Raw genomic sequence first — 72,089 nt, forward strand, 5'->3', positions numbered from 1 at the left:
ATTGACTGAATGACTGATTTTTTATTATTACATTCTGTAGATATTTGCATTTTAATTATTGGTAGTTTAGATTAGTAACTTGAATTGTTAGTGGCTGTAACCTCAAAGGGGGTTGAAGTATTGTAAAATTATTGACCACCTGAGAGGGTACGTACGTCCACAAACATTCCATGTACGTTTAGACTTTCCATTGTTTTTTAAACGTAGTATGTGTGTATTTGTAATTTGTGGCTAGATGGGACTAAATTGTTAACAGCTGATGGGATGGTGTAAATCCAACTAGGGTCCATGCAGGACGCAAATGTACTGTAAGTCCCCGTGGTCCTCAGTATGGTGATCTTTCTTGACTTGTTAGCAATCTATAGCCTGTTTTTACATTTTATTTTTCAAATAGTGATATCAGTTTTAACTTTCCACGCTAGTTTAAATTGACATTGTGATATTCTAGTTGTTTTACTGTTCTTCGTTTACAGTGAGTGAGTAAGTTAATATTTAACGTCACATCGGCAGTATTTCAGCCATATCGTGACGGGAACAAAACACTAAAATGGAATAATTGTGTATTATCAAAACCAGTCAACAAAGGACAGTAAAACAATCAATATTGTATTGTCCTTTATAGATACATTGTTTTAGGTCTAGTCACTAGTTTTACACTTTACTCAGTGATATTCTAGTTAGTTTTACTGTCCTTCTTTGCCAGGTTTTTACAATGTAAGTGCTATTAATTTATATGTATGTTTATGATTAATCGTTCTCGTCACGATATGGCTGCAATATTGCCGATATGACGTTAAATATCAACTCACTCACTCACTTCATGGACTTGATTGTTAGTATAGTGGTTGCTGGTGATCTACAGCCCGTTTGTTTTCTAAATATGATAAATGTTTATGGATACATCTTAGTTTTTTATAAATATACATGTCTCTTACATGCAGCTGAATTGATATAAGATGTAAGCCTCTTGAAGTGGCGATATCTCTGAAATATTGCTGATGCGATTTTGAATATTAAGACATGGAGATCAACGTTTTCATTCGCGAATGAGATGTGGTATTTTTTAATTGTTTATGCCATTCAACACAAATAATGGTCAGTATTATGATAAGTATTATTATTCATTCATGGAAAGAGGCAGGCACGTTACACGTCACAAACAGACAACAATACCTTTTTCTCACATCGTACTTTGAAAGTCTGTAAAGTTTAGCCTAGTGAAAGTCTAATGCGTTACAAACACAACCACGGATACATTTCGTGATACAAAGTACAAGTACATTTCTCGATGCATATTTGTACTCAGTCTTTGTGCGTGTTTTGTTTGTTGTTCAACGCCTCACTTATTCCAATATTCCAGCTATAATATACATAATCAGTCTCGACCAGACAATCCACTGATAAACTTCATCTACTGATAAAATCCATCTACGTAACTGGGATACGATATCATGTGTGAACCAAGTCAGCGAGCCAGACCACCCAGCCCCAATAACATCTTACGAAGAGCATGGTTGCTGATGGTCAACTTTAATCGAGATCTGCACAAGAAATTCTATTCCGATATGACATTTTCACTGATACATGGATCCATAAATTCATATTGTCATGCCATGTTCGTGTCTTTTGTTTACATGTTTTTGTGTTTCTTTACATCGGTCAAAATCATTCTGTGAAATCCACAACATTTATTTCACGTTACATATCATAGGGAACGGAACTGTTGATATAAACAAATATAATTAGGATAAAGCTGAGAGGACCCGTGAAAGTCCCGGGGTAGAATAGGCCCACGGTAACCAGTGCTTGCCGTGACAGGCGACTATGCATCTAACGGGATCGGGTAGTGAGGCTCGCTGACTTGATTGACACGGCACGTTCCCAACTGCGCAGATCGATTATCATGTTGTTGATCACTTGATTGTCTGGTCCAGACTCGATTATTTACAGACCGCTGCCATATACCTGGATGATGCTGAGTGCGTCGTAAAACTAAACCCACTCACTCACTCACTAAAGCTGAGAAACACGTGATTGTGAATGGAGTTTCCTTGAAATCATTCTGCAGATGTTACTTATGTCCAGGAAGAGAAGTGTGACGAACGTCACGGAGAGAATGCTGATCCCTAACGCGCTTCCCATTGCAACCACTGCTGGCTTCTTATTTTGTGCCGTGGTCTTTGCACGGCGATAGGACGATACATTTTTCTTCGTCACAATCAGATCCTTCCGAAGGCCCTTTACCTTTTCGGACATCAATGACGGTGTCTCTGGCAACGGCACCTTGCATCGGCACAGACACACTGAGCGAACTGCAAAAACAAGGTGTTTGCATGATTTTTCTGGAAAGGTACTAGTTAGTTGTACAGATTATTTGTACTTGTTTAAGAGCCTGGGTAACACAAGATAAAGGAGTTAGGGAAGGCAGTTATAAGCTCTTGCTCTTTGGGTATTTGGGCGTCTTGCTCTTTTAAGTAGTGCATGTGAAGAGGTTTTCGCATATTTAACGAATGTCCGCATCGAATAAAGAAAGTAGGTAATAGGTCTTTGTCTTCACTGAGAAGTTCTGGCTCTAATTTACAATATCATTTTCTTCAGGCCTTTGAATGTTATATAGACGTGACACACAATGTTTTATTGCTGGGTACTTAAGTCCACAAACATTTGGTGTAAATTTAAGTTTTCCAGGCTTTTAATCGTAGAATAAGTGTTCTTTTACTGTATGGCTAGACTTGTCTAAATTGCTAACAGCTGAGGAGATGATATAAGACCAGCTAGGGTCCTTAGTACGGCGATCTACTTTCAGTTGTTGGCAACCTATAGCTCATATTCATATTGTATTGTCCTCTATAGATGCATTGTTGTAGGTCTAATCACTACTTTTACATTCTACTGTGTGATATTCTAGTTAGTTTTTACAATGTATGTGCTACTAATTCATTTCAATGTTTGTGCTATTAATTCTTTGTATTTTTATAATTAATCGTTCTCGTGACGATATGGCTGTCATATTAACTCACTCACCCACTTTTATAGCTGGAACAGATGTTGAACATGCGATACATAAATACATTTATAAAGCGGTCACGTTGCTACTTTTTTTATCCAATTATTTGATCTAGGGATATCTCCATATGGGTACAGATGCAAATGCAGCCTGGCAAAATAGTATTTGTCAATTCATAGGTCTGAGTTATATAGAGCTATATACCGTTGTGCAGTAGAAATGACACGTTTGTTGACCATACATTGTCAGTTTGTTAAGTTAGTCTACATTTTCCCCACCATTACACTTTAAGAAATGCAATGTCAAAACCATCAAGGATCTTTTTAACAGTGTTAGTTCTCATTCACTTATTGGTTTTTTTAAAAGAAATTGATTTCATGATTGAATTTTGATTAGTAAATGTTGTAGATAGATATATTTTAATGATCGGTAGTGTAAATTAACAGCTGGTATTGTTAGTGGCTGTATCCTGAAAGGGGGTTAAAGCATCTTAAAATTATTGTCCTCCTGAGAGGGTACGTAAGTCCCAAAACTTTCACAGTTTAATTTCCGCTTACCCGATTTTAACCGTATTATATTCGTTCTTTTAAAATTTGGCTAAACATTCGTACAATCGCCAGCGGCTGAAGGGATGGTGTAAATCCAACTAGTGAGTGAGTGAGTTTAGTTTTACGTCGCACTTAGCAATATTCCAGCTATATGGCGACGGTCTGTAAATAATCGAGTCTGGACCAGACAATCCAGTGATCAACAACATGAGCATAGAACTGCGCAATGGGGAACCGATGACGTGTGTCAACCAAGTCAGCTAGTCTGACCACCCGATCCCGTTAGTCGCTTCTTACGACAAGCTGAGTCGCCTTTTATGGCAAGCATGGGTTGCTGAAGGCCTATTCTACCCCGGGACCTTCACGGGTTGTAAATGCAACTAGGGTCCATGCAGGTAGCAAAGGTACTGTAAGACCCCATAGACCCTGGTATAGTGATCTACCTTCAGTTGTCGGCGGTCTATAGCCTGTTTTTATATTGTATCGTCCTCTATAGTTGAATTGTTTTAGATTTCATTACTAGTTTTAAATATTTTCCTGTGATAGTCTCGTTGCTTTACTGTCCTTCGTTGACAGACATTAATGGTTCTCGTCACGATATGGCTAAAATATTGCCGATGTGACGTTAAATATTAACTCACTCACTCACTTTAAGACATGCGTCAAAAACAAACTCATTGAAACTCACTTACAAAGTTATTGTCATTGGCTTACCGATTCTACCATTCTCGTTGATCCAAAAGTTGTCTGAGCTGTTTCCCCAACCTAAAGAATCAGTTGTAGAACCAACAGACCCAGAAGGTATATCGACAACAGAAGACGTTCCCGGATCACCTAGAGCAATAGTACTCATATAACCACGGTACGTTCCCGTCGATATGAAACTGACAAATCCATCATTTGAATTCATTTGCGGTGTTGGCGTCATCTGAATTGTAGTTGACAGCATACTTTGATTGGATGGAAAATCTATGCCATTCTGGATCATCACGGAATCAGAAGCAACCGTGGTGGTGCCCTGAACAGAGCCTGCCTCCGTATGACTCGATGATATGTCTAGATATATATCCGTGAAAGTTTCTGTTGAAAATGCCAATTCATCAGTTTCAGCAATGGTTGAAAATATGTTTTGTGACAAGGTTGATTCGTCAAAAGAGGTGCTTAGTTCCATAGAGTATGTTTGTTGTTCTGTTCTTGAAGAAGGTTCAACGTTCAAGGAGGTTTCTTCTAACAGTGAGGATGGTGACATCGTCGTCCCTTGTGGAGTGTAGGAAACTTCCTCCACTGTGAAATAAACAGGTTTACATCAAGAAACCTTTATGTCTTCAAAATAATTACAATGCATATGCGTGTGATGAACATACATTACACCTGTGTAATTCAAATGTGAAGGGGAAGTGGGGAAACCTATTGGTTAAAGCGTTCGCTCGTCACGCTGAAAACGTCGGTTGGATTCCACACGAGGGTACATTGTGTGAAGCCCATTTCAGGTGTCCCCCTCCGTGATATTGCTGGAATATTCCCGAAAGCCGCGTAAAACCAAACCTCACTCTAACGTCAAACCCATAGCTTTGCACCACGAACGTTTCCTCGATACATTTTCCACTAATGACCGGAACCATACACTGGGGGCAAGTTTACAAAACATGAGTTTATTTCACCCCACGCTTGCAGCAGTTTACTACCAACAGAGACCTCGTGTGCAATGGCTTACTAACAAGAAGGCACAAAGTAAAAACAAAATTACCTTTGTGGCAGAACCGAAGATATGTGTTGTATGATCCGTCGTTTACAAGCACTGGATCAGAGGAATATATATCCTCGCCCATGTCAAGTAGACATAGATCACCGTCTGTGGTAACACCTCGACAGACAGTGTTGTTGAAGAGAACGTCATTGCAGCTGGATATACACTTGGTTTCTGGCATATTTGATAATTGTACCACTGTGTTGGGTAACTTTTGACCAAGATAGCTGTCGTACCAACATGCCCCTGCAAACATTTAACATGTAGGTACATGTAGTTGGAATTGTATGGGTAACAAGATACATTACTTTGCTTTCATATATACTCTTAAAAAAAAGTAAGGGAACCTGAAATTTGAAGTCTGGTAGATATAAACCCATTGGGGAACGTAGCAATGACATTTGCAATGAGGCGTATTTAACATCATGAACGTTTACGTGTAATTGGCATGTTGCCAACTGGCACTACCCAGTGAGCAGTGGCCAACACCTTCAATGTTTCCAAGTCAGTCATTGGCAGACTTTGGAACAGATACCAGCAAATCAAACATGTTGATGATCGACCCCGTTCCGGTCGTCCAAGGTCATGAACAAGAGTACGGGACCGATTCATTCTAACCATGTTTTAAGGAATCGAGCTCAAACGGCAAATCAAATTGCAGCTAATTTGAATCAGGTAACTGGTGTTCGAGTTTCTGGTCAGACGATTAGGAATCGCCTCCATGCAGCTCATATGCTCGACGGCCGCGTGTTGTACCCCTCTTGACCGATTGTCACATGGCTCAAATACGACAGTGTTGTAGGGCACATAGACACCGGAGAAGTCGTCGTTGGTCACGTGTCATGTTTTCAGACGAGTCAAGATTCACCTTGGACTTCCTTGACAGGCGTGGTCGGAAGAAGAAATGGACGCCGTGCTAACATCAACGTGAGACCACACGGTCGATTTGGTGTTGGTCAGTAATGGTATGGGGTGTTATCACTATGACTGACCGAACCCCTCTTCATGTTGTGCAAGGAAGGGTCACAGGGCAATACCACCGAGACAACATACTGACACCCTTTGTTGGCCCCTTGAAGGTCGCTCGTCAGTTCAGGGTGATACTGCCCGTGTACACCGTGCAAGTATCATCAATTATCACCTCCAGCAACAAAACATCTATAGTATGCCATGACCCGCTTTGAGCCCTGACCTTTCCCCCATCGAACACGTCTGGGACATAATAGGAAGACGTGTGCGTGAACGTCAAAGGCCACCGACTACACTGGATGAGCACTACAGGATGAATGGAACAGATTCCCCCCAAAGGACTTTTAGGAGACTCATACGCAGTATGCCGTGTCGTCCGGTTGAATGTCTGACTCTTCAGGGTCCAATCACACACTACTGCCTGAAAATTGTAAATCTAAACTTTTCATGTCATACTCCAGTCACCAAACAAGGGGGATAACAGAACGAACAGCTTTGCTTTGAATGAAACCCATGTGGTGATGCATTTTCAAAACATCCATTATTATTGTATCAACATTGATTCAATCCCATATACATTTATCTCCTAATTTCGACAATCGTACATTGAAAGTGCAGTTCCCCTACTTTTTGAAGAGTATATTCTATTCATTGTGAGTGAGTGAGTGAGCTACCAATATCAGGAGTATCGGTATATGCAGTTGGGGTAGGATGATATGCATGTAAACATTTGCATGATTTATTGGTATCAACCTTTACCAAAAAGCGGCATATCATTTACATTGATTAGTGAATATGAATTTACACAACTGATCGCCGTTCTAACTAATATACTATGGTCAGAAAATATATACATCGCGTTTCAAAGAGAAACATTAATGTTTTAGATGTGTACGAAAGGTACCTTTTCCATTTCCACACAAGGCAAAATTGTTACTTCCGCAGTTGTCCGTTGTCCAACTCAGGTCACTGCTGTTGAGAACGACACATTGACCAGGCACGGGAACTACCTGTTCTCCCCAGTTTGTCCAAGAAACCTGGCTCCCATCTGTCCAGGTGGTCCCTCGCAGTGGACTGGTCAGTGGCGTCAGACCAAGCCACGAAGTCTTGGACCTTGGTGTAGAATAGTTAATTTCCTAATGTTTGTATTACTTCATGGCGAGAAAGAGCATGACAAGCAAACAGTGCCAGAGTAAAATACAGTTGTATCATTGATAGAATCAAATTACGAAGTAATGGTGAAACGTCATAAGTATCATTAATGCTTAGTGGTGTCTTATACTTGAGATGAGGTAAAATGGGATGTAACGTCGTACGTAAGATTATTTCGCTCATATAACGACGTGCATGCACACGTATGTGACTGCTTGTACTAGCCCAGACTTAAACTGGTTTTATAGTGCTAGCTCATTTAGATACTATGCCTCAGTTAAGTATGACGCTCTTACCACAACATCATCGAGGCGGTTGTGTAACGTTATGGCGCCTAAGTGCATATTTTGTAATTTTTAAGATAAAAACATATCATTTATTGTTATGACATACCTGTCATATACATCTGATAAGGCAGAAGACGAAACGTTATCAAGTTTTATCATCTCCAGTCCTTCGCTCCTACATGCGTCCTTGGCTTGGTCGTGAGTCATTGGCGTGTCAAACATGGCAAACTTGTAACCCGTCAGTTCAACTTTGTTTGGAGTTATGACTTGAAATATCAAAACTTGTATTGAAAAGGAAAGATGACAAGACTAAACCGACACAACATACGTTGGTTTCAGCATATTATCTCTTTGAAAAGTTTTCATCATCCATTGAGAAAAAAGCCACAAAAGATATTGAACGTTTTATACCGATAAGCTAATCAACAATCTTGTTAGTATAGAAGAACTTACGTCTTGCATCTTCCACCATTAGGTGAGAAAACTTGCAAAGCGAAAATTAGAAAAGGCAAAACGTTTTAAAATTGACATCCTTGCAACGATAAATAGATTCTACTTCATGAAGTGACTATGTAGCATTAACACGTCATCCATGGTTGTGGCAGTAACAGCAGCTGGAGCTGGTGCAAAAGAACCCGCGTCATTGATCGTATAAAATGAGAAGCAATATTGATATTTCTATGTTATAGAATCAAAACGTATGCTGTAAGGCGTCAGGTAAAAATTTCGTATGTGGCGGCAGTCCTCGGTAAGGACAAGGTAACCATTTTCGCGAGCACATGGTGTCATCAATCATTTTCAGTGATCATGTAGATAATGTTTCCGGCTATGCTGAACAGCAAAAGAAACTCAACTGTTCTTTTTCAAGTTTCTAAACAGAAGACACAATCATGAACGCTCACGCTTTTGAGCTTTCGAAACGTGCGTTTCTTTTGCTATTCAGTATATTTTCCAAAGCGTTGAGGAGAGTAAAGACCTGGACATCTTTTGCACTCGTGTTAAAAATTTCACCACCAGACCTCGTCTTACCCGAAAAACATCGTCGAATGAAAACAGTGGCTGTGCTGGATGCTGTCATCTCAGGCAGGTGTGTTATGTACACGCTGTCGCTGAAGAATACCTTGCAGGATGGCGCATCAAATTCAGCTGCTACACATTCCTTAAACGAAGCTCCGAGGGTCATACACCATGCTTGACATGCAGCAGCATTTACTGCCGACACCATCAGTGCATTGTTTCTGTCGACAAGCGACTTCAGCGGAAATTCGTCCATGGTGCAATTACCTGTCATACAGAGAATGAAAATACAAAAACTTTTACCGACGCTATCAACAGGTTTCCTTGCAGTCACGGATACATTGTAACGTACTGCTAAGCAAGGCAATATTATACGCACAAAGAAGTTAGTTATGCACCACTTGGCATATCTGACGATTAAATGAGCTCCGATCTTAACACTGTGGGTCATATTTGGGACTTGAGTGTTTGTCGTGTACGAGAAAGAGGTCATCCTGTACAGAGCAGAGCCAGTAAGAAGCTGCTTCACGTAAGGAATTGAGTAGATACACCCGGTATTGACCTACAATCGTGTAAGACACTTAAATTGACATTTTGAATGTTCGGATTCACCGAAACATTCAACCCTGAAGATTCCAGGGCCACATTTGTACAGATGTAGGTATGTACGGAAGTCGGTGTTTGTTTTTCTTTCTACTCTAAAGATGCTAAAAGCATAATTTTTCCGGACGCCCTGGCACTGCTGAGGATCGAACCAGGCAAGACACTACAAGCAGTATGCCATGCCACCATGTCTTTCAAAATATGCTGTTTGTGCCAAGGAAGAACGTCCACTGACAAGGTGTTGGATAGTCTCTGTAAAGTCATTATTACACAGTTGAAATTTCATGTAAACATTTTCTTTAAGAATCACTTTTAGACGAATACAATACCTGGGAAGTGACAGGTCCTGATCAGCACAAAGGAAGCCGTCAGTTTTACATTATAAGTATGTTAAGTTCCTATATTGATACCGTTTTACAATCTTAAACAACAAACAAAACAAATTCCTTCTGAGAAACACCCCAAACACAATTCCCAACGAATTTACGCCCGTGTACTTACCATCGATACTTTCACACACAATGTAGCAATCTCTTTCACAACTATATGACGACCATGCAGCTTTCATGTGGTTTAGAGCTATACACGAGTCGCCCTGTGGGTCGTCAGATGACTTCAGGTCAGAAACCACGTGCCCCAACTGGGAAAGATCCACGTTGGTCCAAACATGATCCAAATCAGCGCTATTAACAGAAACACGTCCATCGTAATGTGCCACTTTACCACACAATTTTACTCATTATAAGATTATGATTCATACGCAGTTGTTCATAAACCACATCTAATAAGCGATGGCTGATGTCAGGTGTGACATGCAGAAAGTGAAACAACAGAGCATTGCAATTTCATCTGGCGTTAAAAGACTTTACACCTTGCACACATTATTTAATTGATATGAGACGTAAACTTCTCTTTTCTTATGAACCCTCCTCGTCAAACCCAAATACAGAATACTTCTATCGGTCGCATAACGTCATGATACTAAAGAAGAAATATTATTGTTCGTACATCACTTATTGATTTTTATAATGGTACTTTCATTTTATCCAGTTGTACTCGGCCATACACAACTTTTGTTCTGTGGTTGAATGCTTAATGGACAATATTTGTGAACATATTAGGCTGCCAAAATGATGGGTAAAAGACTATGTCCTCGCACCGAACGATCTGGAAAAAAATCTTCTTTTTAAAGGAGATTCTTTTTTTTTTAAAATAACGAGTTTCAGTTTACGTATATTGTTCAAATGTAAATATCGACAACGTAATCTTATCGCATGACATACGATTACATCTTGACTTCGCTAGCCTGTGACAACTGTGTATTTGTCGAACCACGTTATGTCATGCAATATTCCTTCAGCACCAGCTTACGACTTTTCCTTCTCATTTTATTTTGAGGGCTCAGAGATGGAGTCGAAACGGGATTTCAAATAGCGTCATTGTAAAGTTCCAAAACCTTTCACGGTAAACATTTGCAAACCTTTACCAAATTTGATGGTTCAGGGCACCATGGACTATCAAAGGAACTCTCTGTGGATTGCAGTGCCTCTTTCGGTGACTGGACTAAGTGTAAGTTCTTTAAGAAAATCGTTTGAAAAAATGAAACAATAAATATTATTTACAAGAAATTTAAGTCCTGCCAGTAATGCAAAACGTCAAAGATGGAATGTAATTCTGTAATAGAATATGGCATAAGAGGCTGTTTTCCTATCTGTGTGCAGAAATCATTCCCAGCGTCCCTCGTCAGTCTTATGCCGTGGACACTGAAAATCTTTGCTTTAGTTTCTTGGTTCGCAAATGAACCTGCAAGTACATGAATACATAACGTCAGTGGCAAGGAATAACTGTTGTATGTACTTCACGAAATGATAACCAGAATAAACACCATTCAAAATATGTGATTTGATTATCATATTTCGAGATGCAGTGATTGGTTTGGTTTGGTCTGTGGTTCTACGCCGCATTCAGCAATGTTCCAGCTGTATGGCGGGGGTATGTACATAATCGAATCTGGACCAGGCAATCCAGTGATCAACAGTATGAGTATCGACCTGCGCAAATGGGATGAGATGACATGTGTCAACTCAGTCAGCAAGTCTGACCAACCGATCCCATTAGTTGCCCAAGACCAATTCTAACAAGGATTTTCAAGGTCCAAAATATGATGGAATATATCAGATATGATCGAGGATAGCTTTCGGTCGTACACAAGGGGTACACAAAGTACGTGACCTACACTACAGTTATCAGAGTTCTATTTTGGTGGAAGCCGCGGTAGGCTAGACGAGTGGGTTAGAAGGTTGATTTATGTGCTGGCGATTCGGTGAATGACTGTTAAGAGTTATGGGTTCGAATCCGGGTGGGACTCAACTTGATAATAGTACTAAAATTGCTACTTTAGTGAGAATGTGTTATCCCAAATATATACTGTGTTACTCGTTGTCTCAGCTTGTAAACATTCGGATTTTGTAAACAACATTACTTTTGAACGCGGTTATATATAGTAAGATTTTCATTGTAGAAATCCATGGTCCCTAGTATGGTGATCTACCTTCGGTTGTTGGCGATCTATAGCCTGTTTTTATATTGTTTTGTCCAGGTAGTGATATTAATTTTAACTTTCCACGCTAGTTTTAATGATAATTGTGATATTCTAGTTATTTTACTGTCCTTCGTTGACAGGTTTTATAATGTGCATATGGTCGTTTTCATTGTTGAATGTTCTCGTCACGATATGTCTGAAACATTGCAGATGTGAGTTAAATATTAACTCACTCACTCAGGATATGGCTGAAATATTGCCAATGTAACGTTAAATATTAACTCACTCATTCACTCACTCACTCACTCACTCATTGTAGAAGGCATTGCAACGAGTATTGGCCACATCGATTCTCGGCGTATTCAGTTCTCTGATTCATGTGATGCAACAGGCTTTAAATGCGTTAAGGGTGTAACATTACGCAATCATTCAATTCAAGTCAGCCATTTGATATACTTACCAAAGTTGCATTCTACAACATTCAGCTGGTTACCAGGACGGTTAACGACACCAGCCAAAGAACCATTCATGAGCTCTCGTCTCATCACCAGCCTGCAGTCGGTGTCCAGGTCGTGTTCGAATCCCACGCAGATCTTGCCACCAGCTTCTATCCGTGAACAAATGTCTCTACAGACGAAACGACTCAAACCGGGTAGATGCAGAAAATTCTCTCCGGATATGGTTGAGTCTTTGTAAATCCGAAAGACACAGTCAACTGCGGAAAGGTAGATGTGACAGATGAGAAGACTTTCATACACGGATCATTTGTCACATAGGCTGACGATGGAAATGGAATTTAGAAATCAAATTGGCCATCAAATGTATCATGGCAATGATGTTTATTCACAGACGCTAGTGAAACCGGGTGGTATATAGGATTATTTTCAATTTTATAGATTTTGTGATTTCCGCTCTTACTTTTATTTTAATTATGTCCACGTGTATATTTTCCATTGTGGAAGATCGAGGTACATGATTGACATTTTCGATATAAGATTCTTTGGTCTGAGACACACTTTGCAAACATACGTAAGTCCTTAATAGATGAATAATCTTTGACTTGATGCATGTGAAATTTTAGCTGGTATCAATGTAACCCGTTGTGCATTCATTGAAAGTAAAAATCAAAGAACTAGAAACTACTACCATAGGTGACGAATATCGACAGAATGTGTTAGGGATCAGGCATAAGTCGTTGTTACGTTTAAACTTGCATCCTAACTGTAGTCGGACTTATTTCAGCTATTTCACGGCCTATATGCTCAAGTATTGAAGACAGAACGCAGTACTTAATATACCACAGCCAAATGTCATCATGAGGTATGGTACAGACCCGGAAATTTACAGACAACCGCCATATACAAATAAAACTGACATATTGCTAACTGCGGCGATAAACAACAAACCACTAACTATTTGTTATTAGAATTACAGAATAAGGCCACGATGCATACCTATTGCTCCAGACCGTTTAACTATCACAGTTATCTAAACCTGGTGTCAGTAATATAACATTGAAATGTTGTAATAAAGATTCTTGTAGTCAATGCACTGGGTGTAATCTAGAATAGTCGAAACACTTTGATTGACAGATAAGGTCTCATGTTTTAGCCCTGTCAACTCACACTTGTCAGTGAAACATACAGACTGTGCCTGTCCGTTACAGTCCTTCGTTGTGGAAATAATCGTTGCTCCTGTTGTGATGACGTTGCAGGTTGTCGTCACTGGCGTTCCCAATTCCGCCCAGATTTCTCCATGGCTACAAACAATGTGATTTTACTACACCTTCTATTTAAGTATTCCCTATCGGTTGCCTACTGTGAGATAAAAATATACTTAGTTTGGTCTTAATATTTAAACAAGCTTACAAAGTTGTTGACAATCTAAATCCTCACAGTGTGGTGATCTACTTTTCGTTGTTTGCGATCCATAGCCTATTTTTATATTGTGTAGTCCCTTATAGCTAAAATGTTTTAGATTTAATTACTAGTTTTACATGTATAGATTCTTAAAACATGTATGTATTCCATCTAAATGTGAAATGTTCTCGTCGCGATGTGGCTCAGATATTGTCGATGTGACGTTAAATATGAACTCACTCACTCACTCTAAATCCTCAAAAGACTGCATGCTTACATTGGTATATCATTTTGTTGCTGAAGAATCTGCACAAAAGTCATGTATCGGGAACTGTCGGTGAGGTTGAGTGGTTCCTCTCCAACTAGTTTGCAAAATGTGTCACTGTCGAGTTTAGTGAACGACAAATCGTAGAAAGAATAACGGTTAGCTAAGTTAATATGTGATGAGAAGTGTCCTGGAAAAAAGAAGTGGGATTGAAATTCATTGGATATCGCGATTAAAGTCTGGATTCGTGAGGTTGAAATTTGATTTTTCAATAGACGTATTGTAAATATGAATAAAAAATGACTACAAGAGCTGACACTGTCACATGACACCCCCTTAGTCAACATCTCACCTTGACTAAAACTAGTTATTAAAACTAATGACCGATCTATCTGTGCGTGGCCACAATGTTAATTTCGGGACGTTATTTTTTAAATAGAGTGGAATAGAATATAGAACTGGTACTAGCTTTGTGGAACTGAACATTGGAGACAATATCACCTTAAATGCACTTGTAATAGGTGGAGGGGATTTACCAAAGAAGCACTCCTTCTTCATTGCTGTACTCGTAGAAGCTTCTAAAGTGAGTATTCCAGAGTAGAGTCTACATATGCTTGTGGTGTCATCGTAAATGTACAGCGAGCATTCGAAGCCGTCCCAGGCTTGTGTTTGACACCCCGTCTGACAATCCAACTCGGTGCCACCAGTCGTGGTATGGGATGGAGCTTCCACAGGGACCATCGTCGTCTCCTTGAAACCGCATTCCGCTGGTGGCAGAACAAAGTTGACTCCTAGCAGCGTTTTAAGGTTTTTCATAGAGCAATACCACATGATGTGCAGAAGAGAGTCGTGGATAGAATGTCATCACGGTGTGATGGACCACATGTAAATACAATAACTGTATGAAGTGACAAATTAATGAACGGGTTATGTAAATCCAAAGCACGTTACTTAAAAGAAACTGATGCTCATTTGGGCAATTTGGACTCCTATCTAGCAGATACCAGACTGAGTCTAATTTAATTAATTTGTCAGAAGTAGAATTTACATACAGTTTCGACAGCAAGACATTTTCTTGTCAAAATGCATCGTATTAAAGGAGAAATGCCTGTTCGTTTTCAACATAGGTGTGTCCAAACTGTAAGCACTAGGCGCATTTTTGACTATAATTTCGATCTAATATTTCAGTTATCTGAATCTTGTAAACGGTTTTCAGGGAATGATTCAACATTTCGAGTATCTAAAATTTGTAGAGCGTTTTCTAGATTCAGTCAGTTAGATAAAGGTAAGATGCAACACACAGGACTGACTTGAAAGTAGTATGAGGTTATATTAATGTTTCTCTGGTAGGGTAGAAAACTGAATTTCACGTTATGTATTCTTTATTGAAAATTTAGTTTCATCCTTTTCAGTCAGCAATATTCTTTGTAAAAACACAATATATGTATTCGTGAAATTTGGGACTGAAGTATCGCTGCGGTGATTTTGACTTTATATCTCCAAAATTATGTCTCATTTGTACATGTATATGAATTCACAATTTCCCCTCAGTCTACAGCGCCTGTCAAATTGGGTTGGCTGAAAAGTTCTCAGCCTGAGTGGTTTTTCCCCACCAGGTAGAGACAGGTGTTTGCCACCAATGAGGACAATCATTTAGTGAATCATAGACACAAGAACTACAAACGTACTAATAGTTTTGTCTCAACTACAGCTCTTTTGGTAAACCTACCCTCTGAAATCATCAGAAATGGACAAAACTGAATACAGGGCAGTCATCAAGTACTTGCAAAAGAAAGGGATGTCCCCAACACAGATGCATGCTGACATGGTCTCCACTCTAGGGGATGATGCTCCTTCATTTTCCACAGTACAGAAGTGGGCTGCAGAATTTAAGCGTGGCAGGCAAAGCCTTGATGATGACCCACGCTCAGGAAGGCCTTCAACAGCAACACTCCAGAAAACATCACGCGAGTGCTCGATATGTTGATGGATGATCGACGATTGACTACTCGACATATTGCTAGTGTAGTGGGCATCTCATGAGAGGGTTGAGCATATTATCACCAACGAATCAGGAATGACTAAAGTTTCTGCAAGATGGGTGCCAAAGCTCTTGACAGCAGAACAGAAACGTGTCAGGTTCCAGACGTCCCTTGACAATTTGCGTCGTTTTGAAGCAGATCCCGATGATTTTGTGGCACGATTTGTAACCATGGATGAGACCTGGATACATCACTTTCAACCAGAAATAAAACTACAGTCAAAACATTGAAAGCATCCTGATTCACCAGCTCCGAAGAAAGCCAAGTCTGTTCCTTCAGCTGGAAAGGTGATGGCATCAATCTTTTGGGATTCCAGGGGTATTCTGCTCATTGGTTATCTTGAAAAAGGTCAAACTATCAACGGCAGATACTATGCTGATCTACTGAACCAGTTGCGAGAAGCAATCAAAGCCAAACGACGAGGGATGATCGCTAAAGGTGTCCTCTTCCACCAAGACAATGCGCCTGTTCACAAATCGGTGGTGGCCATGTCAACAATCCGCGATTGTGGCTTTGAACTCATTGACCATCCTCCTTATTCACCTGATTTGGCTCCTTCTGACTTCCACCTGTTCCCCAAAATGAAAAAGGAACTCGCCGGTCGCCATTTTGCAAGTAATGATGACGTCATTTCCGCTGTGACTGATTCTTTTAGGGTAGCTGAAGAAGATTTCTTCCTGACCGGGGTTCGGGCCTTGCAGCATCGCTGGCAAAAGTGTGTGAACTTGGAAGGGGACTATATAGAAAAATAAATTACAAACGTGGACTTTGTAACTTTTTTTCACAGTGAGGCTTAGAACTTTTCAGCCAACCCTCGTATACTTGTGGTTTAGTGTATAGCACTGGTATTTGCTTTGTTTCAATGGTGTGTCACCAACATGTGAATAATCATGTACAATGCAGTCATACATAGTCGTTACATCCCTCTGATTTAGAACAACAGAGCTTAAAAAGATAAATGAAACACAGAAATTGATTGTGTGAGCTCAATCCTAAACCAGGCTATACTAGGTTATGCAAAGTCAAATCAGACTCTATAGTTTAAAAAGTACCTTTCGTTAAGGCGTCACTGAAGGCACGTGATCGGATGATTGTGTAGTATGTTTAAAGTACATCCATCCAGTAATTAAAAGTGACCACAAATATGTAAATAGATGATTTCCGCAAATATAGACATGATGAGTCTAGATTTTTCTTCTTGCAAAATCTCCTTTATATTACGACAAGATCCTGTCACGTTTAACGGCTCCTCAGGTGGTTAATGAAAACTAAGTGTCATCATAGGCGACGCACAACTGTAACAGATAACGTTACAGTTAGTGACAATAGCGGGAGACGTAAAACACACTTACTTAACATACCGACTACATGTAAATGGATGTGTGCAGAGATATTGTTCAAGCAAGTGACATTTCTGCGGAAGTGGGGTAAGTGTCTGTTCGATCAGGAATCGGTTAACCTTGCCAACCTTTATATTGTGACTGCTAGGGCATTCTGTGTAATTTGACTGGTTATATTTAGAGAAAGTAGGTTATTATCATCTGTAGGGAAACAGGCGGGTTTTGTGTAAGCTTCCGGCATGGGAATATAATAGAGGGAGACAATTCAGTAGTTCTTCAACATGCAGACCGAAAGAAACATTTCGGAATTTATGGTGCATTTTGCCTTAATGGTTAAAATTACCTGTTGGCTGTTCGCAGGCAACTTGGTACCTCTTCATACAGTCGTTTGATGTCCATTTACGGTTTCCAGTCCGAAGAGAAATACATTGTTTAGTGACGGATCGTTGGGGTTCTCCATTTGACCACTGGTTAATGGAAGAAAGCGGCTGTTCGTCGGTCCACGTGTACGCTCCCGAACCACTTGCGTTTGTGTAACGGAGGCCTGTCCAGATACGTGTGAACCTGAAACAAATCATCAGAGACACTTATTTATGAGGAACATGGTCACACATTAAGAATCATTTTCTGCTGTGTATGTTATTCAATAATGAACAACAATGAACAATGAACTCTTGTCCGTTTGACTCAAAAGCGGACCGATGAATTGCAATCGAAAACTGAAAAACATAAAACAATCAATGAAAAGCTGATTATGATGAAAACATCATACCAACTCTGTGAGGTTATGGCCATTTGTTTCTTCTAAAACTAAAGAAATTTGTTTGATATATAAATCTAACATTAAAATATTGACACAGTTGACTATTTCTTACCATTGAAGTGTGCAGAGAAAGGGACAGCCAGGTGTGCGAGAAAGGATGAAGACAGCACAACACGGGTTAATGAATAAATAACTTTGTTAGGACTTGTGAACATACTTTTCGAACACGTGTCTGTCCCCTTCTCTGCACTCCTCCCTCGTTACAAACAGTCAACTATGTCAATATTTCAAGTAGTTTCTTATTATCAGCGTCTCATTGCATGTTTTATGTCTATTAGTTTTCGGGTTAGATTGCAATTCACCGGTCCACTTTTGAGCGAAATGACCTATACATGTCGTATCGGAAAACCAGTGATTAATATTATGAGGAACAGTGAACGACATGTTGAGCACAGCATCCGATCTACGAAGTCCATCTAATCGCCTCGATGCCAAAAGAGTTATTGACCACTTTCCCGACAATGCGTCATTTCAGCTCAACACTAGTACTGAATGTTAAATGTCGCAGGTGCGTCATAGCTCGTACATTTTGTAAACACGTGGGATAAAATGAATTCTTGTAACCACCCGGCTTAACTCTCTGATAATCGCTAGTAGATGGCGAAATTCCATCTTGGGTACATTGTAGGCATCAAAACTACTTTACGTCCCCATGGTCCCGAAGCATGGCGACAGATCTCAAGCCTGTTATCATATGGCATTATTGCGAATAGTCATATTCTAATGTTATCATACTTTATGGGTCTGTATTTAATTCACGAACTTTGAAGGATCATTTTAATAATGTTAGCTCTCATTTAATTATTGCATTTTTAAACGAATTAGATTTGCTAAATGAATTGTAAATAGATAAATATTTTATGCTTGGAAGTTTGAATTAGTAACTTAAAATGTTAGTGGCTGTATCCTCGAGGGGGGTTAAAGCACTGTACAATTATTATCCTCCTGAGAGGGTACGTAAGTTCCAAAACATTTGAAGTCAAATTTGATCTTCCATCTTTTTAGCCGTAGTATTTCTGTCATTTTAGTCTGCGGCTAATCTTGCATACAATCACCAGCAGCTGAGGGGATGATGTAAATCCAACTAGGGTCCATGCAGGTAGCAGAAGTACTGTAAGTCCCCATGGCCCCTAGTATGGTGATCTACATTCAGTTGTTGGTGATCTATATAGCCTGTTTTTATATTGTATTGTCTGAATAGGGATATTAGTTTTAACTTTTCATGCTAGTTGTATTTCTTATTGTGATATTCTAGTTGTTTTACTTTCCTTCGTCGACAGGTGTTTATCATATACATAGATTCCTGTTTTAAGAATGCTCTCGTCACAATATGGCTGCAATACTGCCGGTGTGACGTTAGATATTAACTCACTCACTCACTCATGGGTCTGTATCTAATTCTATCGTTCTTTCTTTGCTGTCGTGTGCGCTGTTAATGCATATTACATGTTTGGTCACGATATGGTGCAATAATGTGAAAGTGACTAAGTATTCACTCACACAAATACGCATTTATCCCCAAACAAGGGATAATAATGCACTCCTCATCACAGCCACGATCAAAGGGAAGCAACTGGAAATGCACTATGTCATATTATTTCAAATCATCAATAACGCGACTTTTGCCTCGTCGCAAACGTTTTCCAAACGCTACGGCACAAAGGATGAGAATAAAGAAGGTTGGTCCATTCTCTTCATTTAGAACGGGACCGGTGGTCAGGCTTGCTGACTTGGCTGACACATGTCATCTCATCCCAGTTACACTGATCTATGATCATCACTGGATTGTTTGGTTTCGATTACTTACAGAGAACCTTAAACAACAAACCAACAACAACAAAAAGAAAAAAAAACAGACAAAATACCAAATCAGACACTATTAAGCAAGTGATCTCTTTACCAATTTTCCATCCGCTCCTACACCCACCCATGGGCAGATTAACTAATTTACATGTGCATCAGTGAGCGAGTGAGTTTAGATTTACGCCGCACTATTAAAGCTATATGGCAAGGGTCTGTAAATAATCGAGTCTGGACCAGACAATCCAGTGACCAACAACATGAGCATCGATCTGCGCAATTGGGAACCGATGACATGTGTCAGCCAAGTCAGCGAGTCTGACCACCCGATCCCGTAAGTCGCCTCTTACGACAAATATGGTTTGCTGAAGCCTGTTCTACCACAAGACCTTCACGGGTCACATGTGAAACAATTAATGGTACATGCATACTCGCTTGAAGTACTTACACTAGTTCCTTGTCAATCCATTCTTTGTGCATATCGTTAAATGCAGAAATCTTCGTTGGACTGTCCAGTTTGAGCATGCGCTGTTTAGTGTATTCGCAGAAAGCACGTGTCTGGTCCCAGGACAGTTTAAAATTGTACAAGGTAAACACGGTCGCTTGACTTGGGTTCCCTCCGAAATGTTCTGAAAAGGCATGAAAGGTACAATTAAGCAGGTCTAGTTGCTACTTAAATATCGTCCTTAGTTTGTAATGGTACAGAACATCAAGTAGAATGACAAAGAAAAGTACAGGACCTTTGCCCAAATCTTCATAACATCGTACCCTCGTAGCGTACCAGACACCTGTGATTGTGATGTCCAGTCTGGAAGCGCTTTTACACATCTCGGGTTTTTTTCATTAAATTGATCAACGTAAGATACCGACCTCTCTGTTGGGTTTCATTTGACGTTAACCTATATATCCTTGATGAATATTTCCTTAAAATTATAAACATTATTACTCAGGCTGTAGTGACTTGTTTCCTCTAAAATGTATAGATTGGGATTCCTATTTCTAAAACACAATACGCACAATACATTATCACAGAATTTAGTGATTTGTGACGGCATGTAATGTTTCTATTCTTTTATAACATAATATATTTTCAGATTCTTTTAGTCGAAATCAAGGTTTACATTTCTGGTCCATCTGTGAGGGGCAACTGGCAAAGGTAATCAAATTTACGTAACCAGACTAGTCAGTTTCTGGGTTCGAACCTAAGAGCGATCCTTGCACGGCTACTCTTTTGAGTTAATTCCAATATTGTCGAAAAGTGGATTTCCGCGTTCCCCATGAAAAGGGGGGCACATAATATGATGTGCAAGTATGAAATGTACATGGTATCTAAACCAAAGATATATTACCTTCATAGCACTTCTTAAGTGAGAGAGTGGATCCAGACTCTGGGGATGTGGGAACAGCCTCACCAACAGCCACAAATCCTGTGAGCATATGGCATGTTCCGTCTCCATCTCGCTTCACACCAACACAATCATCGCTGCTGGCGTAGTGGTCCAGACAACGACGTTCACACGTCTCCAAGTCAAGTTTGCCAACATCAGTTTTCAGTAGTTGACCATTCGGCGTGTATTTTGTGTCTGGGAAGACTTCAAAAGGACACAGACCTGATAAAACAGAAAACGTGTTATGTGTTTACCCTGTGGTACACCATGTTCATCAAACGCGCTGTTTCCAAAGTGTGCGTGCGCGTGTGCGTGTGCGTGTGCGTGTGTAATACTCTGAAACAGCGGTTCTGTTTGTGTGTGTACTTTGGTTTATAGGTGCCTTTGCGTATGTTTCCTGGTGTGCATCCGTGTGTGTAAATAAAGTTGCTTGAGCATGTTTCTTTTGAACACTGTACTGATTTAGTGTGTTTCGTTAAACGTAGATGGTTGTGGTATATATGTACTGTCCACCTCGATATGAACTTACATGTGTAAAAATACAAGGATTTTTTGTCTTTGAACAAACCAAAGTGAAAGCTTCTATTTTGTCTCACATGAACACTGTTTCATGTACCTGCGTGAATGTTGATGCATTTTCCTACTGAAATGTGTGCAAATATAACAAGAGCAACACTAGTACGCATGACATATTTACGAAGGACAGTCAAACAGAGCCCTTCTTTGCAATCAATAAGGCTTTGTGTTCTTGATTTATTAATAAATTTGCATCATGCATCATGCAAATTCGAAATAGGTGTACCCCTGAGCAAGACATCTTCAGGATGACTGAGAAGGTTTTGCAGTAAGGAAATGAAGCAGTACTCACCCAGGTCCTTTTCACAGATAACTTGATACGTTTTATTAAAACAGTCTTCCTCCTTCAGGTCATATTTGTTCCCGTGTTTGGATACAATAAAACATTGTTTTTCTGACTGATTAACTATCATGGTCAAATTAGAATAGTCGTCTTCATATACCGTTCGGTCATGCCAAACAAACGACGAAGAGTTCTTCTTTAAACTAACCCAGAAGCTGTCATTTCTGAAAAGAAAATTATAAGTAAGTCATGACATGTGCATACCAGTCTAAATTCTAAATATGTCATTTTTAATGGGGAATTACTTATTTCATGACAGTCCAAAATGACACTAAGGTTTATACGTTGGTCTCCGAGTAACATTCTAGAATAATGAGCGAGTGAGTGAATAACAATTGTACACAGCATCGTAAATAATATAGTCGTTCAACAATAGGAACGTCGTATAACACCTGTCGACAAAGCTCGTTTCTCAGAGTGTTAACATACACAACTATGCAATGCATTATGTAACATCAATCAAACCATTAAGCTATAGCATAACGGATGTTTCGTATATTAGTTTTACGAGTTCCCAGTTCTTAAAAAAATGTTGTTACATTTACATGTATCCATAATGAACACGGTTCTGAACTATTAACACCACTGTTTGTAAAGCACAAGGAATATGGTGGAAACCGATGTGCTTGTTTAATTACACATAAATATATTCGTGAGATTTATGTGGCATTTGACCAACTTGTCCCAGTGCATGTGTTTCGCCTTTACTGTATTTTTTTTCTGATAAACATAAATTTACGAAAATGGAAAATTTGGTTTCAACGTTTATTCTGTCAGCAATAATGCATCAAACAATCGATATTTGTCTGCAAGAGGAAAACCTGCTTCCTTACCTACCTACCATTGGTTTTCAAAATGGACGTATCTTTTTTAAAAAAAATAACCGTGTAAGATAGTCATGAAATTTGTGAGAATCAGTAGAGAAAAATAAATACACCACAAACTTACAATAGGTTTTTAGAGATCCAAGGTGTAATGATTTCAAGGAATCGGTTGAATTTTTCTTCAGACTGGAAGCTGACAAGATGCTCTCCCCTTTCTTCACAGAAGAGAAGTGCATCCGTTTGCGTCTTGCCGTGTGTGTACAGAGTATAGCGAGTACCGTGGCGTGTTGCTGTCGTCGCAGTCTGCAATATCCCTGCTGACGTCGAGAGGTATAATAACGGCTTATTGTCGAATCAGCAATTTCAGCAACAAACATGAAGCATTAAAATGAATGTAGAAATATTTTTCGAACATTCTTGTTTCAGTAGAATATGGTAAACGGGAATGTTGTGAGCGCGGACATGATGCCATGATATACTCTTCAACAAAGTAGAGGAACCTGCTTTCAGAAACGTTTCAAGGACAAACATCTTATGAAAGCACCACCATTTCCCTCTATTACCACCCATCCACGTGCATGGGGTCCCATTCTTGATTTTGACGGGTTTTTTTCAAATAGGGCGAGAAATTACTTAGAACATTAATTTTGACACTAATCTTGCATCACACATTTGTTAGTGCTTGTTTCTAGTAAATTGTTTTAAATTGAAAATTGTATACATCCAAATCACATGCCACACACCAATCATCTTTCAAATGCGAATACATTCCAAATAACTATGGTTAAAAGGAGATGCAAAGGGTGATGCACTCTCAAAACATTCAATAATACCATATCTTTGATTGACTCCGATACATCTCCTAAATAGTTTTAATAGTAAATTTAAAAAGTGAAGTTCCCCCACTTTTTAAGAGTATATTACTGAATATATAATTGGGCGCTGAACAGAATTAGCGAACTTTTATTTCAGCAATAAAGACTTTAATATCGTAATAAATGAAATCATGAAATGGGTGGACAACCCATCAACCAAAAGTTGTATCGTGACATAGAAAGAAACACATATGCTTACTACTTGTTGGTACACCGTCCAGTATACATGCACGGACTTCATTTGCCATTATAAATACAGATGCTGGGAAATGTCACAGACATCTTAATATTGTTCATGATATATAACATGTCGAAGTTCGTTTGTGGCAGTCTAGATCTAGAAGTTCGTGTTTAGATAATCGAATTATTGTCTTCCTGGGAGGGTACGTAAGTCCACAAACTTTCAAACTAAATTAAAACACTCCGCTCTTTAAATCCTAGTATATGTGCTGTTTTAAATGTATGGCTATATGTGCCTAAATTGCTAACGACTGAGGGGATGGTGTAAATCCAGCCAGGGTCCAGGCAGGTAGCAAAAGTAATGTAAGTCCCCATGGTCTCTAGTATGGTGATCTACCTTCAGTTGTTGGCAATCCATAGCATATTCTTATATTGTATTGTTCACTATAGTTAAACTGTTTTAGATGTAATTACTAGTCTTAAATGGATATCTGTGATAATTACTAGTGTTTTTTCTGTCCGTTGTCAGCAGGGCTTTATTTTCTTATATTCATTCCTTCTACAATGTCATTATTACTAATTCTCGTCACGATATGGCTGCAAGATTGCCGATGTGACGATAAATATTAACTCACTCACTCACTTACATAATCGATATGTAGCCATACCTCTCAGTTCCCACACAAATGTATTCTACCACCTTTCAAAGTTTGCTATCTTTAATCACCAGCGTCTCAAATGTACAGGGTAGGGAAGGATAATGAAAATTAACGATTCATGTGTAGTTGAGTTCCAGTGTCACTGTAGCCATTTCGTCTTATTGATTTTGTTTCACAACATAAAACATTAAGTCACCATGGGACCAAATATTCATACAGGTTTAGCCTGGTGGGAGACCACTGCACTCTGCGACTTTAAGACTTAAACTCTCGGGTGTTTTTTTAATGCATATGCACGTGTGTTTGATCTGATGCTGTCCGATCCGTAACAGATCATTCGGTATAGGCTATGGGTAATCGATACAATGGCAAAGAGGCGATGGGGTAGTATTACTTACAAATACTATTGACAAAAAGAATCGATATTTAATAAAATCTGGCATTCATAACACGTTGTCAGTGGAACAATACTTTTCCAAAACCGTGTAAAAACATACGACGTGTTTCCTAAATCATTGAAGAAATACATGGAATAATATATCGTTCAATCGATCTTTACATATGATTATCAATATGAATGATGAATATTACTGAATGAAGCTATAGTTAATTGCAAATTTTCAGGCCTTGCGCACGCTGTGAATGTGCTGTTTTGAGACAAATGACAGGGTTAAATACAGTACTAATACTTAGCTATGTGAATTGGGTATTATTGGTTTCGGAATTTGACAAAATTATAAACATAATTACGGAGGTCTGCAATAGTGCCTGATGGATCAGAAAAAACATTCTTGTTGACTTTATTATTATCAGGTTTGTGACATCTACATGCGTTCCCTTTTGGCACATTATAATTGAAAGAGTCTATGTTCTCTGTGTTTGATGAGAGTTGGTCCTAAGCAACCCATACTTGCTTTAAGAGAAGACAAACGTGTTGGGGTGGTGAGGGACATTGACGTGGTTGACACATTTCATCGTATTGGGGTATTGCTTAAACAGATGTCCATGCTGCTGAACATCGGATATATTGTCTGGTCCAGATTCGATTATTAACAGACCTCTTCCATATAGATGGAATATCCAAGTATTTTAATCCAAATGTCTTTCTAAAGCCAATATCAGAAAGTACGAAGAACATTTGAAATGTTGCGCTTTCTCACTCATCCCCACATGACGATCCGAAGGAAAAGCATTAATCTTTGATCGATAGGACTGGTATTCCTGAACGTGACGATATGTATAAATGCATAAGTATCTGTAGAGGTTCTGGACAATTCGTCCAAAACAAAAGCAAATGTCATCTGAGGTATACTCAGAAAACATTTCGATTAATGCTGTACAACCTCAATGACAACATCCATGTACAATATGTGGGCAAAAACATTTTTTGTCTAAAAGAATCTAAGTCCTGCTCATGAACGACAAAAGCGATGCCTGATGCCATTCCCGGTATTGACTTTTACCTTGACGCATGTTTTCGTTTTCTTTATCATGTTGTTGGTTTTGTGCCATCGGTCAAGTACATATTCATTGCTTAATGCAAAAACGTTAACGTATAAGAAACAATTGTCCATTAAAACACAATTACTTACCAATTATCCATAGAACTGTGTAAAGCGATGACATGGCGTTCCCGATCTAAATGAGTTCAAAAGCAACCGATGATGACAATGAAGCTGGTTGTCAGCACCTTCCCATTTATGCTTTATGTGAGATTACTGAAAGTAGACATTTGGTATTTATAATAAAAACCGCTTGCGGCACATACACTTGGAAAGAAGTATCGCAATGCCTATTATATTTAACCTCCATATAGCCATTTGCATTCACACATATTTATGTTTGTAGGTATGATTATTCTGTCCATCATGGAGCACCATAAAAATTTTTTTTTTTCAGAATTGCATGTGTTCGCTCAAACTTTATCTGTGCATGGTTAGTGGCGTGTAAAAACAAAGTAGCCTCGACATCGTCGTTTGTCAAAAGCAATTGTGCGATATCGCCTAAACTCAGCGGACTATCAGATGTCCGTAGTTACTCCCAGAACACAAAGTAGCTCGACTAGTTCGGTTTCAAGGCTGAATTTTGTCGTCGTGGGGAAGGGTCTATTGACAGTAGTCAATTTCTTTGGTTCATGACTGACGGCCAAGCTCGCATTTGGAGCTTCAGAAACATTGCATATACACTACGCAATATCCTGGATCAAGTACCGTTTCGCTGACTTCCTACACCGGGTTGTACCACATTTCAGTGACCATCCCTTGAACATAAGACCAATCTGCATGAACGACCATACTAGTCCTCATCACGCAAGTGCCATGTTTCTCAATATTTTTTTTCTAACCAGAACCGCAAATCAATTTCTTTCATATCTACACATCCATAGGGGTTATACTACCCTAAACATGATTATTGTATGAAAGAACTCAAGTTACTGATATGATCAGCCACTTATGAGGATATGTACGTGTTCCCTCCTTAGCAACGGTATCTGTGGGGTTGTTAATTGCCATTCCTTGTATCAGATAAAAAGGCGGATTTGTAATTTACAATTCCGCTGTGGTGTTTTAGATGTCAGAGATAATGAATGTCACATTTGTGAATGTCTTATGAAGCTGTCACACGAACTTTTTTCATCGAGTCGATATTTTCTCCTGTTCATCAAATTATCAATACATTTCGAAGTGTTATCATTTTCGGCTATTCAAGCGCCACATAAACCTATTTTTCAAACGGTCACGGTGTTCAGCAGTAACAATAACACTATTCACATAGAAATAATCGACATAAATAATGTCAGTGGGTACTGCTACTGTTAATAGTCATTTTAGTCATGAACCATTTAATTTCTGTGCATTAATATTTAAAAAATGAACACAAGCATTCCTACTTACGATTATGAATCATGCAAAGCACAGATGTGAAATGTCGCCCTATCGTCCAAACTGCAACCAGCTGTTTGAATGAAGCAAACCCTCGTTTTCTGTCCCAACTCCCCAACTTGTACCAAACTGATGATATACGAGCAATCAGGAGAAATGTCAATTCCCCGGAGAAGCTTTGTGGTGCAATGTATGTAATTCAAGAACAGTTTACTGTTAGTATATAATTACAGGTGGGGCAACGATGCATGCCTAATGGTAACGCTAGGTAACTAAGTGAATTTGAAACCCCGTTGTCAGAGAACACAATCCGTACTTCCTGTTGGTCCAAACGTTTCAGCAGTTATCGACCTTAACGCTGATGTGCAAATGGTGTATAGTGTATGGCCAACTACGTTAGCAAATATCAGATTCTTTTAAGAGGCGCTTTTATGAATGTAAACCAACAACTATAGATTCGTTAGAGAGGCGCAATTAACTAGGAAGTCGCGCGGACTAGGTGTTTTAAGGGATTAGCCCATCAGCCAATGTTCATAGCGGTGGCCCATTATTTCATGTAGAAAGGATCATCTCATTATGGCCCCTGATGTGCACCGGAAAATCTATACAGACTTAAGAAAAGAACTAGCAAGTGTCACTTAAACGGTTTGTAATCTGCTCTAAAACATGGCTAAATGTTTATGATGTTCATGTTTGATGTTGATGGCAGAAAACTAAAGTTACGAAGAAATGGTTGTACTGCACATTTTCGGTACATATTGCTAAATGAAAATGTATTAATAATATTTTAAATACAAAATTAGAACTTTATCCTTCCACAGCGCCTTCCATCTCCAGATATGCCCAATTATGTCATCTGCAACCTGTGTATGTTGGCTGAACTTGGACACGTTTAAAATAGGGCTCAACACTAAGTGTTACATTTAAAGTTATATTGTGTTTCGTGTTAGATTTGTTCAACATGGCGATCTTGATGAAATGAACACGTTAGTTTGTGGACCATTACAAAACAACATCTTTCATATTGCTTTTCAATTCCTACACATGATTGAAAGCAAGATGAAAAAATAAAGACGACCTTCCAATGCGCTTTCTTGCCATTAGGTAACTCAAACACAAGCATACTGTTCGGAATCTCTGAGCCGGTATTTACTACAGCGTCAAAGATACATAATGAGATCACACTACACGTACATCGTATTGGAACGGCTACAGGCAAAATCATATCTGTCGTACTAACCGTTTTATCGCAATGTAAGATAGATCAAGTATTATTTGTACAGCCTATGTGTGCAAAATCCTAATTTAAGTACTCTTTATATGGTTATATGGTTAATTTTGAATGGGCAAATGCAAAACAATGCCTTCTTAAGATGGACGGCTTGACCATGAGTGATTTTAAAAATATATTTGTAACTCGAAATATTTGTGAAATGAGATGTACTACACGTACAAACGTGCACCACGGAGTCATCTAAATTCACAGTGATCTTGTACTTACAACAACACCGCACAAGAATGTCAAATCGGCTCTGTGAACTGCACATTATCCTAAACTATACTCACCTCATCAGCAAATCACAGCAAAGGAATCGGATGATCTGAATGAAGGTTATTTCCAATTTCATATGAACCCTCTTTTCTTTCCCGATTCATTATAAAACAGGAAAACTAAAATAGGTCAGAAGAGACATTCACGATGAACACGAATATCATAATCAAACAGGGATGAAAAAGAATTATTTCATTTACAAGAAACGAATTTGTGTCTACCTGGAATGAGGCATATATTTTTCGATTTGGTCCGATTTGTAAGGCCTTGAGTAGGGTAGATGACTGACTTTGTGTGCTGGCGATTAGGTGCTTGACCCTGAGAACGTGGGTTCAAATTCGGGAGGGGACGCAACCCAACAAAAGATCTGGAACCGACACTTTACTTAGTCCAGTCCCAACTATAGCACATGTTATTACATGTGATATTCATAGTTTGGTCACGCGAAAAACTTCATTCTTAATTATGAACGACATTTGAAAAATAAGTGCACTCTCTCTTCACTATGGGAATCTATATTACGCTGACATTTATAAATTTAGTCCTGGTGTGGCAGTTCCCCAAAGGAGCGATTTTCATAATCACCATTGTTTTGTAAAATGTAAGATTAGTGAAGTATGGTTGGAGTGCCAGACTCTTGGATCGAAGCCAACATCCCTATCGCCAGCCCATCCCCGCCATCCGTAACATACCTTTTAAATTCCAAATGTCAATTTCTCTAAAATATTAATTAGACGTTATATATTACGTTACATCCAAATTTGCGTGAGATCGTTTTCTGAACAGTTATTCCTTCATTCAGTCACCATAAATGATGGAATCTCTCTGTAATACATTACATAGAGTACATTCTTATAATAGTGTTCAAAGTCTCTCAATAATGTTTAAATCCAATGCAATTTTTATTTTCCGAACAATTCAGAATTTAGAAGACTAGGCATATTCCAGAACTGAAAATCAATAGTGCAGTTTCCAGGGCTGCTTTTCAGTAAAACTACCCTACTCCATGGATCCAGTCAATTCTCTTCACCCGCCCTTGATTTGATTTTTCAGTATTCATATATTGTATAACATTGTATTGTATTGTTCTTTAAATATCTGACATGTCAGTATCTAATTTGTCTCAGGAAGACATTCGGCGAAATATCTCACATTTTACTTGCTTGGTTGATAAACTGACATACAAAAGAAAGAATATATGTGGTTTTGGTAGATTATACTCCAGTCAACAACTGAAATGTCTTGAAAAAGTTTAGGTTGTGACTCCCATTGCGCTGACAATGACGCAACGAGGTACGATATCTTTTGGCTTTTATAGAATCAAAACACTTCTCCAAATATTTACTACATCATAAATTCCAGCTGTGAAACAGTGGACGTCTAGAGTCAGAGTATGTATTTAACTTGAGTTATGGATGTAGATGGTTGCTGTCTAGGCTTTGGGTCCCTGTAATATTTCAGTAAAAACGAATTTGTGATGACCTTGCCACTCACTGGTGAGGGTTGTTCTATATGATTATCATAAGGTTTTTGGACGTGAAGTCTGTATTGCTAGCAGCACACGATGTTAAGTCCGTGTAAACGCCAAGCTGACAAACATGCGTTTTAGCATTTGCTGTGTACTTCTGTTTAAAATTTATCGAGCATTTTTCTTAAATGTATGGTGTCATATATGGATGTTAATGTCAGCCTAATACATATTGGCATCTCCAAATAAATGTTAGTTAGTTAGTTAGTTAGTTAGTTAGTTAGTTAGTTCAAAAACTGAAAACAACCTGTCTCCCAGCGTGGCGCATAGCAGATGCGAGATATAACAGCAGGATAACAACTTATTTTCGTCACAGATTGATGATGGACACCACAATGGACGCAATCATTACAGTAAAATGACAGACTTTAAGTTTCCTTTGACTGTTGACCCGACTGTAAAAACAATTAATATGATACACGAGGCTTTAAATGCCTCATCAAGAGGCTCTCTATCGTCCATAAATATTTCTGTACATCGGAACAAGCATTACTTTTTATCATTGTTTCTTTAACCATCTAAAACCATAAAAACCATATTTAGAAATGAAATGCGTCATGAAAACGTTAGGGGACGTGTTCTGTGGTGTAAGGGTTAATGACTTTGGAATGTCGAATGCAAAGAACTGATATGAGAAACTGGACGTTGCTCTGAAATGGAATTTTGAAATATTAATGTGCACAAATATTTAGTCATTAAAAGAAGACTGTGGAGAATGTTCCTTGACATCAGAACCCAGCTTTTTGGAAAGTGTTGTAAACAATAAACGAAGTGTTAAAGATCATAGGAACGTGGTCATTGGTGAAGGATGTTGCAACTATTGGCATCCAGCATTGTGGTGAACGTGCTTCAGCAAGGGCTGTTGTCGACACAGTCGGTAAGTCTCACACACTGCGCAACCAGATGCATATCAGAAAGATCATGTTCCTCTTTTTTCTATCATCGTCAGTATCAACACTGTTACCTCAGCAGCCTCGTCTACAACACGGCATCATCGCGGATGAGGACATATATCGGAATGAATTACTACACGTGGAAACATTGTAAGTATAAAGCTAAAAATTAGAAACGGGTTGTAAATTTGGATTTACGCAAGGATTGTGCACATCTTCCATTACTATTCGTTCAAAGAGCATTTAGATTGTTGAAATGTTAGGTTTTAGACAGAAATCGCGATATCTTCCCAATATTCTACTGTCATGTGCGACAGATATTTCATGTATGTACATGTATGTATATATTTAACATAACTGTTCCCGGTGTTTGACACCTGACACTTGAAAAAGTGGTGAAGGAGAGCTACTGTTGAAGATGAGCTATAGCTTATAGGTTCAATATGCGTTTTCAGTAAAGGGGAAATATGAGTGAAATTGAAAGATATTGAAATCATTTTGCTCTGCGACAGAAAATGCTTGTCACCAGCTGGTCCTGACGGATCACAATACTTCAATGAATATATAACTTATTCCATCACTTGACGCTCAACATAATCTTTAAGCTGCCTGTGGAAGCGGTTACACTTACTCGCGAGGAGCTCATTTGTGTTTCAAGCCAGGGCCAACAGCACAATGGAAGGAGGCAAGGGCTCTCTGCTGGAAGGAGAAAAGTAGGCTGGTTAAGATCGATACTCCTGAGAAGCAAGCCGCAATGACATACTTTGTTAAAACCTCAGGTGAGTAAAGAATAAGAATGATGCTGTATTTCTATATACACGTAGACATTAAAGTATCTACGCCCTCTTTTATTGATGAGATCATTACGAGAAGACTACATGTCGTATATAACATGCTTCACAAATCAAATTATACGTAACTAAATGTTAACTGTAACATAATGTCTCTGATGAAATCAGAATTACTTCAGATGGTTTATACACCATGTTATCTGTGATACCCTAGTATTTTTACTGTTCATCGTAACAGGCATGTACATTCTCCAAAATCTTTTCGTTTTTCATATATGAATTGTTTTCGTCACGATATGGCTGAGATATTGCCGATGTGACGTTAAATATAAACCCAATCACTCAGTCATAGACAAGGTTCGTGGTTCCAATCGTACCTCTACGGTATTTGTAATCATACACCATCACCCCACCCCCCTCCAGCGTAGATCGCTGCTCATGCTGTTGACCACTGGTTTGTCTGATCTGTACAAGATTATTTACAGGCGGCAGACATACAGACTTGTAAATTATTAACTCACCAATGTCCTATCGTACATATTAATATGTTCGAATTTATCTGTCAGAATTCCCTTAAAAACAGGAAACATCTGGATAGGCTTGCGACTGTCAAATAAAGGCTTCAGATGGACCGACAAATCACCTTTGACATATACCTCGTGGTATCCTGGGCAACCATTGTCAGTTTCAGTTCCAAAGCTGAGATGCGTTGTGAACTATTCCCGTGATGGAAAACCTGTTGCCTGGCATTTGGGGAAATGTTTCCTTACTTACAGATTTATGTGTGAAATTCCCCTACAGTCCCTCAAGGTTTGTTTGTTTGCTTGTTTGTTTGTTTGTTTGTTTGTTTAGGGAAATGTTTCCTTGCTTACAGATTCATGTGTTAAATTTCCATACAGTCCCTTTATGACTGGGACTGTCGTCAATGAGTTTAAATTTAAGGCAATATTTCAGCCACAGTCTGTAAATAATCCAGAGATCATCGCCATTAGCATCGATCTAAACAGGTACGATACAATGACATGCATCCCCCAGCAACCATGGGTTCATCATCAGTTCCAGCACCGGATCTTCAGGCGTATCGGATATATGGCGGCAGTCTGCGAAATCTCGAATCTGAAGCAGACAATCCAGTGATCAAAAGCACGAGCATTGTATCTACGATACAATGACGTGTTTTGTCAACTAAGTTAGCCAGCCTGACCACCCGTTCCCGTAAGTGGCTTAAACCGCCAAACATGGGTTCATGTGGACATTTTCCAATCGAAGGGCCTAGTGGTGAAAGTGTTCGTTCGTTAAGCCGAAGACCCGGTTTCCATTCCCCACATGGGTACAAGTTGTGAAGCCCATTTCCGACGCCTAAATACTGTTGGAGTATTGCATAAAACTACACACAATCACTTATTTCCCAGTTCCGATTATTATAAAGACTACCCACGTAAAAACCGCAATGCTCAGAGTACTTTGTCTTAATTTGTTATCAATCATTGAAACTTTCACAGGTTTATTTCGTTATTTTCAGATTCTTTAAGGATGTTTCGTAAAGGTATATTTTATTTGTTTGCTAAGCATGTTGTTTTCAGGTTCAAGTTGAGTGAGTGTGTGAATTTAGCTTTACGCTATATTCCAGCTTTTGGGTGGTATTCTGTAAATACTCGAGTCTGGACCAGACAATCCAGCGGGCCTGACCACCCGTAACGTTAGTTGCATCTTACGACCAGCGTGGGCTACTGATCTTCAAGGGTCAAGTTCATGTTGACAAGTTCAAGCAAACATATGCACGTATAGATGTCGGTGTATAAGGCAATAATCTCCAGCCTATTTTCAAGGCCACCCCAGAGATGTATGCCATTGTGTTTACCATACTTAACGATCTTTGAATTTTAGAACATATTTCATACTTTTTCAGGACAGTTGACGAAAATCCGAAGGGACGTGTCTCGTGGACAAGGGAATTCCAAGACATAAAACATTGCTTCCTTTAATGTTTATTTGGAAACAAAGGATCTGTCCATACTTCCTGCAAATCTGCATGTTCTTGTAAGAACACGGGATTTCTACCATATTTCCACTTGGTCTATATGTTGTTATCAGGACAAAGGATTTCCTCCATACTTCTTGCATATTTACGTGTTGTAAGGACAAAGGATTTCTACCATGTTTCGACTTGCTACGCATGGTGTTGCAAGGACAAAGTTCTGCTATATTTCCACTTGGTCTACATGTTGTAAGGGCAAAGGATATCTGACATCAACTGACGGGCATAAGAAAGTATACCAAATTTCGAATTCCAATATTTTGAATATTTTAACGGAGTTTTGTTTCAAGATTACATAAACATATCACGAAACACAACACACGACGTTTTAAGCACGAGTTATGTGAAAATGCACTGGGTCCTACGAAAATCAGTTTTAATGATGAAAAAGGTAATGCACGAGCATCACATGATAGAAATGGTAATAGGTATAAAAACCCTGCAGTCAGTATTCCAAGACCAGAAGATTACTTCAACTGACGTGCCGAGATTAACTGCAAAACAGCACGAGAGGGCGACTGGTATGCTCCAACTGGGGGCTAGGCATGCTCATGTGGCAACAATCGTTGGCAGCACTCGAACAGTAGTATAGGGAATGACAGTTCTAAAACACTTCACATATAGAGTGTGCTAAAGCTAAGCAAAGCTAAACAAAAGCTAAGCAAAGCTAAGGAAATTTGCTTAGCTTTTGTTTAGCTTTGCTTAGCTTTAGCACACTCTATATGTGAAGTGTTTTAGAACTGTCATTCCCTATACTACTCGAACAACAAGGCGGCAGGCAACACTGAGGCAAACAGGTAGCACTGCTGACAGGCAAAGGAGCGTCAGACCACGAGTTACCACTGACAAAAAAGACACGTACCTGTGTTTATTGCATCTCCGTAATCGCTGTATCACTGTGACGTCATCATCAGCAACTTCGATGAATCATGTGGTCAGTCGAAGAACGGTTACCAGACGGCTGAGACATTATGGTATTCGTGCTTATCGACCATTCCGTGCGATGACCTTGACCCCTCGTCATCGACGTGACAGACTGAGAGGGGCCTGCACTGTGCAGCATTGGCAGAACCGGAATTGGCAACGAATTATGTTTACTGATGAAAGCAGTTTTCAGTTATTCCGTGGAAATAGTCGGGTCGAGTCTACCGTCGTAAAGGTGAGAGAACAGCACCCTGCCGCATTCAAGAGACGATTCATTTAGGTGGAGCGGATGTTATAGTCTGGGGACTCATATGCAGAGATTTGACGACAGAACTGATAATTTTCGGTGCCAACTTAACAGCCCAGCGTTACATTGATTAAGTTTTGCGTCCTGTTGTGCTACCATTCGTACAGCTACATCGGCGTGTTATGTTTCAGCATGATAACGCCAACAAGTCCCATACTGCCAGGTTTATACAGGACTTTCTCCAGCATAATAACGTGAATGTTCTACCATGGCCAGTTCGATCCCCAGACATGTCGCCGATGGAACACTGTCACCTAGACAGACAAAATCGTCAAGACTTGGTAAATACATTGACAGTGGCGTGGCAGGCTAATGGAAACAACGTTATTCGACGACTGACTAACTGACAGACGTTGTGTTCAAGCATGAATCGTTGTGTTCAAGCATGCATCGATGCATATGCAGGACATACCTGTTACTGACATTCAGTTGTGTCTGATAATGACTCCCCTGATCTGATCTGATCATTTCAACAAGCTCCAGTAGGTCTCTTAACAAACAGCAGATTTACAAATCACACCTTCTTCATTTAAACAGCTGTACATTTGTAATGTCAACCCAAATGCTGTAAATGTTATGATTATGAAGATCATTATTGACAAATGAGTAGTTGAACAATGAATTACATAACGTTGGACATAACGTATTGTTATATAATCCCAGAGACAAATTTGTGTTGGTAGAGTTTCTTTTTCCCATCAGTTTATTTCCACTTGATGTACATCATGTTGTAAGAAAAAAATAATTTGTTCCATATTTCCTCTTGGTCTACATGTTGTCAGGAAAAAATATTTCAACTACTATGTTTCGATTTGCTCTGCATGGTGTTGTAAGGACAAAGGATTCCTACCGTGTTTCCTCTTCGTCTACATGTTGCATCAAGGACAGGATTACTCATTCATTTTGTATCGGAGTACTTGTGTGAAATTCTGGACTCTTTCTCCAACAATGGTCATGTCTGGTTCGGATAGGCAAATATAACAAGGACGCCTAAGCTAAATCAAGCGAGTTAAAACGTAACGTCATCTTCGGCAATATTTCAGCCTCATTGGTGCGAGAGCAGTGGTAAATGTACTGTACAAATTAATAGTAGATGTACAGTACAAAACTGTCACAACTATTTATGTTATTTCTTTAATTAAACGAATGGCTCACTGTTGCAACAAAAATCATCTGGGTGAGATTTTCACCCGTCGTCGACTCTCTGATGATGGAAGTCGTCGACTCTCTGATGATGGAAGTCGTCGACTCTCTGATGATGGAAGTCGTCGACTCTCGGATGATGGAAGTCGTCGACTCTCGGATGATGGAAGTGTGTGGTCCTATGCAAAAAACTAAAGCAGCTAATGTTCACCAACGTTGGGAATGGAGAGTTCTTAGATGGGTGAACATGTTTGGTAAACTGACTGGTGAGGGTTTCTAGCGCTTCAGTCCTGCTACAATACAAAAATCGCATGTGATACTGTAACATATGGTCTTACCTATCACAAGTGAGTTTGTTCAAAACTGCCTCTGTTCACTCAGAAGAAAAGGGGTAAGTCATGTCAACCTAGCGCCTAACAAGCAGCGTAGGTTATCCGGAGTAATCATGTCTACACTTTGCGCATGCACTGGTATGTGTATTATAGTGCATTACAGATGATCATTATGATGGCCACAGATCTGACAAGATGATTGTCCAAATCGCTCTGTTCAAAGAATGGATATACTCATTAACGTCGCGCGAATGCTCCTTTATTCTCAAAAGTTACGTCGAGAATCCATACTCCTAATTAAACGTTCAAGGTCGACTTGGTTCATTTCACCCCTGCAGGGCTGCGTCATGTTCGTTGAGAGTGGTCGTGTATGTTGATGCTTACGTTTCTAGACTGAGTGCTGTCGATGAAGATGTCGTTATGTTCTCCTGTTGTTGGGACTCTAGAACAGGGCGAACCGTGTATGCTCTTACTTTGTCAACCTGAAACACGAAACCATGTCGGCGATGTCCATGTCGGCGAGCAAATTAGACTCCTATATGTTCACACGGTTTGATTAACCAGAAATGCGCACGCACCATGCAAAGGTGTTCTGCTGGTCTCAGCAACCACCACCGCTCGCTGACTTGGTTGACTCATGCCATCGAATCTCAGATTTCTAGATCGATTGCGTAGGTCGATGAACATGATGTTGATCACTGTATTGTCTGGTACAAACTCGATTATTTGGCGCCATATAGATGGAACACTGGAAAGAAACCAAAGCAAATCTTAGTGGTGGTGAGTTGGGTCCTAAATCCCCATTTGTTTGAAAAGTTCAATTGTGGTGTCCTACGCTGTGATATTGCTGTATTTCTCTTACTGACGGCATAACACTATGTCCACTCACTCCGTCACTGTGTATTCATATTTAAATGATCATGTACAGTTTCTGCTTCATATTAAGCTTCGTCAGACTTTTCCGAAAATATTGCACGTCCGCTTCGAAAGATTCAAACCACAGAAGTTATTTCCCTTTATTCAGAAGCAATATTCTATAATCAGTATATAATACAACTGTTTCGTTTCTTGTTTGTTAGTTAGTTACAGTCAGGTCTACAACAATGTTAGCCAATGTCATAGGACGAGATTTCAGGATAAACTAGTTATGCCTGCTTTGTTTGTTATATTTATTTTGCTTATACCATAAAAAGAAAAAGAAAAACTGTCAACGAAAGACAGTAAAATCACTAGATATCTGAAAGTCTCCATGACGAAACTGTAAAAGTATATTCCTATAAACGATAATCCAATGTACAACGGACGCCAACAACTGAACGGGGGTGCATTTGATGTTGGAGGAAACCCGAAATGTTGATGATGAGGATCATGATGATGGTAGTTAAACTACTGATAACAGTTGCAGCAGCAGTAGTAGTAGTTGTAGCTAGAGTATTAGTAGCAGTAGCAGTTGCAGCAGTCGTAACAGCAGTGGTGATGGTAGTAGTAGTAGTTGCAGCAGCAGCAGTAGTAGTTGTAGCTAGAGTATTAGTAGCAGTAGCAGTTGCAGCAGTCGTAACAGCAGTGGTGATGGTAGTAGTAGTAGTTGCAGCAGCAGCAGTAGTAGTTGTAGCTAGAGTATTAGGAGCAGTAGCAGTTGCAGCAGTCGTAACAGCAGTGGTGATGGTAGTAGTAGTAGTTGCAGCAGCAGTAGTAGTAGTTGTAGCTAGAGTATTAGGAGCAGTAGCAGTTGCAGCAGTCGTAACAGCAGTGGTGATGGTAGTAGTAGTAGTTGCAGCAGCAGTAGTAGTAGTTGTAGCTAGAGTATTAGGAGCAGTAGCAGTTGCAGCAGTCGTAACAGCAGTGGTGATGGTAGTAGTAGTAGTAGCAGCAGTAGTAGTTGTAGTAGTAGCAGCAGCTGTAGTAGTTGTAGCTAGAGTAGTAGTAGCAGTAGCAGTAGAAGTTGTAGCTAGAGTATTAGTAGCAGTAGCAGTTGCAGCAGTCGTAACAGCAGTGGTGATGGTAGTAGTAGTAGTTGCAGCAGCAGTAGTAGTAGTTGTAGCTAGAGTATTAGGAGCAGTAGCAGTTGCAGCAGTCGTAACAGCAGTGGTGATGGTAGTAGTAGTAGTAGCAGCAGTAGTAGTTGTAGTAGTAGCAGCAGCTGTAGTAGTTGTAGCTAGAGTAGTAGTAGCAGTAGCAGTAGAAGTTGTAGCTAGAGTATTAGTAGCAGTAGCAGTTGCAGCAGTCGTAGCAGCAGTGGTGATGGTAGTAGTAGTAGTAGCAGCAGCAGTAGTAGTTGTAGCTAGAGTATTAGTAGCAGTAGCAGTTGCAGCAGTCGTAACAGCAGTGGTGATGGTAGTAGTAGTAGTAGTAGCAGCAGTAGTAGTTGTAGTAGTAGCAGCAGCTGTAGTAGTTGTAGCTAGAGTAGTAGTAGCAGTAGCAGTAGAAGTTGTAGCTAGAGTATTAGTAGCAGTAGCAGTTGCAGCAGTCGTAGCAGCAGTGGTGATGGTGGTAGTAGTAGTAGTTGCAGCAGCAGCAGTAGTAGTTGTACCTAGAGTAGTAGTAGTAGTAGCAGTTGCAGCAGTCGGAACAGCAGTGGTGATGGTAGTAGTAGTAGTAGCAGCAGCAGTAGTAGTTGTAGCTAGAGTATTAGTAGCAGTAGCAGTTGCAGCAGTCGTAACAGCAGTGGTGATGGTAGTAGTAGTAGTTGCAGCAGCAGTAGTAGTTGTAGCTAGAGTATTAGTAGCAGTAGCAGTTGCAGCAGTCGTAACAGCAGTGGTGATGGTAGTAGTAGTTGCAGCAGCAGTAGTAGTTGTAGCTAGAGTATTAGTAGCAGTAGCAGTTGCAGCAGTCGTAACAGCAGTGGTGATGGTAGTAGTAGTAGTAGTAGTAGTAGTTGCAGCAGCAGCAGTAGTAGTTGTAGCTAGAGTATTAGTAGCAGTAGTAGTTGCAGCAGTCGTAACAGCAGTGGTGATGGTAGTGGTAGTAGTTGCAGCAGCAGCAGTAGTTGTAGCTAGAGTATTAGTAGCAGTAGCAGTTGCAGCAGTCGTAACAGCAGTGGTGATGGTAGTAGTAGTAGTAGCAGTTGCAGCAGTAGCAGTTGCAGCAGTCGGAACAGCAGTGGTGATGGTAGTAGTAGTAGTAGTAGCAGCAGCAGTAGCAGCTGCAGCAGTCGGAACAGCAGTGGTGATGGTAGTAGTAGTAGTAGTAGTAGTAGTACCAGCAGCAGCAGTAGCAGTTGCAGCAGTCGTAACAGCAGTGGTGATGGCAGTAGTAATAGTAGTAGCAGCAGCAGTTGCAGCAGTCGTAACAGCAGTGGTGATGGCAGTAGTAATAGTAGTAGCAGCAGCAGTAGCAGCAGTCGTAACAGCAGTAGTGATGGTAGTAGTAGTAGCAGTAGTAGTAGTAGTAGCAGCAGCAGTAGCAGCAGCAGCAGTAGTAACAGCAGTCGTAACAGCAGTGGGGATGGTAGTAGTAGTAGTAGTAGTAGTAGTAGCAGCAGCAGCAGTAGCAGCAGCAGCAGTAGTAGCAGCAGTCGTAACAGCAGTGGGGATGGTAGTAGTAGTAGTAGTAGTAGTAGCAGCAGCAGCAGTCGTAACAGCAGCAGTAGTAGTAGTAGTAGCAGCAGCAGCAGTAGCAGCAGTCGTAACAGCAGTGGGGATGGTAGTAGTAGTAGTAGGAGGAGGAGGAGGAGCAGGATGAGGAGGAGGAGGAGGAGGAGGGTTAGTAGTAGTATCTGTTGCTGCTATTGTTGTTGTAGGCGGTGGTGCTGGTGGCGTTGTCGTCGTCGTTTCTCATATACCACGCTTTGAAAGTTAAGCATTTTTTAGCGGAGTTGAACAGGCGTATAGCGCGTACCTTGCTAATATTTTACGTCCGCTATTTATGGTTAAGGCAAGAAGAGTTGTTTCCCTTTATTCACGTTTTGCCTTCAGCTGTATACCAACGTTGAAGAATCCAGCGTATCTTTTGTGAGTTTGTTAACTCTAATATCCAAACTGATAGGATTCATTCAATAAAACTAAAATATTAGTATAATCCCTCACTGATCAGTAAAGTATGCGTAGAGATCACGAGACCGTTCCTCTAATTAGGATTTTTTGTTCTTGTGTAGATAAAGCGCTGATCCCTTATGTCAAACACTCGAGATAGACTCCCCACAAATATGAGAAGAAAGCCCACGTCCTTGGTTCACTTGAACATTGCTTAGAACGGAGAAAAAACATTACTCATTCCAAAATAGGCGCAGGCATTCCATGGAATGAGGTATGGAACCATTATTATCTTTGGATAGTTACGATGTTATATGTTAGATTGTTGTTAGTTTGCTGTTTAACGTCTCACTCAACTGTACTCCAGCTATATGGCGATGGTCTCCATCAGACAAAAACAAATCCAGCGATCAACAGCATAAGCATCAATTTTCTACCAAGTCAGCAGGCCTGACCACCCGATCCCGTAAGTCTTCTGTTACGGTACACATGGGTCACTGAAGATCAGTTTTAACGCGGATCTTCACGGGTTCATTTGTGTAAAAATACATTAGACGACATGATTGTCTGCAAATCCGATCCAGTACTTGTAAATTGTGATCAGTTGTGATCAAATAAGTGATCACTTTTATCAGACCATACATTATTGCATTCAGACAGTGGTATTTGAAATGAAATGTCCCTTTCAATGATCAGGACAAGTCCCACATGAAGACAGTGCTCTTCACAGTGGCATGGCTGACGGAGGGTCTCGTCATGGTAGCACTGACGAAAGCTAATTGCCACTTAAGGAGTCTCTATATACAATTTTCATATATATAAACCCATAAAAATAAACCCATTTTAGTCGTACGCCATAGATTAACATACACGGACGGCTATCATAGCGCGACCCGTGAAGGTCCCGGGGTAGAATAGGCCTTCAACAACCCATGCCTGCCATAAAAGGCAACTATGCTTGTCGTAAGAAGCGACTTACGGGATCGGGTGGTCAGGCTCGCTGACTTGGTTGACACATGTCATCGGTTCCCAGTTGCGCAGATCTATGCTCATGTTGTTGATCACTGGATTGTCTGGTCCAAACTCGATTATTTACAGACCGCCGCCATATAGCTGGAATATTGCTGAGTGTGGCGTAAAACTAAACTCACTCACTCACTATCATAGCGCTGAGAGAGCACCCAAAATCTAGGCGCAGGACTATGGGACAGACTCGTTCTCTGTCTACGGTGTAATGATGAAGCAATACTCAACTCAGGGTTGGAATAGCCGCAGGGCAAAGCAAAATGTACGTTTCAGAATTTCGCGGTTCACAGTTTGATCGGCTTCTTGCTGAAAATTGACATGTTACACTGCAGGTGAAAAGTCAGGTGCACGCCTGTTTGCAACATTCGCCGAGGCGGATACACCAGAAATTGGCTCCTCGAATCGAACTCAGTTCTTCGGCGTGACGAGCGGTCGCTTTAACCATTCGGCTACCCCAGCGTCCCAAACTGCTTGTAAAATTCTTTGTTTTCCTGAGATCATTTTAAAGCATTTTGTGAACGGGTTTGCATTGACCTTTTCGCTGCCCTCTGGCCAAGTGTTAATTGATCCAACGCTGAAGACAGCACTCGGTCACTACCCATCCAAGTGTTTGTCCAGATGTAGAAACAGAACTGCCTGTCTGTTGTCAATACATGTACTGAAACGAAGAGGACAGTACCCCGATGATAAATATGTTCCAGCAGTAATTTTATCAATTCTAAATCTTGTGTTCACGCTTTAGATAACTGCTGTTATCATTTCATGATAACAAGTACCAAGTTAGAATTGATCTTCAGCAGTTCCTGGTTGTCGTAAATGGAGACTGACGGCTCGGGTTGTCCGACTTGCCACATGTCACATGACACATGTCATCCTATCACAACTGCGTAGATCGAAGCTTATGTTGTTGAACACTTCATTGTCTGGTACAGAGACAATTATTTACAAACCGCCACCATATAGTTGGAATATTGCTGAGTGCGTCATAAAACTAACCTCACTCACTCTTCACATTGCTTGGCAAAACAACAAACATAATCAATGCTGTAACACTGGTAGAGTTGGGGTCATAATATTAAAGGATCGAGGAAATGCAAACTCAAAGTTCAAAATAAAACTCCTATAACACGGAATGCAATTACGCGTATGTGGCTTACTTCCAATATACAATTTTCTCCATTTATTTCAATTTTACCCACTGACTGGGTAACGTCCACACATAGGGATAACAATGTCGCTGACGTCGCCGTCACTACAGACGTTATACGACGCCACTTGCTACTGTGTCTGGCGCCCTGGAATATAACAGAGACGGTCAGCTCGGAGTGCATGTGTTTGAGCAGTTCAGGATCATGTTACACTGAGGAGGGTTATCAGTGATGGCCCCGTTTCACAAAGGTCTCCTAAGTCTAAGATTTCGTAACTTTTTCTCGTAGCATGCCTTGTAGCAGTATAGGAAATTCAATGGCAACGAGAAAACTTACGAGATCTAAGGCTTACGAGGGTTTTGTGAAACAGGGCCCGGGTTAGTACAAATGCAACAAATGCAGGTACGCACACGAGCACACGCACCTGCACGCACACATATGTGCATGCAGGTGAGTTTACGTGAGTAAGTATGGTAATCTTCAACGTCACTTCAAGCCCGATTACACCTTGCATCTCATCATGACAGCGAAATTCACAAATACCTTCATCCTTGTTGATGCAGCGTTAAGTACTTATAATCACTCACTCACTCAACACATGGGGCCCTGCATAACGACACATACTGATAAAGATGCGGTATAACGATCAACACAGCATTGCACAGTGTTGAAATACTTGGACAAATGAGAAGCGCTTCCATTTGACCATGTCTGACAGTTCTAATTTGTAGCGGCGTATCAATCCGGAAACCCAACCCCCTCCAGGGAGACCCTGACGGTTGGGGCAAGGGAATCACAGCAACGAACGATTCGCACAAGCAAGCAATCATTTTCAAATTCCATCTCAGGGCCCTAAGCGGTAATTTTGAAGCGAGAAATCTCAGTAATCACTCATTATCTGCGCAAGAAGAATCGTATTACCCGCAAACGGCTACTTAGTGGAGATATATCGTCATTCAGGGGCTAATAGTGCTACCTAGAATAACATGGCTGTATGGGGTATCGCTCAAGCCCGTCAGCTATGTAGCAATAATAGAACGTGTATCTCAATCTCCCTATGTTGTTCTCGCTTGGCGAGAGATTGCCTCTGTCAATGATACCATCTACTTTACACACCTTTGCCATCCGTTTATATCGCCTTCTGAAACTGCCGCTATTTTCCCTCACCTCCGTTTTAACCTTCCTTTCGTCCCTATAGTGTTCCTTGTGGGGCGTTGACAATTTAATTGACGCCTACAAATAACGTGCTGTCGTCTAATTGTCATTCGTTGTCGGATATAATTAATGATATTAGTGTGTGTGTTAGCAGCAACGAAGACACATTAATAAAGAACGTGGTATCGCATTCATCATCCAGTGATCTGAGCTGATCCACAGAATGGTCCACAGAATGGTCTGCTGAATGATCCAAAGAATAGTCTACACACTGATCTACAGAATGATTCACAGAACTGTCTACAGAATGGTCCACAGAATGGTCTACAGAGTCATCCACAGAATGATCCACGGAATGCAGTGTTGCGAAACGGCGACTCACGTAATTTCTGATATGGAAGCATGTACATATAAGTAACAAATATTTCTATTTGTGGCATTGTAATATTATGTGTGTTTGTCTGTTGTTAAACGCCGTAATATTCCAGTTATGTGGCGGCGGTCTGTAAATAATCAAGCCTGGACCAGACAATCAGATGACCAGCATCATAACCACTGATCCCCTTAAACTTATAGTAGTATGGATTGCTGATGACCAATTCTAACTCAGACCTTCACAGATGTCTAGTAAATTATGTTGTTCTGTATTATTTGTTTGAACATTGCTGTATTGATTCATTTACTAATTCTGAACCGAATCTTCAAAGTCTGTTTGAAATGTTAACTTAGCTAATGTAGAATGGACATGAGAATTTTCGAGACTGATTTACATTGTGTGTCAGATTTACCGTTAAAAGTGAGTGAGTTGGTCGGACGCAAGTTTTCACCACTGTTTCTACTATGATGGGGAGAGATGGTTATGATGGGGAGAGATGGTTATGATGGGGAGAGATGGTAAATGTGGAGTTTTAGACATTCGCTCTTAACACTGAGTTCAAGTTTACTATGTGCTACAAGCCTATGTCTTCAGTGATGTACAACCATGCTTATATACTCGCTAATCCTCTACCATGGTGTCAGGAAACACTGGAACGGAATATTTTTTTCCAGATGAATCCTGGAGTTACAGGTTTACCACGGAGTAAGGTTCAGATTGTTACCACTGGTTAAACCCGAGAGCACGCTTACGGTGCCTAGCAACTATAATTAAGGAGGCCCGGGATTACAGATTCCTGCCAAGACCAAGGGAGGTGACTCAACACGGTGACTTGCGACGCCAAGAATGACAGGGCAAATCGTGCCTAGTATCGACCATAACAACCTTAATTTGATCAAATGTTTTCTTAATTGATCTAAGACGTGTTGTCGAAATAAATCCCAAACTTGACACTGACTTGAGCGCCAGCGACAGATAGCAAGGTTTAGAGCCTCGCCCACCCGATTCCTGCAGTTGTCGTCTGAGGAAATCGTTTTCGAATCTTACTGTTTATTTGGAGTCATAAATAAAAGATTTTCCACATTTAAAATCTCTGCCACGCTCTGTCAGTTCTGCGATTTTCACATTGTCGAGTGTATAAATCTAACAGGTTAGCCTTTTAACATGGGTAGTTCCGTTCCACCTGTGGCACACATCATAAGCACATGCAAAGGCTAGGCAATCATTCACCTGATGACACGAGGAATGGCATCGAGGAAGTATATATGAGGCCTAATAAGAATGGTACTTTTTCTTAAGGTACTATTTCCTGTCATGACACGATAGTCTGTAGTGATATGGATTAATAATGCAATGATGACCGTGACTCAATGACCACTACGAGAAGGACGGTGTCCCCGACTGGTTCCCAGACAAGGTAATTGGCACTGGGGTAGCTCATTGGTCAAGGCGTCCGAGTGTAATTCGACCGCTGCTGTGGTTAGGGCGTCCGCATCGAGAGCGAAAAACGCGGATGCGACCTGCAGTCGCGTCATGTCAAAGACGTTAAATATGGGTGAAAAAGGGAGGTTGGATGGCTCGGAGTCAGTGTAATATGTCTGAGTGGGGTATTCGGTTAACTGCGGTATGGTGTCTCAGTGACCTAGAACTACAAAACCAGCAAAATTCGTGGATAGCACAAACAGGCACACATACACACGACAGCACGTTGTCACATGAACGAACTTGTCTTCAGTACAACGTTAAACTCCATTTCACTTCACCTAACGTCACTGAGTGGGCTTCTCCATGTGGTTACCATACATTGTAGCCCTTTTGAGGTATGCTGGAATATGGCAGTGGGAGACTTTACTCACTCACTCACTAACTCACTCACTCACTGACTCATTCACTCACTCATTCAGCCAAGACATTCCCACACACATCTTGCAGAATTCGTAAACCATCGGGTCACCTGAATCAGTTCACCATCAACCTGTCGATCACATCTTATGCTTTGATGGACATCGGAAGGTGTTGTATACCCAAATTCATCCAACGATCATTCAGCACGAGCATTTCCAAATTGTCAACTAAGGTCTTAAAACTAAATGGACTAAAGAAAGCGTTCAGCTAACCGTGTGTATTTTTACCTCATATAAGAACAGAATTTTAAGTTTTGTCAAAATCGGTAGTGGTGAGGTTTCTTTTGCTCGTCAGTATATATGAATATCCTTGTGAGGTGTCAACCATTGATGTTAGTATATTGCGAAGTAGTTCCGGTACTTCAGACATAAAGGGCGTTATTGACGTCTGTAACCAGGAACTGTTCACTCTACATTCACAGATTACCCGGTTCACAATAAGTGTCGCCACTGATAAAGTGCCAGTGATACGCGTCATACGTCAACAATCCGATATAGATCATAGGGTTGGGACATAAGACGCCAAAGATATGAAGGTTAACTGTTTCCATTCCTATAGCTGGAGCGGATATCTTTACACAACACTGGGCCTTACAGACCCTGAAACAAATATATACAAGAAAGTCCATGCAAGTCTAAAATATGTAACACGCCAAGATAAGCACGATTTCAGGATATTTCTGAAAAAGAATGCCTCTGGGCTTTCTTTCCTGATATTCTATTATCTGCATATTTCATGTAACATATGTTCATTTCAGAAATCACATATTAGTCTACTTTTCATGCAGCCAGAAAGATGCATCTAGCTGATAATACAGTATATGTCCAAGAAAGTTGAATATCCACATTCATACATCAGGTTAATCTGGACCATGCCAAACATTTGTGTGAGACGAATATCCACATTCATACTTCAGGCTGATCTGGATCATGACAAATATTTAAGTGAGACGAACAGCCACATTCATACTTCAGGCTGATCTGGATCATGACAAACATTTGTGTGAGAAGAGTAGCCACCTTCGTACATCAAGTGACTCTGGATGGTGTCAATGATTTGTGTGAGACGAACAGACACATTCATACATAAGGTTAACATGGATCATGCGAAAAGATTGTTGTGAGACGAATAGCCAAATGCATGCTCCAGGCTAACCCGTATGTTGCCAAACATTTGTATGAGATGAATATCCTCATCCATACTTTGGATAGTGCTTGGCCTTAGTGGGAGACAAATATCCTCGTCCACACTAAAGTCTTAACTGGATACAGCTAAACCTCCGCTGTCCTCATCTACACTTAAGGCTAAACTGTTTAATGCTAAATGCCGGTATGATACAAATATCTTCATCCACACTTAGCCGTATAGTGTTAAATATTATCCACTGCACGGAGTTGCGTCCCTTGAATCACTGATTATGGGTTCGAATCCCACTTCCAATCCGACTGCCATCCATCTCTCAATAGGGATGAACACTTTGCAGGTCGAAAATGACTTTGGGTACAAACACATCACTTCTAAGCTGAAACATGTGGCACGATAATCTAACGAGGCGTTGCAATGCTCACTCTCTTGACCATTGATTTATCTGTTGATATTTGATTTATTTTGTGAGCATGGGACTTTATCCTGAGCAGGGATGATCATACGTTCACCCACTGGTTTACTTCTTCCGGAATCAACGGACTCCCTTGCACCTCCGTCACGTTTTCCCTTTACTGATGACGGGGTAATGAAGAGGAACGTGTCAATCGCGGCAATTCCCTACATGGATATGTCTTCAACAGCCAAGGCTTGTGGTAAGAAGCGCCTACTGGCTTAAGGTGGTCACTCTCGCCGAGTTGGTAAACGCGTGTCATCTTATCTCATTTACTTAGATTTGGAGCTCATGATGTTGATCAGTGGATTGTCTGGTCCAGACAGCCACCACATAGCAACCATATAACAACCAACCAGTCAACCAACCATGATTTCGCGGTTAGACTGTCCACAGTACGTCTGTACTCATCTGTTTCACGAAAGTGGAAAGATAGAATATTGCTGAGTGCGGCGTTTAACAACAACCACTCATTGACAAGTGGCGTAATCCCTGATATTGGCTCTATAACAATGGGAAAGAAGCAATTATTGTTATAGCAAGGGGTATGTTTGGTGTGAACATTGGTCGAATGTGACACTGATTCAGTTAAATTGTTTCAGTGTGTATGTTTATCAAATTTTTTTTTTATCTGAAAAAAAATGAGTTTTTATGTTAGGAATGAACATTACTTATAAGAAAATATTATTTTAGCGATGTTTCTAATGGAAACTGGATGATGTACCTCTATTAGATGAGAAGTATCCCTCTGCTAGTTTAATAGCTTAAACACCGCTGACAAGGAGTGGAACCAACTTCTCGTGTCCAGTTTATTCCACAGTAGTTTTGCAGCATTAAATGAAAATATTTTACATTATTCCACAAACTGTTTCTCTGTTTAGCAGTGATACACATGAAAGCGTCATATTCCCGAACTGTTGAGCGCATACGATGTGACGTCACTTGGTGATAACATGACGTCATCTGGACAATAGGCTGACATCCTTGTCGCATCCTTTATCATTTTAATGGTTAATGTTTCATTTGGTATTCTTCATTTTCTCTCTTAAAGTGACTGCGAGAAATGTAATCTAGTGTTCAACGCGAAAATATTATTTTACTAAAAGAAATTTGAAAAAAAACTCAAAAAAACTTTTGATTCAAGATTAAAAGCTGGTATTTTGAAAGATAGAATGAAACATCCATTGCCATTTTCTACTGCTTAAGAAAACTCATGTTTTTACTGACATGTGATGAAATACAACCTATAGACATGTGTAGGGCTTTAAACGGGATATGTTCAGGATGCAGTCTGCATGTAACGAGGCCAAAGCCCCTTTCGTGTGGTTATAGCTTAAACGTGTTCAGCATCTATGTTGCAACTTTGATCAGTTTATGGAGCCAGGATGCAACCCGGATTTGTCTGGTGCATTTGGGATTCCACGTCAACATACACACGTAAAAGCTTAGCGCAGCTCCAAATATGTTTCTGTCCAAAGATGTCCAACATGTGTTTAATATCTACGAACATTAATACGGTATAACAGACATCTCAAATTTTCAGCAGTGGATTTTTAATTACCATACAAATTTCATTAGAAACAGTTCTCGGCCGTATATGTCCTTTTTACGATGGAATGCTCAAATTAATCAGAATTTGTGTTTCAGTATGAAGAATGATAATCATAATCATCATCGCCATCATCATTATCAGTTGCAGTATCCTTGATATGATCTTACTCATTTGAATATGTATGAGTTCGGATACAACTGAATCGATGACATTTTTCACGAATCATGATATACCTGAATTACATTAATCATGAATCATGATATACCTGAATTACATTAATCATGAATCATGATATACCTGAATTACATTAATCATGAATCATGATATACCTGAATTACATTAATCATGAATCATGATTACACTGTCTCAGATGCTGAACGAGATAATACAGAAGAACTAAATTTGTTTCTGTCAAAATTGTATGTATTCAGAATCGTTAATGAAGAATCATGATATACGCCTAAAACTCAAGTTATCAATCACGATGTAACTATTTATATCGTGAATTATATCATTTCTGAATCTTACACGAAATTCGAGAATTATATCGTAACTAAATCTAATATGTAATTTATAAATTAGGTCATTACTGAATCTAACATGTAATTCATAAATTATGTTGTAACTGAATCCTGCACGTGATTCATGAACTATATCATAACTGAATCGAATACGTAATTCATGAATTATATATTAACTGAATCGAATATACATGAATATATCGCAACTGAATCTAACACGTAATTCATGAATTACATAATAACTGAATCTAACACGCAATTCATAGATACATAATCTCACAAGTAACTCATGAATTATATCGTATATTAATATTACACATTAATCATGAATCGTGAATCATGGCATAACTCAATCTATCATGCTGAGCATGAATTATGATATAACTAAATCTAGGACTGTGATTACTCGACAAGATATACGTGAATGCACAACGCGCATCAGGCATTACTATAAAACTTGATCCAGCATTCTCATCATGAATCGATATATAACTCGATGAATCACTTCTCAAAAGATGCTCATCATGAACCATGACGCAGGTTACTCTAACATGCCAATCATGAATCATGAATCATCACCACAATCATCACTTTCAAATGTGAAAGCTCAAAGTACGTATAGTCTAAAACGTCCGTATATGCGATGAACGTGTGTTTCACCATCAATATGTCTCGAATTATAGCGTATTTATTTCAATGTTTATCAAATGTGCCCGCTGATTGTTTCCAATTTTCTTGCCCATTCGTTGTTCTCAACTCAACTTACTACGCCAACGTGTTAATACCGAAATACATTTTCATGTTACTATGACTACTGGAGCGAGGCTGTAGTGCGTTAGCCGTCTTTCTTTCTTCTTCCTTGGTTTTCTAAACCGGCCCAGGGTGTAAAATGCAACGAACATTAGCCTTCTATTATCGCATGGGAAACACGCCGTGGAATTTGAAACAGTTTCCTCCAGAAAGAAACCCGGTATTCCAGGAGCGCCGGAATATCATTGTGGAATAACACCAGTCATTTCTCTGGTTAGTCTTCACTTAGCGTGAGGCCAGCTCACACAGATTCGAACCCAGACTTCGCAATGCTGAGTGATTGCGGCCGTGTGTCTCGGCGAACCCCCTCCTCTCTCTCCCGCGCCACAAGAGAACGCCATTTCCTCGTTAAATTAACTTAGCATGTGCTATTTGCGATCACTGAAGCTTTTAACAATTATGGCCGATTCATTTTTCCGGTTTCAGGATGTAGTTATCGGGACTGCGGGCCGATAGGGGGCGCTTGTATTTTCTCACGTGGTGTCCGACATTTACGAAGTATGCAGTGTTGAGCCCCTGCTCTTTTATCTACACCAGGGCCGATGTTAATTTGCCTGAATTGTTACAAGATTTGTCTAAAAGATGAAACACAAACACATTGGGACTCTAAACCTTTCAAACAAATGTTTGCGAGCTTTTAAGTGGCCGATTTGTGCACATATGTATTCAAAGATGGTTGCTGGGAGCGTAATGGCGGTCGCTTCAGTGACGGTGACAGCTTCCCCAGACTTTGCGCATCATCATCTGCGTTCTTCACGGCTTATTAATAGCTTACAGGACCACAAACAATGTCCTACAATCACTTACAAGCAGTCTGGCATGAATCACTTCATGAGAGAAAGAATTCTGATCGAGATGTGGCCTTACAATCGTAAGCTGTGCAAGTACAAGGAAAGGCCTAGGTCACGGGCTAAATACATAACATGCAAAGGAATGCGTCGACGTTGTATCTTTAAACACATCTAAAGACGAGTAATATCTGCTAAATAAACACAGTTCAAGACAATATATTGCTTCCACATTTACCCCAACGCATATTGTTTACACGTTCATCTAGCGCTTCAAAGGACCGGTTGAGAAAAGGTGAAGAAGCATTGTGTCTCCAGGGACGTCATGACGTCATCAAAACACGCGTATCTCGAGGCACATGAACTCTATCATTGATAATTTGTAAAATACGTTGCCAATAGATGAGGTGCCGGTAACGTAGGTGATCTTTGTGATTCAGCGACTTTGCCTGACTTTTCTAGAGCAAAATACAATGGAAGGGTTTATGGGGAACGACATATTTCAAACGGCAAACACGAGCAACCGATTCAGTCCGAAGTATTTGTTCATGTGGAAGTTGTTTGCACTTTATAAATCCGTTTAGTAGTTGTTTTCGGAATTCAGGTGCGTATGTGATCACCAAATGCGAAAAAGAGGGGCTATTCAGTAGACGGTTGCAAAATGAGTCCGCTCGTGGACTCTGCTTGTAGACTCATTTTTAATCATTATGGAAAATATTTCTGTCGCTTTTATTAAAATATCTGTTTTTCGATCTTGCCTTAAGTAAAGTCCAAAAGGAATCAACACTTTCTTTATAATAGTATCAGCATAAGATTCATTAGGAAAAATAATATTACTCAAAATGACATTGTTTTAATAAATATACGGTTTTGTTATGTTGACTTTCTTTTCATACTTTCGAGGATCTATCGTTTCTCATTATTTCTGAATCAATGTTCTTTCCAAATAATTCCCCAGGAGCTTTAATAAATGTATTCAACAGTTAACGTTTCCTCACATTTTAGACATATTCCTGTCTACTTGACCAGGATTTGACTCATATAAAGGAGGTATGGGATACATGATAAGTGTTATTCCGGTCGTATGACACAGATATGTTAAGTTCTTAAAATTAACATAAATACCCAAATAAACAAGGCAGAGGTTTAGAATCGATTATTGATATTAAAGCATATTTTGTAGAGCTTCTGGATTGCCCCTGGTCTTCACTATCATTAATTGTTCGACATGTAAATAATAGGATGTTGATGTGTTCTCTCATGTACGTCATACACGTAAATAATTGCTTAAATACAAATGATTTGATGGAATTTAGTTGTAGTAGTGACTGCAGTGGTGGTTGTGGTTGTGGTTGTAGTAGTGACTGCGGTGGTGGTTGTGGTTGTAGGTGTAGTAGTGACTGCGGTGGTGGTTGGTGTAGTTGTAGTAGTGACTGTGGTGGTGGTTGTGGTTGTTGTATTTCTAGTAGTGACTGAGGTGGTGGTTGTGGTGGTTGTAGTTGTAGTAGTGACTGAGGTGGTGGTTGTGGTGGTTGTAGTTGTAGTAGTGACTGCAGTGGTGGTTGTGGTTGGTGTAGTTGTAGTAGTGACTGCGCTGATGGTTGTGGTTGGTGTAGTTGTAGTAGTGACTGCGGTGGTGGTTGTGGTGGTTGTAGTTGTAGTAGTGACTGCGGTGGTGGTTGTGGTTGTGGTTGTAGTAGTGACTGCGGTGGTGGTTGTGGTTGTGGTTGTAGTAGTGACTGCGGTGGTGGTTGTGGTTGGTGTAGTTTTAGTAGTGACTGCAGTGGTGGTTGTGGTTGTTGTAGTTGTAGTAGTGACTGCGGTGGTGGTTGTGGTTGTTCTATTTCTAGTAGTGACTGAGGTGGTGGTTGTGATGGTTGTAGTTGTAGTAGTGACTGCGCTGATGGTTGTGGTGGTTGTAGTTGTAGTAGTGACTGCGGTGGTGGTTGTGGTTGGTGTAGTTGTAGTAGTGACTGCGCTGATGGTTGTGGTTGGTGTAGTTGTAGTAGTGACTGCGGTGGTGGTTGTGGTGGTTGTAGTTGTAGTAGTGACTGCGGTGGTGGTTGTGGTTGGTGTAGTTGTAGTAGTGACTGCGCTGATGGTTGTGGTTGGTGTAGTTGTAGTAGTGACTGCGGTGGTGGTTGTGGTGGTTGTAGTTGTAGTAGTGACTGCGGTGGTGGTTGTGGTTGGTGTAGTTGTAGTAGTGACTGCGGTGGTCGTTGTGGTTGGTGTAGTTGTAGTAGTGACTGCGGTGGTTGTTGTGGTTGTAGTTGTAGTAGTGACTGCGGTGGTTGTTGTGGTTGTAGTTGTAGTAGTGACTGCGGTGGTTGTTGTGGTTGTAGTTGTAGTAGTGACTGAGGTGGTAGTTGTGGTGGTTGTAGTTGTAGTAGTGACTGCGCTGTTGATTGTGGTGGTTGTAGTTGTAGTAGTGTCTGCGGTGGTGGTTGTGGTTGGTGTAGTTGCAGTAGTGACTGCGGTGGTGGTTGTGGTTTGTGTAGTTGCAGTAGTGACTGCGGTGGTGGTTGTGGTTGGTGTAGTTGTAGTAGTGACTGCGGTGGTGGTTGTGGTGGTTGTAGTTGTAGTAGTGACTGTGGTGGTGGATGTGGTTGGTGTAGTTGTAGTAGTGACTGCGGTGGTGGTTGGTGTAGTTGTAGTAGTGACTGCGGTGGTGGTTGTGGTGGTTGTAGTTGTAGTAGTGACTGTGGTGGTGGTTGTGGTTGGTGTAGTTGTAGTAGTGACTGCGGTGGTGGTTGTGGTGGTTGTAGTTGTAGTAGTGACTGTGGTGGTAGTTGTGGTGGTTGTAGTTGTAGTAGTGACTGTGGTGGCTGTTGTGGTGGTTGTAGTTTTAGTAGTGACTGCGGTGGTAGTTGTGGTGGTTGTAGTTGTAGTAGTGACTGCGGTGGTAGTTGTGGTGGTTGTAGTTGTAGTAGTGACAGTGGTGGCTGTTGTGGTGGTTGTAGTTTTAGTAGTGACTGCGGTGGTGGTTGGTGTAGTTGTAGTAGTGACTGCGGTGGTGGTTGTGGTTGGTGTAGTTGTAGTAGTGACTGCAGTGGTGGTTGTGGTTGGTGTAGTTGTAGTAGTGACTGCGGTGGTGGTTGTGGTGGTTGTAGTTGTAGTAGTGACTGCGGTGGTCGTTGTGGTGGTTGTAGTTGTAGTAGTGACTGTGGTGGTGGTTGTGGTTGGTGTAGTTGTAGTAGTGACTGCGGTGGTGGTTGTGGTTGTTGTAGTTGTAGTAGTGACTGCGGTGGTGGTTGTGGTGGTTGTAGTTGTAGTAGTGACTGCGGTGGTAGTTGTGGTGGTTGTAGTTGTAGTAGTGACAGTGGTGGCTGTTGTGGTGGTTGTAGTTTTAGTAGTGACTGCGGTGGTGGTTGGTGTAGTTGTAGTAGTGACTGCGGTGGTGGTTGTGCTTGGTGTAGTTGCAGTAGTGACTGCGGTGGTGGTTGTGGTGGTTGTAGTTGTAGTAGTGACTGCGCTGATGGTTGTGGTGGTTGTAGTTGTAGTTTTAGTAGTGACTGCGGTTGTGGTTGTGGTTGGTGTAGTGACTGCGGTGGTGGTTGTGGTGGTTGTAGTTTTAGTAGTGACTGCGGTGGTAGTTGTGGTGGTTGTAGTTGTAGTAGTGACAGTGGTGGCTGTTGTGGTGGTTGTAGTTTTAGTAGTGACTGCGGTGGTGGTTGGTGTAGTTGTAGTAGTGACTGCGGTGGTGGTTGTGGTTGGTGTAGTTGTAGTAGTGACTGCGGTGGTGGTTGTGGTTGGTGTAGTTGTAGTAGTGACTGCGGTGGTGGTTGTGGTGGTTGTAGTTGTAGTAGTGACTGTGGTGGTGGTTGTGGTTGGTGTAGTTGTAGTAGTGACTGCGGTGGTGGTTGTGGTGGTTGTAGTTGTAGTAGTGACTGCGGTGGTGGTTGTGGTTGGTGTAGTTGTAGTAGTGACTGCGGTGGTGGTTGTGGTTGGTGTAGTTGTAGTAGTGACTGCGGTGGTGGTTGTGGTTGTGGTTGTAGTAGTGACTGCGGTGGTGGTTGTGGTTGTAGGTGTAGTAGTGACTGCGGTGGTGGTTGTGGTTGGTGTAGTTGTAGTAGTGACTGCGGTGGTGGTTGTGGTTGTGGTTGTAGTAGTGACTGCGGTGGTGGTTGTGGTTGTAGGTGTAGTAGTGACTGCGGTGGTGGTTGTGGTTGGTGTAGTTGTAGTAGTGACTGCGGTGGTGGTTGTGGTTGTTGTAGTTGTAGTAGTGACTGCGGTGGTGGTTGTGGTTAGTGTAGTTGTAGTAGTGACTGCGGTGGTGGTTGTGCTTGTAATTGTGGAGGTAGAAGTTGTGGTGGCGGTATTGGTAGTGGTGTTGGTGTGGGAGTTACTTAGTTGTAGTAGTTGCAGTTGTTGCAGTATTTGTAGTCTTTGGCGTTGTAAATATAGTTTTGGGTGTGTAGGTGTCAAAATCGTTTTATTGCTCATGGGTTTCTCATTTCGGGTTTTCATCCCGCCTTCAGCTTACTGATAAAACTGAAAATATTATACATTTCAATGTGTCTTCAATCTGAGTTAAACTTAGTCATAGTTACTATTTATCATCATGTTCACAGTCATCAAGTATTGTTTGCATATTGAAATAAAAGAATGACACGAAGAAGATCAGGATGATCCTGGCACAGGCAGGCTGGTTAAGTTCATAATCATCTCAGAGTCTTCTCGCCTTTACACACAGTCCAGACAGTGAATACGACTCCTCCAAAGTTGAACCTACCAAGAACTTTTGGGAAAATGTGGAGACCTACCAATTAACAGTGCAGGCATCTCCACTGCATTTGTCAGAAAAGCTGTCTTTCTGGCAGAATATCCGGGTACCCTCCCACTGAGAGTCAATAGATCGGGTGTAGCAAACCTGAGCACCAAGGATAACGAGATGAAAGCGTGGCATTTCGCATGTTTCTCCTGAATTCTGGAAGATTGCATGTAGCATACATATGACTTTGGCCACAAGCATGGCGAAAATGGTAATAAAAGGACCGAACCACGCCATCATGTCAGTTAAAACATCTTGTTTGTACCAACTATGGACATCTACTGACAAGGCATTGGACAATCTCACTACTTCTGACAGTTACGAATAGGAAGTGACTGATCCACTGTTTCACTCTTCGGGCCAGTCGACTTTATCCAGGTGACACTCCCTATCAACATACATCACATAAACTCAGTGCATGCAATGTCCGTTCTCAGGGCCTGTGCTGATTTCATATGCCCTTCGACTGGTTAGCACTCGTTTTTCGACTGTTGACTCTAGAGTCAACACTGACAGCGAGATTGTGTCCACTGTCACTGAATCGTTAACCGAAACCTGTTAAACATTTCATCTTGTTTTAACATGCCCCACAAGAATATCACACACATTTATGAAGGCCAAAATGCAGAATAAATATCTATAATAAAGAATCACACCTAAATGACACCACGTGCTCCCTTCAAATCTGAAAAGCGAGGACGGTGGCATCTATATTGTCTCACATGGTTCTTTGTCTGAGGGTGCCCATACTTTGAATTTCTCGTTTCGTCCAATCACCAACATCAAAGAATATGAGTGGTTAGGCGCGCCATAAGTGTCTGTGGTTTTACCTTTACTGCGGGCATTCAGCTCTGGTCTCATGATTTTCCTTAAGTCTACATTTGTATTCTGCCTTAAGTTTGACCTTTACGTGGACATTCTTGAGATAATCTCTAACCTGAATCCCTAAGTACGTACAGTCCTGACCTTCTGCTAGGTGGTCAATAACTCCTCTACCAATCAATTTGACTGATCCTTCCTCTTCTCCTCTATCGCACCGGGCTTAAGACGGAGAATGTTGCATTTCTTACGGTCGAAAGACATGCCAGTATTATAGAAAAGAACTCGACACGAAGAATGTGTTGGGGGTTTTATCAGTGTGACGTTTCTGATGCCAAGAAATAGATTCAACGTCATCCAGTAAGTAGGTCGGGAAGATGTGTTGGTGATCTGTACTGAAGACATAATTTGTAATAACCTTCACATGCATATCAGGTTGAGCTGAACAAGACATTGTACGAAGACGTCAATATGTTCAAATGATCTTATTATCCAGGGACCACAAGTTGAGCCGACCAGCAATTCCTTGAGTTAAACAGGGCATTGGTGGGGGAGTTCAATATATCTCAGTGATTCCCAAAGTTGTCTGCTTCTTAAGAGGCATATAGCAGTTACTATTCGAGTATGAGACAAAATGTTATGGATGTCAAATTCGTTGTTTTTTTTTGGTTTTTTTTGTTGTTTTTTTTAGGACAAGGAATAGCCCCGAAACGTAGAAGTTGACACCCATAACATTTTGTCTTATACTAAACGTGTCTGTTTTATATCCAACATATTGAGAGGTGACGATGATAGTTTTTATGTTTTGAGGGATCTTCGTTCGAACCAACATTTAACCCTTGCAGCACCAAAATCCCTTTCTGTGTGTTCAGACATGTAATAGGTGCTTTTTGTTAGTCCTTGTCTTTTGTAATGAGAAAAGTCCTGTTCGACGGTTGCAGAACCTAGAAGGAACATCTCCTGGATCCGGTAGACAAATGTTAAAGGTGTTTGCACAAAAAGGACGTGTTCTCAATAGCTGTTTCCCATACAGTCAGCCATCGCTGCTGTATAGATTTGTATTTTGTTTAATAATAACTCAATTCTATTACAAGCGACCAAGTTTTGTCACGAACATTATCATTGTACCCCTCTTTCCATGGTTCCTCGGTGCTCTAGATCAAAGGGTACAGACCACCGTTTCCAGAACCTTTCACTCGAAGTCCTGATGCCATCCTAATCTGTGCCATAAGTTGGTACCCATTGCCTGTACAAAATGGAATAGCAAATCAGTTTGAAACAATATATTTTGCGTGATGAAATTGTTTTCTTTTTTTTCTTTCAGTCCGAATTTTTTCATCTTACTTTCAATAAATCAACAATGCAAATGAAATGAAGGATTTGAGTTGCTCTCGGACACTCTAAAAGTTGTCTGCGAGATTCTTGGACGAGGTCTGTGTTCCATTCTTGGTTAAGCCCATCTTCAGTTTGGTTTGCTTGTAAACTGAGGAATGTTCAAACTGCAAACTTGAAATAATTATTTTCGGCTTGGCTTTTTGCAACCCGGGATTGGATGTTGGCCCAAGCTTGATGTTCGTTTGGTTCAGTTCCCTCACTGTCTAATCCCATCACCCAAATACCTACTTCAACACTTAGATTTTCGTAGCTCTCTTAGCGCTAAGATCCCAAGTTAATGTTAACGTATGGCACTTACGGGTATCTTAGAGCTACGATCCTCTTCGAGCATTAGGCCAAGGTCTATAATTATCATTATCGTCGTTGTTGGTGGTGTTGTTTTTGTTGACACTGAAAATTGCCAAATTACGGTAACGACCCTCACATCGCCCCACCCAATTGCAAAGTTTCCACGTAACTCAACAACTACGGAAGCCTGACCACGTGTTTCTCGCCACGTAGGTTGTTTTTCCTCGTCCACTGGGGAAATATTTCCGAGCTTGTTATCCTCCAAGTCTGATTCATTCAATGGGACGTGTGTGACATTCCATTTTCTTACACTTCCACGATGTTTAAGAATATTTGGCAACAGAACGAAACCTTAAATAACCAACGATCGATTGTTGACCAAGACCTTAAACCTAGCAATCTCGAAGTCAATGCATTCGACATATCGGTTTAGATTATGTCAAGTCGGGTCATGCCCAATCCAGTTAGTCACCTTTTATGACAAGCATTTGTTGGTGAAGACAAATACCGTCCATTGTGTTCATACCCACAAAAAGACATTAGTCATGATGACAACTTCACTTGTGAAACCCCCAGTGTAAAACATATAGTGATATATGTCCTAACAGGGAAAAGGAACGAATTGCAACAGAAAGGATATCGTTGCGTTTGAAAGACGTTAGAATGATCAGTAGACTGGTCTAATACGTGATTTACCGTTTTCCAGTTACATCACGTTGAGAGTCAGTGAATGAATGCATGGTGTGATGGTCTTGGCCTACTCGCACCAAATAATCTGTCCTTCCGTTTCTCAAGGCTGAGCTCAGAAGTACTCCATTTGCGTGGCAACATCAGTTAATTAAGCCGTGAAGATCCCGGTTAGAATTGATCTTCAGTACCCATCCTTGTAGTAAGAGACGGCTAACGGGATCGGATGGGCCGGCTTGCTGACTTGGTTGACACGCCATCGTATCCCAGCTGCGTTGATCGATGCCGCTGCTGTTGAGCACTGGAATGTCTGGTCCAGACTCGATTATTTACAGATCACCGCCATCTAGCTGGAATATTGCTGTAAAACCCACGCATTCACTAACTCTTTTAAATAAATCTGAAGAATGAAATCCAGTGATTGATGTCATCAACATTCATCCTCGCAGTGAGGATACGAAATAATATACACAAATATACACAACGACCAGGACCGCGAGATCCCGTTGGTTTCTTTCTGAGGACGAGTTCCTGAAGACCAGTCATAATTCAGATTTTGCAGGTGGAACGTGCATGGACTACAGAGAACCAGTCCTGACGTAGATCTTCGCGGTTCAAACAAGGAATAGTTTGTTACATGTTGTTACATGCTAGAAATGAAACAGATTAGTATGTAATATTTTGATTTTGGAAACCCTAGCTGCAACATATACAAATTTTATACACTTTGGAAAGTATTTTTCGAGTCTTTAACACACATTGGACAGCATTATTGTTATGCTTGATAAAATGGCCACGAAATTCAAATTAAGGTCTTCAGAGAATTAAGGCGTGATTTCACAGCCATAAGTCATGAGGTTAAATATTTATACTAAAATTCTTTCCTTGTTCTTCGAGTTGAAGATGTTCCCATGTCAGCGCTCCAAAGAAAACTATGTACAATATATCACTGTACGTTCGGCCTCATGTTTGTCTGTCTGTCTGACCGTTTTCAGCTTGCATAAGTATACCAACGTGAGACCTGTTTTACACGAACTGCATGGCATTGATGTGATCTGGATTTGCCACTACAGCCACCAAACCGACGCTGTGTTCCAAGAGCAATCTTCCGCATTTCTCACGACTTCGAGTTAAAAAGGTTTAAATGTAGACAGTGTAACATATAATATATGGGTAACATGTGTCTCGTGTACCACACTTGGCTGAAGCTCTCTGTCCCAGATTTCCAACACAGCCTAAGTTCAGAAACAAACGTCAACGATTTGGTATCATATCCAAGGGCTACTATGATATCATGTTATACCACGTGCTTACGCACACTTATGTTTGATAATGTCATTATTTTTTCAGGAAGGTTTCAAAAGTGGCCCCACTGACCTTCCATAACATCAAGAGAAGGAGGGCAAAAAATACTTAAAAGTAGCTCCATTCTCCGGTTTTGAACGGAAGTAATCGTGCCCAAATAAAACGCCAATTTCTTGCTCAAAACGAAACATCAAACTAGTACAAGTTTCGTATTAGTTGCCATTTCGCGCGTGATTTCCGTATCACGAGACTTTAGCACGCGGAATAAACAAACACGCGGTGAGCCCCGACTGCTCGACTTCCAGACGGAGTATCAAGCTCAGCTACACAAGCTAATAACAGACAAAACTTATTTTCGCAAGTGTTTTCAAATCTTGGGAAAGCATCCCTTTAGTTTCTAGGGTATTGTTACAATTCTCTGTCCAGTTTCAGTCAATAACGCATCAATTACTGGAACAACCCAGCCACGATTGATGACAGCTGAATCCAACATGGCGCATTCTTACCGGCCACGGTTTACTCCATAACTTCCGACTTTTTGTATGGGAATGATATCTTTGAAAACTAAGAACCTGCTTTTTATTCCAAGATGTTTTAAAACGTGAAAGCTATCAGTATAAAAGCGCAAAATGTTGGACAAATTATCGGCTTCGGTCGCACTGCGGAACACATGTCCAGAACATGGCGGCGAGACTTGATGTAGAGTTCTCGTGCACACACGAAGCCGGTTAGGGCGAGTGTTGCCCCGAACATGCTTATTTGTCAGGTAAAATAGAACAGAAAATTTCGACCAGATGAAACAAGAGTCCTGTTACATTAATATGATACAATGTTGAGACCCTCTGGAGAGTGTGGGAGAGACTTTAGGGCCAAGGGAGGGTGTTATTTCTGCAGTTGAAAAACACCTAACCGGAAACACAGGTCCATATGAAAGACGCTGAGGTCGGGACAAATCTCCAATACAGTAAGCTAATACTGGGTATGTCAATTTAAAAATATTTGGCTTTAATATGATCCGTATTAAAGCTTTGAATCAAAGATATAGAATGCATATATTTTTTAGTCAAACGGAATTTCAACATGCTGCAAGGTCCGGCGTAAAAAAAATGAGTGAACTATTTCATTCCTTCAAATACAATGATGTATTTCAAATGAGCACAATATGCATTTAAACATAAAATTTCCCATGACAAACAAACGGAATAAATATTTCGTGACTTGCCTGAACTTTAAGGATTCAAATGACCGAGAAACTAAGTGAATTATATTCATGCATTATAGATCTATTTACCTGTTGCTTTGTAGAATCTTATTGTGTATGTTTTCTGGTACAATAAACACTTGCTCCCAGGTACGACGTGTCAGATTATCTTAAATATTCATTGATATAATGACAGAGACAAATGTGTTTATGTATTACTAGAAGGTAATACGATTTGGCTTGTGAGTGTTTTTCCTATGGAACTCGTGGTGACGCCGTGTTTGCATTCAATCATTCTACTGCTGCTTAAGCGAGCAGTCAAAACAAATTAATGTTGCACCTATTAAAAATGTGAAGTTTCTGTAAACGATTATCGATTTACACGAGGAATGAATGTGAGCAAACTCGGGTGGTATTTTCTTTAATTTTCTAATTCTTCCCCATGAGGAATTACCAAATGGGGCGAGAGTAAGCGGTCAGCGAAGGTTGAAGACTGACTGTGTAGGTTGACGTGGGGACCGAGCCAGAATTAAAAGCGAATGGAGACACACCGTAGGCTATGGGGTGTTGACGGATAGAGGAGATTTAGGACAAGGGGTTGTCAAACGCTGTTGTTGCCACCATGAAAATAAGAAACAACTACCAGCTCGAGTACATGGCTGGAGAACAGTTGCAGTACATGGTTGTTGTCAACAGTCTAGATCTATAGTTTTAGTTTATTACAGACCTGAGTGAGTGAGTGAGTGAGTGGTTTGGTCTTAAGACCACCTTCAGCATGCTTAAAAGGGAAAGTAACACAGAAATAAATAAACAAAAGGGTGTTTTGAATAATGACATGAGTCAGACTTGGATCATCAGAAACCTGGTCCTGGGAATTTTATTGTCCTTTTGAGAAGGTAGATAAGACCACGTCTTTTAAACTACATATATTTCTATCACATTTTTTTCGTAGAGCATCCGTTCGTTTAGCCTTTGGCTAAAGTTCTCATATTCGCCAGCATCTGAAGGGACGATGTAAATCCAGCAAAGATCCATCCAAATAGCTATTTTAAAGCATTGTCCATTGTGGTCCCATATGTGGTATCTATAGTTTTGTATTGTTTTGGTAAGTAAATAATTTCAGATTCACATCCTAGATTTAAACATCAGCTGTGGTACTCTTCTTACTTTACAGTCCCTTGATGACTGGACTTTTAAGATAACTTGCATTTACCACTAAAGCTATCTCGACACTACATGGTTGAAGTATTGCCGAGGTGACATAAATGCAAACTCAGCGATGTAATATTTAAACATTTACCCCATTCATAAATCCCCGTCATAGGCATAACGATGGAGTTGCCAAAATAAACCATTTGGGGGTTGCATGTGGGATTCGAACCTACGATCACACTTCCTGGCACGTTTAAGGGACGCAACTTTTCAACGCGAAAAGCGACGCCTTGAACGACTGAGCCACTCGCGCTCCCAAATGGGACGATTACGACAAAATATGATTATTTCGAAACTATTTTTTTGTCGCATCTAACACGAGAAGCACGAATAACTTTATTCCATGAAAGCTCACAAATAGTTTTTGTCGCTATTCTTTTAAGTCATTCTTACCCAACACAATGCACACTAACGATATCGGCCATGTTGTGGGTAAACGCAGCGCGAAATTACTTTTGTTCGAAACCTGCATTTATGCCGGGCCCAACTGTTTGTCAGGGATAATACCCAGAGAAGACAATAAAGGGTTTTAAGTCGGCAAATATCCCTAAAAGATGATCCCATCTTCTGAAACTCATACCTCAAACCCCATGAACACAATAATGTGAAATAATGAAAGATAAAACACGACCGTTTGTCTAATTTCTGAGTTGATTACTTTGTTGAATAAAAGGAGAGAGCGTATTTGCTTCACTTCATAATAATCACATTAAAAGCTTCTCCGCAAATGCATAACCACTTGGGATTATGTCCCAAAGCTGCCCATTCATAACATCGTCAAGTTGTAGATGAGAATGATAAAACAAATGTGTATTGACCTGAAGAACACACGTCTAGTCCAGCTGTTCCAATGATGTGTGATGGAAATCGAGGGGAGACAACTGCAGCGGGGATGAATCTTCCTTGCAGCAAACAGAGGAAGTTCGACAAGATCGCGAGGGGCGAGCGTTCGATTGATTTTCGATTAGCTCCGTGCGGAATTGTGCGCCTTGACAGAGTCGGAAACGGGATCATTGCTCTGTAAATATTATCACAATCGTCTCTGATGAGGGGGTTGTCTCCGCTAGCCCTTCATCTTACCAAACCTGTGCCTGCTCTCTCAAGCTCGATGAATAGGCAATATTTGGGAGCAACTTCTCCTTAACACAGAGTCGAAATTTAGGAGTCAAGGCATGCTTCTCTGTTAAAAGCCGGGCAGTTTGGCCTTATCTCGGATCGAAGACCGGATCAACCCAACAGTTATTGACAATGCAATAAAGGAAATCTCGCTTCCATAGAGAAAATCTGCAGACAATTAATTGGCCCGTAAGAGTTATCGGACGTAAATGCCTAATCGTTTTCTTTCCGCTTACGAACATTAATTTCTCCATTCGCTTTATGCGTTCTGAGACGTACAATTGTAGTCTTCTCACACCGTCATTGTGTTCAGATGTCTGTGTTCGGCTGATTACGCTTATAAAGAAAGGGCGCGAAACTCCTGACCCGACCTTTGCCCCGGAAACAGCCCCGAAAGAAATCGCTCTTTCTTTTATTGAAGCTAATTAAACAACATTTGTTCAGTAAAATCGGCAACGTTAGTGCTTATGAAAGGCAGTTGTTGGCCATGTTTCAAGGTCGAGGATCATTAGGTCTCCACACAATGATTTAAATATTCCGAAAATTTACTTTTTGTTTTCCTTGTGTTTATTTAATGGCGTGTGATGAAGTAAACAGACGAGGAGAATGGTGTATGGGTGTTTTGGAAAAGCGACTTTAATTAACTCATTGTGGAAGATTGCGTGCAACGACTGATGATGCAGATGTAGAATTTTATAAAAGAGTCTAAATGATCGCATGAGCTGAATCAAGAGTTGCAGCAAGGCTCTGTTGGACTTGTCAGTCATCTCAGCTTCTTGATCCGGTGTCAATGACAACTGTGACATAAATAATAGTCTTTGTTGGTTCTAATCAACAAAGACAGACGTGCTGAAGACCAACGAGTGTGTATTTACAATATCAGACATTATCAATAAACAAACGGCTTTAAGTCCTCCAGACTTTTCACGTTTTGTCCCTTGATTAAGTGATACTGAAATTAAATACCAAATATTAGAGTTTAATCATTTCAGAGCGGAAAGGGGGCGATTACAGGATAGAAAGGGCATCTCTATGGACTGAGCGTATGTGTAAGGGATGGTCATGGATGGGCATGGCTGAAATGGTGGTGAGTACCGAGTCAAAAGAGACTGTCTGGGGGTGAGGAGTACGGGGAAGAAAAGTGACTGTGAGGGAGGATCAGAGATAAGTACAGGTGAAAAAGGAGTGAGTATTGGGTTAAAAGTAACTGTGTGAGAGAAGAACACAGATACGTCACGGGTGAGAAGGTGGTGAGTGTAGGGTGAAAATTGACTGTGTGAGAGACGAACAGAGATAAGTACGGGTGAAAAGGTGGTGAGGACGGGGTGAAAAGTGACAGTGTGGGGGAGGAAGATCGAGAAGTATGGGGTGAAGGGAGGAACAGGGTGAAGTACAGGGTGGAAAGGGAGTGATAATGTAATGTAAAGTGACTGTGTGGAGTTAAGTACGGGTTAAGCGGGGGTGAGAACGGGTTAAGAAATGGTCGGTGAGGTAGTATGGGGAGTATGGTGAGACAAGGTATTGTGTTAGGGAGGGACAGAGAAGAGTACGGGTTGAATAGGGGGGTGCTGTTGACCACTGGATTGTCTGGTCCAGACTCCACTATTAACAGATCGTCGCCATATAGCTGGAATATAACGGAGGGCTGGAATATAACGGAGGGCTGCCTTACAAGAAAACAAAAGAAATCAGAAATGTGTTTTCGCGCAATGGTTGCCTTCGTTGGGTGCTCTCACGCGGATGGAACTGACTTGGGTTTTATCACCTAAATGCCCCCTTATGTCTCAAATATTTCTGAAAGCGGATATATCCACACTTATTCTTACGTCAACTTAGCCGAGGAACGCCTGGCCATAAAATGAACAAATCTGCCTTGTTGAGATTGTGTTAAATAAACTTCAAACTCTGGAATGTTGAAAGAATGTAATACAAATGTCGATGTTTCACACACTATAAATATATTATTGGCCAGAAACAGAAGATCAAAGTGAAGATAAGAAATAATTCTTTTCTCAGAAAACGTCTCATTTCTGTTAACAAAATGTTCTTTTCTCAAACGCGAGAAACAGTCACAGAATATGTCTTCGATCCACTTAATCCATCGCTAAGGTTTCAGACATCACGTGTACGTCACTGGAAAAATGGAGATAAACCAAGACAAAGATTTCTATCATAATTATGCTTTTAAATACATTGCAACTTCAATCCTTTGAATTTATGTCTGTACGTATTTAGTCTGCGTGCATTCCGTATATCAGGAGATCTAATTAACATTGGGTAAATCATCATCTTCATCATTATCATCATCATCATCAGCAGCAGCAGCAGCAGCAGCAGCAGCAGCGGCGGCAGTAATTTAGAGGATGTTATACCGACGACTCTATGATAACATGCTATTGTTCAGCCATTGTCCTTATTGCAGGTGGGAGGTATCATAACTGATTGGCATCTGGTGATCTTGATTATCATCCAAACACGACTTATCAAGATATCGCTTAGGTATGAAAGAAGGATCCGATACATTGAATAATCTGAAAGTCTGCAGACTGTCATCGGTTAAAATGACATAAAAAACAAATGGCGTCACTGATTTTGAGGATGCTGAAGATGGACAGCAATGGGAGCAAATGCAATGGGAGCAAACAGAAAAAAATAGAATGATATCATGTAATAAATCAAATTTAACCAACCACTCACGTCCCTCGATGCCAAACCACGGAGTTTTAAACTTTCTTTGACTTGAGTTGCGACTGGTTATTCTCTTTTCAGCGCACATTTTATCTAGCAGTCTAAATGTCTGAGTACGGTCACACGCCGCTTTCAGCAACTTGCTGGCATTATCAAGGCTGGGGACTCCAGATATGGGCTTCACACATTGTACTTATGTGGGGAATCGAACCCGGGTCCTCAGCGTGACGAGCGGACGGTTACGCCATCAGGCTACCCTGGGTAATAACCGACGGAATACAGCAGCAGCGTGTCCCTAAAGATTGAACGTTGCAAGTGTCAACTTATTTTTCCCGGGAAGATCATTTATAATTAAATAGTGAATCAGAATTTATAGTCATCTCAGCAGTGTTTCAGACATACCTACTGAATATATACTGAACAGCAAAAGAAAGGCAACTGTGGTTATTCGTCGGCTTTTTAAATAAAAGACATAAATATGAACGCTTACTTTTGTGAGATTTCATTTGACGTCGCATTGGAAATATTGCAGCCATATGGGGAAAAAAGTTGGTTTTTAATAAATGCTTGTCGCCCAAAAAAAAAACAAGTAGGACAGCTGCCATAGTTCAGTTATAAAACTGACCTTTAAAACTATGTATGTAATAAAAGACAGAGCATTTAGGATAAATGAACTCGTTACTATACTCCGCAATCACCTGAAGCTATGCCCCCTCACTGGGCTTTACAGGGGACAGGATGCCCTTGCTTTCATCATGACGCCGGCTCTAGTGGTTGTAAGTGATGCCAACCAAAAGTAAAAAAAACAAAATATTAACTAGGACGTAAAACACAAAGATGCTATATACTTTGGATAGGATTAAATGTGTCGGTCAAATCAGCGAACCTGACCACCCGGTCCCTTATAGTCACCTTCTACTCAAGCATGGGTTACTGTAGATGGATTCTTATCTCCGATGGGGAAAAAGCAAGTGTATGCTTCGCATCTATGTACATATCTGCTGTCATTTCGTTTACAATCATGGGTGGTGCATCGTGGTGACCAATAGTTAAAAGTAAAATATTAACTATGAATTTTAAAAACACTGGTTGATGCCATGTAGTTCGATTTAGATGGAATCACCTGCCACATCCTATGTCTCTTTGTGAAATGAATGATGAATGTGTCAGAGTGTAGTACATGCTTTCAGTATACCAGTGAGTGAGTTGCATTTTACACCGCAATCAGCAATATTCCAGCCATATAGCGGCGGTCTGGAAATAATTTAGTCTGGACCAGACAATCCAGTGATCAACAACATCAGCATCGATCTGCGCAGTTGAGAACCGATGACATGTGTCAACCAAGTCAGCGAGCCTCACCACCCGATCCCGTTAGTCGCCTCTTACGACAAGCATAGTGACCTTTTATGTCAAGCATGGGTTGCTGAAGGCCTATTCTATCCCGGGACCTTCACGTGTCTTCAGTATACCAAATCAAACAGAGTAATATGAAACGTCAAATTGTTTCTTCATGGAAGTGTATGATTCTGTACTCAGCCCCTCCAACTACATAATACATGAAGCGATGAGCCAGAATTACGTTGCAAATGTGCAATAATAAACAGACATAAACTGTAACAAACGTACCAATTAAACCGGATCTCCATCCCATTTCCAATAACAAATACTTAAGGATTCTATAAACTATGACGTCACTGTATTTTAACCTTGATTGATGCATTTGTCATATTCAGATTGCATTTTGGAACTACAGTTTTCGGGGTTTTCATTTTCAGTTTTGATAATATCATTTGTCCGTCAACTTTCTTTGGTCCGGCAAGTTAAACTTAATATCTATAAGAAAAAGCTGAATACATTCAATAAAAGATCAGCGGTCATCTTTAAAGGAAGCATGGTTACTCACTGGTGACCAGTGTCTGAACCCGAACCCGAACCCGATGAGTGGACAATTGACTCCTTGGATTGGTGTTTAGAAGTATCTAAAACTACAACAAACACGGGCCAACGTTTAGATAACTCTACGGCTGCCCCACTTCATTACGTTCAGATCATTTATTGTTGCACGTTACATCATAATGATGACATGAATATATTCCCTCATATTTCCTAGCCATAGGGAGCACAGTAATATCAAAACCATCAATTACCAAGACGCTTTTCAAGCCCCTAGCATTTTCGAGTTCTTTAATCATTTTAACGTCTTTCACTGATTGCAACAAGTTCAAAACTCAATTCCAAACCATAATTATGTTTGTTCCAAAAAATATTCACAAATCCAAACCCCTTGATCTATTCACTCGGTACTCTCGAAATGATTTACTTTTGCTGTTTGCTAGAGAAATAGACATTTTCTAGCAATCTAGTAGCTATTTAAATTTTAACAGGCGCATTGAAACGCAAGGAAACGTATACGCAGTTGATAAAAGCATATAAAGGAAAGTCTTAATCGTTCCTCAGGCAATCATCCTTTCAAGATGGAAAGGCGTATGGATACCGTTCACAGGCCCTCATCGTCAATTTGGGTCCGACGTGTTTTCTAAAGGGGGCAAGAAGAGCGTTAATTCTGTACTCCCCGTCCCCCGCGGGTGTGGACATTGTAGGGGGAGCGAGGGGAAAACACACCACCCTGTAACGATGTTAAACTGCCTCAAGATGCAGAGACGGAGCATCGCGAAGAATAGAACTTCTGTTCCAGGCTCAAGTGAACATCAAACATTTTATTCAGACATAATTAAAAACCAACTAAAATGTCGGAGAGGCTCGCGAATCAATTGAATAAATATTTTCTGTGTAAAATGACTAACTTCTCGCGAGAAGAGGTCTTGTGATGTACAGGTAGACGAGAGCAAGAGATGAAGAGGAGTGGAATTATCTCTCAATCGCTGTTCCTCGCTTGCATAGAACTGTCGTCCTTCCTCTGATTGGATTTAAATAGGTTTCCAAATGTGAATTCAATTACAACTGGAATTGAATGATCTTTCAACGCGGACTAAATTGATCCTTCTGACTCCAATGTCTTTGGGATGACAATGAGTTGAAATTCACCCGTCCCGTGTTGGCCCTTGTCACATGTTTCGAGAGGATGGAAAGAGGTTTGACCTAACTCAGCCATCCGTTCCTCGTCCCCCATCTTGGGAACACCACATCACGAGAGATACCATGCTCTTAATTGACTCTAGTTAGGCCGTCGATCATAAGGTTCTTGAGAAATTAAGAGGCAAGCCAAGTGTTTGGTGTCTAAGGTTCGTGAATAGCACCGAAATTGCTACAATGAAGAGTTTGGGGAAAGTGGCCAATTAGTAATTCCCAATGAAATATTATTGATAATTCCAACACCTCCTGTAAGCAGTATTGACCCTTTCAGGATTTTATGTTTGAAGAGTTTTGTTAACTAGAGAATGGTTGCTTATAGAGATGGGGCTAATGAGTTATATTTAACGTTTTTGCCGTCTTCCCTGTAATATTCCGAAGATTTACGTAGAATTGGAGGCTGCTTTGATGAGAGGTATAGAAAGGTTAATCTAAGAGCAATACAACCCATGTTTGCTGGTGCCCTTTTATGAAGTACTTGAAAAAAGTTGTGAGTTGCCAGGAACCGTTGTTATAGTAACAAAGCCTCAAAGAACATCTTTTCTGCTTCAGTGTCTTCATGTGAACATATCTCTGTATGGCTTGTATGAAAGGTCAATTTAGGGTCAAGGTAATTAAGAATTGCTAATGGTTACTGAATGACAGTGAAAGTTTTGGTGGAACGCTTTCAATAGTGATTAGAAATTACTTTTATTTTCTTATAAGAAATAGTTCACAAATATATTTATAGAAAATGAACATTGATATCATCTGGGTAAGTTCAGTTGTTATTTTTAAATGTTTATGCTGTTGTCTACCTCTGACCAATAAAGTTATTCAAGCCCGTTCCATGATTAAAATAACAGAGAAGTGTACTCCTGAAGAGAACTATGAGCATCTCCTTTAGTCTAGTGCCTCCGAGGTACCCATACACTTTGTAATGGATATATCTGCTTCATCCCCTGGCTATAATTTTAAAAAAATATTTATCATTTCTCTGAACATGCATAAAGTATAAAAGTAACGCCAGGCGTGACTGTGTCACAAGGAGATATCCTTTTCAAAGACGTTCTTTTACACAAAACGTTTTGTTAAGTGAGAAAAGACTCGCGTCCCTGTTCTCCAGAATGATCAACTGTCCTGGGAAACTAATGGTAGGGTATGGTACTGTGGTATTGGGGTACCTGGGACAGCAAACGATCTTTCTGCGCCTAACAGTTCAAATGACTAGCAAAGTGAGCTATGCTAAAGACATGATATAGTTTATATATTGAGACATCAAGTCATCGCTGTTTCATTTCTGAAAAGTAAGACCTCATTCCTTAATAAAGTAGACCAGATAAAAATGGAAGAACCGTTCTCTAGGAACCTAAAGCTGTTGAGTTGTGTCCCTGTTATTGTCTACCAGGATCTACTTGTCGATTCGATTACATTTGTATGTCTGGTACAC

At 40.4% G+C, this 72,089-nt stretch overlaps 2 protein-coding genes across 2 annotated transcripts; both read right to left on the reverse strand.

Moving 5' to 3' along the window:
• Positions 1-1,816: 1,816 nt before the first annotated feature.
• On the reverse strand, positions 1,817-26,472 carry LOC137266018 (uncharacterized). The gene is made up of 18 exons (XM_067801516.1): positions 26,439-26,472; positions 23,257-23,449; positions 22,258-22,472; positions 21,351-21,611; positions 20,450-20,630; positions 17,722-17,942; positions 14,533-14,763; positions 14,009-14,186; positions 13,498-13,631; positions 12,333-12,587; positions 10,953-11,133; positions 9,832-10,013; positions 8,740-8,994; positions 7,817-7,976; positions 7,176-7,384; positions 5,303-5,548; positions 4,270-4,839; positions 1,817-2,312 (listed from the first exon to the last, which is right to left on the reverse strand). Exons 1-18 carry the CDS (start codon positions 26,470-26,472, stop codon positions 2,014-2,016), a joined length of 4,005 nt encoding a protein of 1,334 aa, XP_067657617.1. The 3' UTR covers positions 1,817-2,013.
• A 10,458-nt stretch (positions 26,473-36,930) lies between these two features.
• On the reverse strand, positions 36,931-57,717 carry LOC137265019 (ice-structuring glycoprotein-like). The gene is made up of 10 exons (XM_067800348.1): positions 57,579-57,717; positions 57,163-57,244; positions 56,052-56,350; positions 55,404-55,557; positions 55,059-55,285; positions 53,943-54,367; positions 53,754-53,824; positions 53,381-53,679; positions 38,547-40,984; positions 36,931-37,083 (listed from the first exon to the last, which is right to left on the reverse strand). Exons 1-10 carry the CDS (start codon positions 57,715-57,717, stop codon positions 36,931-36,933), a joined length of 4,287 nt encoding a protein of 1,428 aa, XP_067656449.1.
• Between the last annotated feature and the right edge of the window lie 14,372 nt (positions 57,718-72,089).

This window comes from Haliotis asinina, chromosome 15 (assembly GCF_037392515.1).
Source record: "Haliotis asinina isolate JCU_RB_2024 chromosome 15, JCU_Hal_asi_v2, whole genome shotgun sequence".
Classification (NCBI taxonomy): domain Eukaryota; kingdom Metazoa; phylum Mollusca; class Gastropoda; order Lepetellida; family Haliotidae; genus Haliotis; species Haliotis asinina.

Bases quoted from the DNA above. Each gene is read 5' to 3' on its own strand.
- LOC137266018 (XM_067801516.1), bottom strand. From the start codon at position 26,472: ATGTCATCGCTTTACACAGTTCTATGGATAATTG. The intron at 22,473-23,256 runs GTAAGTTTGTGG...TTTTCTTTTCAG, and splicing joins TGGATCTCTAAAAACCTATT to AAATGACAGCTTCTGGGTTA. The intron at 7,977-8,739 runs GTAAGACGAGGT...TGATATTTCAAG, and splicing joins CATTCGACGATGTTTTTCGG to TCATAACTCCAAACAAAGTT.
- LOC137265019 (XM_067800348.1), bottom strand. From the start codon at position 57,717: ATGAGACCAGAGCTGAATGCCCGCAGTAAAGGTAAAACCACAGACACT. The intron at 56,351-57,162 runs GTGAGATTGTCC...CCACCACCGCAG, and splicing joins ATTCGTAACTGTCAGAAGTA to TCACTACTACAACTACACTA. The intron at 37,084-38,546 runs GTTGGCGTCCGT...TTTTTTGCATAG, and splicing joins AAATGCACCCCCGTTCAGTT to GACCACACACTTCCATCATC.